This window comes from Gastrolobium bilobum, unplaced genomic scaffold, assembly GCF_033153095.1.
Source record: "Gastrolobium bilobum isolate Gb01-03AN ecotype WA unplaced genomic scaffold, APGP_CSIRO_Gbil_v1 utg95817, whole genome shotgun sequence".
Classification (NCBI taxonomy): Eukaryota; Viridiplantae; Streptophyta; class Magnoliopsida; order Fabales; family Fabaceae; genus Gastrolobium; species Gastrolobium bilobum.
Window position 1 is genome coordinate 34396 of NW_026895761.1, and position 72089 is coordinate 106484.

A 72089-nucleotide genomic window follows, 5' to 3' on the forward strand; every position below is an offset into this window, starting at 1 on the left:
CTGTTTGTGCTCTGAGTTGGGGTTTGGGTGGAGTACCTCCTTGCTCATTGGGTTTTGAGGCTTAAAAGAGCTTTCTTGTTGAGTAAAAGGACCACCTTGGTATACCATTTTCGTGTACAGAGAGAGACAGAATCTTGGAGTGACCTTTTGAGCTCCAAGAGCACCTCTTGCTGGCTGGTTGAGTTTTGGTAAGCCTTGTCACCTTTGGTCTTGAGTTTTTGAACTTAAAAATGAAAGCTTGATGCATGTTAAGGCTTAAAGATGGTAACTTGTTGTGGGGTAATGTTGAACACACCTAGAAATGCATGTTTAGGTGCTTTAAATCGTTAAAAACCCATCCTTGGAAGGATATCTTCACGAAATGCATTTCCTGCATTCTGTCGTGAAATATCCAGATATGTGCCCGATGAATATCCGGATATGTGATATCCGGATATGGGTTTTGAGTATCCGGATACTAGATATCCGGATATGGGATTCTGGATATCCGGATATTGCATATCCGGATACGTCCAGTGAGATATCCGGATATTGCATATCTGAATATGGTCCCGAGGAATATCTGGATATTCTGGAATTTCGTAGAACAGTAGCTGTGCTGTGTGTACAGTAGGCTATTGGGGGTTTGCGGACCCTAGATTGATGAAGTTGAACTTCTGTAGTTAATGAACTAAGTCAGAATTAACTGATTAAGGACTTATGACTTGGTATGGAGCCTTAAGACGTAAAACGTAAGGAGAGGCGTTGTCTTTAAGTTATATGCTTGTGTTGCATTATTATTGATATAGTATTGGTCCATAACAGATTGTGAATCTGCTGTGTTTGGACTTTGAGCTGTGGACTCTTGGCTTTTGGAGTTAGCTTGCAAGGTAAGCTTTCGTGTCCTCGGTTTAGCCATGTTGTGGTTCCACCATGTCCCATGGGGGTATGGTTTATGCATGCTGTGTACATGCTTTTGGATATTTGATATGTTGATTGAACTTTACATGTAATGGCTTTTAATATGCATGTGTTGTTTCATCTTGACGGGAAGCCTGAGTATGTAGCGCCATACAAGACGGTGTACCGGGGTGAATGCAAGTGGTACTTGCACGATGTGTAGGTGATAGACGTATACCTGCACTGTCTCTGGCCAGTAGATTAGTATTGACACACATGGCATGATATCTGCTGCATTGCATTGTTTTAGAAATGATAAATGATAAACTGTTTTTGAACTTATATTGCACATGTAAGTGAGCTTGGGGTGGAAGATCCTTGAGGACTCCCTGACTTACTGAGATTTCTAGATTAGAGATCTTACCCCACGTTTGGGGAATGCTTATTTCAGGATCAGGTAGTATGGGTACTGATGCCTCAGGCGGCAGGAGGCCGGAGCTTAGCTGATTAAGTTTTACTGCTTATGTTAGCATGACTGGATTTGGATGGTGTTTATGTTTTCCGCAATTTATGATATGTTGTTGTTGAGACTGATGTTGGGCATGTTGCCTTATTTGAGTGAGCATGGGGATTGTCCATGACACTTTCTGTTAGTACTTGTAGTTTGGAGTTGTATAAACTGTTAGATGGTCCGGTCTACGTTGTTGTAGTTCCGTGACTAGAGCCACAGTTATATTATCTATGTTATGAGGTATTTCAGTTAGCTATTTTATTGCAATTAGATACAGGCGATGTTTTATTAATTGATTATTAAGCAAGTTGGTAATGTTAATGACATCATAATTGAAAAGAAAAAGTAATTTCGCATTTTAATTAAGCGCAGCTTAATACGATATTATGATAACATTACCGGATATATACGGGGTGTTACAGAGACCTTCTACTAACATTTTACTATTTAGGGTTACGTGTTTGTCAAATTACCGTTTTATCCTTTTTACGTATTTTGACCCAGAACTCAGGATTTTCACTAATCATTCTCTTTAATCCTCAATTTAACTATAATTAATTGTTTTGAAACTACAAGGTGTTATAAGACTCACAATCTAGAAGGCCTTAGAAGGGCAACAGTTCTAAAAGGGCGACAGTAAAGAAGAAACTAAGGGAAATTAAAGAAAGAATCCTTTATAGATACTAATCGTAGTACGACAATAATAGTTTGAGTATTGGACCCCCAAAAAGCCACTAAAGGTCAGAAATTTCACTACCCACAAATAAACTCTATAATTAACAAGTAAAGCCTACAAGTATGACACTTACTCTCTCTACTTGTTGTCCTTGAGCACATACAACACCCCTTTGCCTACATTATTATTCTCTCATGCACAATGATCTATTACCTCAAAGGTATCTTCTCGATAGATATCTGAGATAGTCCTCAGATCCAAAATCAACATGTCAGTCTATAACTAGATATCTCTATCCCTAGGATAGAACAACACATATAAAAGTGTGTGAGTTCTATGTTTTCTTTTTCTCTCTCTTTTTCTCACATGAACCCCAACAAACTTTTATGTGTGTAATAGATAATTTTATCTCTTACGATATAAAAAAACTCTAAACCCTATTATTCAATAGGAAACTAATAAAAGGCGACTAGTTGTCGTTCAGGTCCATTTCTACTTTTTCTATTATCGTGACATAATGCGTGAGTATTAAAAAATAGTGGCACAATCAACCAGCATCATGATACGTATGGTTTTTTCAAATCGGGAAGTCATTTTGTTATAAATAATGTTAAATACTTTTGAAGACGGCCACAGTGGGGTCATAAAACCTATTAAAAAAATTCTTACATACTATGTTTTAATATTTTTATCAAGGAAAATAAATAAAAATTAATGATGTAATTATATTTTGAAAATTTAACATATGATACTTTAATAAAATATTACTCTTTTATTTTCTCATTGAAGAATGCTCCTCAAGCCGATTATGCCATTTCAAAATATTTGTTAACATGGATTGTTTCCAAGTAACCTCTACACTGATTTCTTCTGTGGATGTTAATGTGGGTTCTAACTAAAAGCATCCATTTACCTGGCTCTCATGTTCGTTGTCATTTTAGAAGTGCATATAAAATTATATCTTCAAATTAACATATCATTTAAAGAATACATACAATTCTCTATTTTCGAGAGAACTGAAAAGTATTCCTGGATATTTTTGAGTAATTAAAAAAATGCTGTGATAGTCATAAACAAAGGAAAATTATCCTTAACCTCCCATAAAGATATTCAGAGGAGTGTATACAAAATTTTGATTATAATTTTAATAAAATCTTCAGTTTCAATTGAAGGTGAACATGGATCTGTTTCGTTCGAATGCACACGTGTATATATATATATATATATATATATATATATATATATATATATATATATATATATATATATATATATATATATGGTAATATTATTTCTGCGGTCGTTTTACGTACAACAACTACAGGTGTATGGTTATGATTTTCCACATTTAATGCTTTCATCATTTGTATGGTTATGATTCCCCGCATTTAATACTTTCAAGTATATAAATGGCAAGTATTTGATTGCTGCACGTACAACAGCTGCAGAAATGTAAATTCCTATATATATATACATAGGGGAAAACATTTCAGCAGCCACTTTAGATAAGGTTGTCTATAGCTACCCTTTTTTCACCAAGTACGACCGGTCATACATTGAAATTGCATTTTCTCTCTCTGCCACATCAGCCGACAATGTCTGAGGAAAGAGAAAAAAAGAACAGCTTTATTGTTACAACTAAGTACGACCGGTCGTACTTAGTGAAAAAAGGGTAGCTGTAGACAACCTTATCTGAAGTGGTTGTAGAAATACTTTTCTCATATATATATATATATATATATATATATATATATATATATATATATATGGAATAGGTTATTCTCTCTACCTTTGCATATCCCTTTTAACATCGTAAAATTATAATCTCATCCTACGATGGAGAATTGAGGGATAAAATAAACTTTTTTACCCCTTTCTTTCTTCCATTGCCTCCCACACTTTCTCCCTATCGTATTTCAAATTTCCAATCACGACGCAGAAAACAACCATCCCAACAATAATTGTGAAATCATGTTGATTGTACAGAGGTAACAAAAAAGGTATAGGACCCTATTCAATATAATCCAAGCATTTTCACAATCAATTTTAACTAGAGGAAACACCACATTTGCCCTGCAACTATGGCAATCTCTTTCGCACTTCAACAAGATGAAAATTGCAACCTTCTTCGAAATTTGGTTATTGAAAACAAATTATTCCATGCTCATGTGATGCGTTAACGACAGCGAGAAAAATTACAAGAAGAAATTTTTGCAAGTCAAAACAAAATGACGACTTCGCAAGGGAAGAGAGAGAAAGAATGAGAGGCAATTAGGAGAAAGGAAGGGGTAAAATAATTTATTTATCCCGTAAATCTCCATTGTTGGATGAAATTATAATCTAACGATGTTGAGAGAGGTAGACAAAATTAAGCAGAATAACCTATATATATATATATATATATATATATATATATATATTAATCAAATTAAAATAATTGGTTTAATTTAGCTCAGTCTTGTAACTTTTTCGCTAAATCTAAATTACACAAAATCAAACAAAAACGGGTTGGTTCAATTTGGTTTAACTGGTGGAACTCAAATCATATATGCATTCATTGCATTGTTATTATGACTTAAATTTATAATTCGTCAACTTAAAATATTATATTTTCAGTATTTTATTTAGAGTATAGTTATATTTACAAATTTTTTGTTTACAAATTACACTATATACTACTGGTAGTACATACTACTTGAGCATATACTACCTGTAGTACATATATAGTGTAGTTTGTAAAAGTTTATTAACAAAAAATCTGTAAATATTAACTACCCGTTTCGTTTATTGAAGTTATTAAATCGCAGATGAGGTGAAATCATATGGCAGGTAGTGTAATTCGGTGCATGCTAGTTTTTTTAACCAAATCCATCAATATCTACAGATCTGAACGCTTGACATTAATTGCAAATTGCTGTATAATAATATTAATATACATCCTACCCATTAGGGCATTAAAATGGCATCTCAGAACCTTATGCTCTTTAACCCCAATTCCAACTTATGGCATCTTCTCTTGGCTCTTTAATCTCTCACTTAGTATCCGCAGGATTTTGGTATCTCATACTCATGCTAATTGGCTTTATGCCGTTCATCAAATTCATAAAACATCATAGTACCGAGAAATCCAAAAACACTAGGCTCCCTCCTGGTCCTACGCCATGGCCTATAGTTGGAAATCTTCCTGAAATGCTTGCAAACAAGCCTACATTCAGATGGATACAAAAGCTGATGAATGATCTAGACACTGAAATAGCTTGCATCCGTCTAGGTAATGTTCATGTAATCCCTGTCACAAGCCCTGAAATTGCACGTGAGTTCTTGATCAAACATGATGCTGTTTTTGCTTCGAGACCCTTGAACTGGTCCAGTGAGCATGTCTCAAGTGGATATTTGACAACAGCTCTTGTACCCTTTGGAGAACAATGGAAGAAAATGAAGAAAGTGCTTCGCAATGATTTGCTTTCACCTCTCAGGCATCAATGGCTTCATGACAAAAGGATGGAAGAAGCTGATAACCTTGTTCGTTATATCTACAACCAATGCAAAAATGGTGGCCTTGTGAATGTGAGGGTCGCTGCACAGAGTTATTCTGGGAACGTGATTAGGAGGTTGGTTTTCAATAAAAGGTACTTTGGAAAAGGTAAGGAAGATGGAGGACCAGGCTTTGAGGAAATGGAGCATGTTCAAGCACTTTTTATTGTGTTAAAGTACATCTTCGCTTTTTCTGTTTCTGATTACCTGCCATGTTTGAGAGGACTTGACTTGGATGGTCATGAGAAAATCATGAAAAATGCTGTTATGATCCTAAAGAAATATCATGATTCTATCATCGAGGAAAGAATTCAGCAATGGAAGAAAGGGGAAAAGAAAGATGAAGACGACTTGCTTGATGTTCTCATCTCACTAAAAGATGCAGATAACAATGCACTGTTGACTGAGGAGGAAATTAAATCTCAAATTATGGTACACTCTTATTCCTCTAATTTTACTTCCAAATTTTGACACTTAAACATGGTGGCACACTACTCATCATGAATGGGGACAGTGAAAATTGGTGGAGCGGTCACGTCATTTTGCAAATCAATGCATGTGATTTTATCTGCATATTTTCCATTTTTTTTAGATGCGTTTCCTTGAGTGTGTACTAAGCTGCCCCAGCCTCTCTAGGTTTAGTGTGATATTGAAAATTGCTTTAATTTTATTGAGTGATTTTTTTTTTAAGTATGTTTATCTCTAAAGTAACAAGGTGATAGTCTATTTATCCTTAATATAGTAATTTTAATTTACTAAAATTGAACAGTAATTAATTAAATATACTATTATTTATTGACTTTAAAAGCAATCTTTTCTTATTTTGTTAACATCCAACACAGAAGATTTATATTTTGCATATACGACAAAGTTTATTAATTGAGATGCTTTATCTAATAAGGACATGTAATTATAATTTTTATTTTTATTTTTTGGTAAACATATATTTTTCTTATTAAGTTAATTTTAATGTTGCAATAATTCTTTTTTTTTTTTTTTACAATATTGATGCCATGATGTTTCAACTTATAATCTCATGTAAAATATTCAAGTCCCTTGTCACTAATGCACACGTAGTAGCTTAATAATAATAATCCATTAATTTCTTTATTATTTTGAATTTATTTTATTAAATCTTTTTATAAAAAATATCGTTTATATTTTAAGAAAATACTTCTGGAAACTTTATATATATATATATATATATATATATATATATATATATATATATAGTACTTGATTGTCTAAACTAATAAAAATTTGATATTATTTTGTTGTCCAAAACAACATTCCGTAGAAAAAATTTTATGCCATTAAGTTAAAGATTAGTGAATTTATTTTAAATCTATGAACTCTCTCAGGTATCTATGAAGGAGATACTTTCGAAGGTAAGTAGATCACATTGCACAATAAAATAGTAGCATATCAAGGCGTAATGTGTGTGCATAATGATAGCAAATAGAGAAAAGAAGTATCATACCTGTAGACTTTACTTCTAATTTATAGAGTTTAGGGATCCAATGTCTGATCTATTGCTGTTGCATTAGGATTAATATAATTAAAAAATCTTTCCTTAACTGTATGAATGCTCTTGAAACTTCTAAAATATGTGTCTTTATATCAAGTCCATAACAATTGCCCGCAGCCTAATAGTCTGAATGTCCATACTGGCGGGCTGTGATTATTGCCATGTACGTGATGCTGACGTTGTGGTCCATAACACTAATTAATGGGAAAATTCAAAGAACTTATAAAATGAGTAAAGTAAAGTAGTTAAGAAAGTATCCATCTTCGAATTTTAATAGTTTAAGATAGTAGTGCACTTTGTACTAAATTAAGAATAAATACACTCTTATTTGCTTGTTTTAAGGATGAGTCTTATCTCTAATTAAATCTATTATTATAATGCCCATATTTAAATTTTAAAATTTATTTTCTTTCTCACTAAACGTAAATCATTAATTGTTGCAGGAAATGATGATTGCAACCGTGGATAACCCATCAAATGCAGTTGAATGGGGACTTGCTGAAATGATAAATCAACCTGAGCTACTTCAAAAGGCTACCGAAGAATTGGACAATGTGGTTGGTAAGGGAAGGTTGGTGCAAGAATCAGATATTCCAAAGCTCAACTATGTGAAGGCTTGTGCAAAAGAAGCTTTTCGCATTCATCCCATTTTGGATTTTAACGTTCCCCATGTTTCCATGGGTGACATAGTTGTTGCTAATTACTTTATCCCAAAGGGTAGCCATGTGTTGTTAAGGAGACAAGGACTTGGTCAAAATCCAAGAATTTGGAAAGAACCCCTTAAGTTCAAACCAGAACGTCATCTTAAGAGTGATGGGTCTAATTTGGTTTTAACAGATCCAAGGTTGGAGATGTTGTCATTTAGTGCTGGAAGGCGTAGCTGTCCAGGATTCGTGCTTGGAACTGCAATGACTGTTATGCTATTTGCAAGGTTATTGCATTGCTTTACTTGGAATGTGTCACCTAATAAGTCTAGCATTGACCTCTCTGAATCTGAAGAAGATACCAAGAAAGCTAAGCCCCTTGTGGCATTTGCAAAGCCAAGGTTTCCATTAGAAGTTTATGGTACATATTAAGTGACCTTGTGAAGCCATTTGTGTCCAAAATAAAATACAATAACGGACACACATGTTTGCATTAGATTGTAATAAGAAGTGTGTTTGCTATGAAGTCGTTTATATATGTTGTTTGGAAGTTAATTTATCAAAATTAAATAAAAATTATTAAAATGATATAGTTTTTTAAAAATTATTTATCTATTTAATATAATTTGATTGTGTTTGATAAGATGGGCCTTACTAGTGACATCAACTTTACAGGTGGAAAAAATAATTCAACTGATTTATCTTACGTGCCATTAGAATCACTTGTCCCACTATTCTTTCCCTTTAACTTTGATTTTGACTTTGACTACGAGCAGGGAAGTGTCTATTCGTATATATACAGTTGCAAATTGGTTTTATGTAATCATCTAATAGAAACTGTCTTTTAAGGCAATGTAGTTATGAGAGGTTCTCTATTCGTATTCAACTCATTTCTTATGTCCTGCTATGTCAAGTGTCTGATATCTCATCAGAGATTCCAAACCAAATCCAATCTGGTTATGAACACCTCTACTTCTCCGTTGAATCACTTATATAATCCATAGTGAAAATCTCGATGGCAATAGTACTGAGAGCTAAAAAATTTCTCCATTGTCTTAACTTGCACTGGAACTTGATTGATATTTTAAGTTATTGAATCTGACATTATTTTGTTTTTTTTATAAAGGAATCCTAAGGCTTGGTATGACTTGACAACATTCTCTCCATTGTGTTCGAAGACATCACAATAATTCAAGCCATAAGAGTCAACAAAATTTAATTTGGGATGAAAGTAAGACAAAAGTAACAGAGTTATCCAACCAACAAAATTTACCTTTATTAGAAGCGACAGTATTTTAAGAGTTGAATATGATGATGGTGCTAAAATGTTCTTTTTGCTCACCCAAGTGCTTGCATCTCTAATGTATCCCTAAAATAAATTAGCTCCAATGATTTTGGTAGTACATTTTCTGCTGAGATTTTCTTTGCATTGAATAGTAGATACCATAAAAATTTTATATGATTTAATACTAGGGGAAGGTTATATTTACAAACTTCTTATTTACAAACTTTTACAAACTACAATGTCTGACTGATCATATACTAACCTTTTGTTAATGAACATTGATTGAGTTAGTCTAAGAGTCAGTAAGAATATTAAAATTACAGTATGAGTAATTGAGAAAGAGCATAATTAACTATATTGCACACCTATAGCCATGAGGTTTTAAGCCTAAACAGAAAAAAAAAAATTCGGTGTGCACTTCACTGTTGAAAATACTTTCAGAACTTGCTTTGTTTCTCCTTATAATGGTTGTTTACATGTATTTTTGAAATGATTGAGGCATTTTCTTGTTTTAGCTACTTAGCCAAAAAGTCAACTATTATGATATCCTTTGTTTAGCCCTTTGAGCTAGCCTAAACTTTGTATTTTCTTAATAACTTATTGTTTTAATTAGCCACTCCACATACACATCTACCTTAAATAGGATTGGATTATAGAAATTGCATGATAGAGTGTAAACATGAGTACTATATCATGTAATTCTTAGTGGTGAAAAAGAAGGTTAGGTGAGTTGAGCGAAAGTAAAGGTTGGAAAATGATGAAAATAAAAAATAATTATTTTTGATTCTATGAAAATAAAAGTGTTGAGAAATATAGAAAATGAAAATGAAAAATAAAAGTATTAGGGTTGAAAAAGAAAAATGCAGGAAAAATAAAAGTGCTGAAAAAGAAAAGGGATTGTTTGTTTAAAGTGCTTATTTGGATGTTTGTTCTTAAACTCTGTTATTTTTCATTAAGTCTGGTCATTTATGGAACAATTTACTGTATGAATCTTACATTAAGCATGATTTTTATACTTTTACATATATTCTATGTTCTTAAATTAATTTATAGCTGAAAACAACAATGAGTAAATCTGAGAATGATTTGATGAGTGTCATAGACACTATGTTTTTAATATCAAAATTAGCTTATATAATGATTAATATGATTAAGAATATAGTGTTAATTAATAAATACAAAAGATATTAAGATTTCAACAATTGAATATAATTCTAATCTCTTTCATCTTGTTTCAGGTATAAAATAATAATTACAAATACTAAGAGATAAAGGCAGTTGCAAAGGATAAAGATCAAGAAAAATAAAGAATTAATCAGCATTAATATTTGTTCAGAGAGCACTTCAGCCAGCCTGGTCCAAATTAAAAGCCTTTTTTTTTTCTTTAAAAGGATACTCTATTATTTTCTCATTAAAGGATGCTCTTCCAGCCTATTATGCCGTTTCACAATATTTGTTAACATGGATTGTTTCCAATTAATCTCTATACTAAATTCTTCTAGGGATGTTGATGTGTATTCAAGTGATACATTTTTTGATTCCATTTACGCAATATCTTGGTTCTAGTCTTTTTGAATCCAAAAAATCTTATATTATAAAATAAAATAAAAAAGAATTCAAAAAATTCTCTTTTGAAGAGCTAGCCCCACCAGGCCACCATGATTAAATGTTCCCGACTCAAATAGAATCATCTCCTATGAAGAGTATCTGCGATTTCTCTAAAAAAAAACACATAAAAATAATTGGTTTGATTTAGCTCAGTCTTATAAGTTTTTCGCTAAATCTAAATTAAACCACATCAAACAAAAAACGGGTTGGTTCAATTTGGTTTAGCTGGTGGAAGTCGTATCATTTACGCATTCATTGCATTGTTACTATGACTTCATTTTATAATTCGTCAACTTAAAATATTCTTTTTTCAGTATTCCATTTATTGAAATTATTAAAACGCAGATGAGCTGACATCATATAGTTGACATCATATAGAAACTTGTGAAACATTGCCAGATAATCAAATAATAGGAACCTGTGAAACAGTGTCAGATAATCAAATAACACTGGAAATAAGATTTCGAAGATGTTTGATGTGAGTCTAGCAGATGATCTTTTCTAACTTAAAAGAATTAAGGAATTAATTATAAATGTGTGAAAATAGTCATTAAATGCAAGAAATATTGATTATTCCTTCTCAATCATGCTCTCACTCAAGTTATATGTTAAATAGCACAAAACGCCGCAAAAATGAGCAAAAACGGAGAAACCAAATTTCCATCTGGCGCACGACGCGCGGAGGTTGGCGCACGACGCGCCAAACTGGCGCACGGGGCTCGGCACCTGGCGCACGGGGCGCTTTATCGACGATTTGCTTCTGTTTCGGTCGCGCACGGAGCGCGGTAGTTGGCGCACGGAGCGCGGGACTGGCGCGCGGCACTCCAGAGTTGGCGCCCGGGGCGCCGTTTACAGATTCAGCTTCTGTTTCGCCCAAGTTTGGGGCGCCAGGCTTGGCGCCCCGTGCGCGGGCGATATAATTTTAAGTGCGAATCAGCCAAAATAAGGCCCAATTGGAGTGCAAAGTGAAAGAGGTTTTCCCATAACCTAATAAAAGGGATCAGAAACATAAAAGAGGTGACTTTTGGAGAATCAAGGGAGAAAAACAACAAATAGAGCAGAGATTCCTTGGAGCTTCTCGGAGATTCAAGGGTTCGATCGATCAAGACGGAAGATCTTCATCTTCCCCTTTCTCTTCTAGGTTTTAAATGCTACTTTCTTTTATTGTTATTTTGTCAGACATGAACATGTCTGGCTAGTTTTATCATTGTGGTAAGGGTCACAACCCTTGATGTGAACCCCTTGTACCTTGGTTGAATTTTATGTTTATCTATTTTAATTGCATTTATCTTTTCTTGTTCTTCATTTTATAATTCTATTGGAACTGATCAATCTAGTAGGGTTGCGAGGGTTAAGGTTTACAATAGGGATGTTGGAATTCTAATTCCTGACAAAGAATAAGATAACTGTTCATGTACGCACTAGGGATAGGCTATATGAACCGCGAACGTTAAAGATTCATTGATTTTAAGGGTTAACTCGAAAAGGGATTTCTAAGGGATTAGGATTCTAATAGAGTTGACAAGGTTAAGATCACTAAGGGATTAGGGTTTAACTAATCATATAAAAGATGATGAATTGTTCGATCAATTGAATAGGTAAATGTAAATGTAATCCAAGTTGCAAGGTGGGGATCAGAAAGGTGTTTGTTTCTCTTACCGCAATATTTTCTCAAATATTTTCTCAATCCTTAATCTTTTGTTCTTGCATTCTGAAAACACTTTTGGAATCATTTACATTTTTACTTTAATCATTTTAGTTTGTTTCATGAACTACAATCATTCTCAACCTATTTTGATTAATCCAACAAGAGAGGAATAGGTATAACAACTTAGGTGCCTCAATCCTCGTGGAGACGATACTCTACTCACTCTTTATTACTTGGTACGATCGGTGCACTTGCCGATTTTACGCATCAATGTTGTATAAATATGCTCATCTTCTGTCATTCTTAGGCAAAAATTCCGTACTAGTGTTAATTTGCAAAAGTATCTCCACGCTGAAACACATCTGTAAAGATTGACGAGAGTAGAGCAGTCAAACACGTAGGGTTGACTGACGTGACCAGTCCCGCCACATACATCGACGTGATCAGCAGCCACATAGGATCCAACTCACGTGTCTGCATGAATCCCGCCATTTGGTCTGACTTATTTGAGTCCCGCCATATCAATTGGCGAGACTAATGCATGAGCATCAAGAAGGTGTAGTGGTTGAATGAATGAGCATCCCTAATGCATGTGGCATAGTCTCGCCAATTGATATGGCGAGACTCAAATGAGTCAGACCAAATGGCGGTATTCATGCAGACACGTGGTTGGATCCTATGTGGCTGCTGATCACGTCGATGTATGTGGCGGGACTGGTCACGTCAGTCAACCCTACGTGTTTGACTGCTCTACTCTCGTCAATCTTTACGGATGTGTTTCAGCGTGGAGATACTTTTGCAAATTAACACTAGTACGAAATTTTTGCCGTCATTCTTAGCTCGTAAAATGTGTCCAATTTTTTTTTATTTTTTTATTTTTGAAAAATCTGATGGGACCCAATTGTTTCTATCTGGAGAAAAATGTGTTAATCACCGGCGGCATAAGAAATACAACACCCTTTGTTATATCACACATTGAAGCCAGCACTTTCTCTATTTGTTTTGTTTCAGCAAAAATTTTAACTTGAGAAATATATTTTTAATGTTGCAAATAAAAAAGTTGGTGAGACTTGGGAGTTATTTTTTCTTTCTCTCGTCTCCTTGATGATTCATCTTTTTCTTTTGTTGCATGACGTGATAAACATATTCCCCGTCTAAATTTTTAATTATATAATGAGAAAAATATTTTTTTATCCTTTTAAAGGATATAATTTTATGTCATTTCAAATTCTAACGGTTGATTTTTGTCAATCAACGGTTATAATTTATTGAATCAAACTTATTAATTAATTAATAATAGACAATAAATTATAAACATTGATTAACGAAAATCAACTTAAGATCTAAAATGATACAAAATTATATTTTTTAAAAAGACAAAAAGAAATTCCTATTTATTATTGTTGTGTTTCTTCACGGAGCGTGATCAGCATAGTGTGTGTATTGATATTGGAATATGTGATCGTTGGTTTGTTAATATTATTTAAGGTGAATGTTTTTCTCCTATTATAAACCATACCGAAAAAAAAAATTATTCTTCCCCGCTGATTCAATAAATCAGTGGAGTCCATAGAAAGATAGAAAGACAAAAAAAATATCGAGATGCTCAACTGTCATTGTGCCAGGAGGAAATAGTTTTCTCCTGTACGAGATGCAAACTATTACCCATTATTTAATAGAAAACTGATGAAAGGCGACTAGTTGCCATTCTGGTCAATTTCAACTTTTTCTATTATCGTGACACAATGCGTGGGTATTAAAAAACAGTGGCACAACGTCAGGCATGGTATGGTTTTTGCAAATTGGGACGTCATTTTGTTATAAATAATGTTAAATACTTTTGGAAACGGCCACAGTTGTGTCATAAAACCTATCAAAAAAATTCTTACATCCCATGTTTTAATAATTTTATGAAGCAAAATAAAAAATAATAATTATGTAATTATATTTTGAATAATTTAATATATGATACTTTAATTAAATATTACTCTCTTATTTTATCATTAATGGATGCTCTTCAAGCCTATTACGTCATTCCACAATATTTGTTAACTTGGATTGTTTCCAAGTAACCTCTATACTATTTTCTTCTTGGAATGTTGATGTGGGTTCTAACTAAACGCATCTATCAAAGGGGTTGATTCAAGTTATGCATATATGATTCCATTTAAGTACGGTCTTGGGTTCTAGTACTTTTAAATGTAAATTTTTTTTTTGAGAAAGCTAATCCCACCATGCTGTAGATGTTCCCGGCTCGAACATAATTACGTCCTGTGGAGAATACCTGTGGTTTATCCCCAAAAATGCATCTATTTGACACTAACTTTGCCATTTTACCACTAAATGATGGTAGCTCAGTTGGTGTCAGAGAACTGAGCAGGTGGAAGTGAGAGCATGTGTTCTGATAAGTGTCAAAGACATTATATTTCTAGGATTAAAAAAATAGATTAAATGACGATAAATATGGTCAAAATACTTAGTGTAAATTATCAAATGCAAAAGACTTTGAAGTTTTCAAGATTAGACAATATTATGACTTAAAAAATATTGATTTCAGGTTTAAATTGTTAAATTTGAGCATTTAAGCAATGGGTAAACTAGAAGAACTTAAAGCAATAACGGAAGAGAAATGATTGAGTGGAAATCTCTCTGGAGCTGTCTTCCTGCATGTTTTTAGTATCCAAAATGATGGATTTGAATCTCGTGTTCTTCATAGAAGTTGTGGATCTCTCTTTTATCTTTTCAACGAGACCAAATTCACATAAATTGAAAGAGTATAGCTCTAGTTGTGCCAAAAATGCGAAATCATATTTTTGCTGTCAAAGTTACCTCGCCAGTTGTAACACCCTGTATATATCTGATAATGTTATCATACTATCGTATTAAGCAGCGCTTAATTAAAAATGCAGAATATTGTTATCAAAAAAAAAATGCAGAATATCTTTTTATTTTCAATTATGATGTCATTATCATTACCAACTTGCTTATTAATCAATTAATAAAACATCGCCTGTATGCAATTGCAATAAAATAGCTAACTGAAAATACCTCATAACATAGATAATATAAGTGTGGCTCTAGTCACGGAACTACAACAACGTAGACCGGACCATCTAACAGTTTATACAACTCCAATCTAAAAGTACTAACATAAAGTGTCATGGACAATCCCCATGCTCACTCAAATAAGGCAACACGCCTAACATCAGTCTCAACCACCACATAATCATAAATAGCGGAAAACATAAACAGCATCCATATCCAGTCATGGCAGCAATACAGCATAATATCATCAACTAAGCTCTGGCCTCCTACCGCCAGAGGCATCAGTCACCAAACTACCGGAACCTGAAATAAGCATTCCCCAAACGTGGGGTGAGATCTCTAAATAAGAAATCTCAGTAAAACAAGGGGTCCTCAAGGATCTTCCACCCCAAGCTCACTTACATGTGCAATATAAGTTTAAAAGCAGTTCATCAATATCATTTCTAAAACAGTGCAATGCAGCAGATAATCATGCCATGTGTGTCAATTCTATTCTACTGGCCAGAGAAATGCAGGATTTATATACGTCTAATACCCACAAATAGTGCAAGACGCTACTTGCATCCACCCCGGATCATCGTCTTGTATGACGCTACATACTCAGGCTTACCGTCAAGATGGAACAACACATGCATATTAAAAGTCATTACACATAAAGCTCATCAGCATTTCAAATATCCAAAGCATGTAACACAGCATGCATATAACCATACCCCCATGGGACATGGTGGAACCACAACATGGCTAAGCCGAGGACACGAAATCTTACCTTGTAAGCTACTATCCAAACCAAGAGTCCACATAGCTCTAGTCCCACAAACAGCACAATCACAATCTGCCCATACCATAATTACTCATCAATAAGCATAGCTCAGATTACATTAAGTGATTAAGTCTTTCTTACTCATTTTAACTCATTACATGCTGTTTCTGCAGGAAGTATTCGAATACTCCACGAGTAGTATTCGAATACTCCAGCTCTCCAGAAAGTATTCGATTACTTTCACTTAAGTATTCGAATACTCGACAGTATCCGAATACTTAAGCCCCAGTATCTGAATACCTCAGTATTCGAATACTAAACTTTACTGTATTCGAATACTTTCCAGTATTCGAATACTTCTTCAAAGGTAACCGAATACTTTTCTTCCCAGAAAAGTATTCCAATACTCTAACAAGAGTATTCGACTACCTGATGAACAAGTATTCGAATACTACACGAAAAGTATTCGAATACTTCTTCAACAGAATGCATAAATTCGAGCCAACTTCTGCATAATCCCAAATTTAAGGGTCCAAACGCGATTGGGAGTCCAATGACTCCCTAAACAGATATAACACAACATGTTATGAACCCAGAAACACCTCCCCTTATTCAAATGGTTAAAGTTTCCCTTTTTAATTGATTAAACAAGCTTAAACCCTCAAAAAAGAACAAAGGATGATCATGAATACCTCCAAGAGGTTTAAACTCAGACGACTCCTCCTTGGAGTTCCCAACACAGCCCCACAGCACTGCACACAAAGGTACACGAATTGACACCTCAAGCTAGTGTCTTTCTCCACAAAGCATACAACTTGGAGACAAGAATGCCATTACCAAGTGAATAACCCCTCAAACTCAGAAAACAACCCTCAACACAGCCAAAACAGTGGCCAAACTCATAACAATAGCCCCCCACTCAACCCCAAAGGTGACTCTCACACACACCCAAGTGTTTGGAAGAAGAGAAATGGAAGAGGAAGCTTCAAAGTTCACCAAATGGAGCACAAGGCAATGGAACAATAGCAAGGGACTCACCAGCTGCCTACGTCACGTAGGAAAATAAGGGTCTAGGGCTTTGTGCCCAATAATAAGGGTATATATAGCCACATACCCACTTAACACACAGTATAAGAAGAAATAGCTACGCTTATCATTTTAATCCCAAACTCAGGATTCTTAACCTACTCAATTTTACAAGAATTAACATATTTTTCTTATATTTTTCCGACCACCTTTTCGGTACGCGCTTTTCAAAGCCAGTACCGGTTTCTAGCACCAGTTCTCATTATTTGGACTTGAAACACGTTTTACAAGTCCTACATATTATTCTAGTAATTATCAGGAATTTATTATAATTTTCCGGGATACTTTTTTGGTACACATTTATACCGACTAGCAGAATCGGTATCTGCACTTTTCTTCCGAAAAGTGACTTTCAGCATTCTTATTCACTTACTATAATTATTAAAGCCTCATAATAATTATTATGGTCAATTATGGAATCATTTCCTATTTTCTCATAATTTATTAATTAAATTCCTTAATTAACGGTGCGTGTTCTTACATTCACCCCACATTTTTATGATTTTGACCTCAAAATCAGAAACATACCTGGTCGAAACTCGGGGTACTGCCGGAGAAGCTCGTCCTCACGCTCCCAAGTACACTCCTCAGGAGTTCTTCCGGTCCACTGCACTTTGACCATCGGAATGATCTTGCTCCTCAGCTGCTTCTCGCTGCGATCGAGAATCTTTAGTGGTCCGACGGGAGTCTTTAGGTTCTCTCGAACCTCCACATCATCCGGTTGCACCACATACGATGGATCTGCTATGTACTTCCGAAGCTGAGACACGTGAAACACATCGTGGATGTTAGCCAGGTTCGGAGGCAAGGCAAGGCAAGCCGGTAGGCAACAGGTCCTACTCTACCAAGAATCTGGAATGGCCCAATAAATCGCAGGCTCAGCTTCCTCACTCCGAGTGCCCGTCCAACATCGGTGACAGGTGAAAGTCTCACAAACACGTGCTCACCCTCACTGAACTCCAGTGGACGATGCTTGACATCGTAGTAGCTCTTCTGACGATTCTGCACCTGCTTCAGCTTTTCCCTGATCATCTGGATCTGCAGGGTGGTATCTTGGACAAAGTCCAAATCAAACAACTCACGATCCCCAACCTCAGACCAGCAGGTAGGTGTACGACACCTCCTACCATAGAGCACCTCGTAGGGTGCCATGCCCAGGCTAGCATGAAAACTGTTGTTATACGAAAACTCCACCAATGGAAGGTACCTATCCTATGCCGAGCCCTGCTCCAACGTGCAAGCCCGCAACATGTCCTCCAAGGTCTGGATAGTCCGCTCAGTCTGTCCATCAGTCTGAGGGTGATAGGCTGTACTCAGTCTCAACTGCGTACCAAAAGTTCCCTGCAGCGCCTCCCAGAACCGAGATGTGAACTTCGGGTCCCTATCACTAATGATACTCTCGGGCACCCTGTGAAGCCTCACGATCTCGCGAACATAAAGCTTGGCCAACTGCTCTGTAGTGAAGCTCACCTTCACTGGAAGAAAATGGGCAGACTTTGTCAATCTGTCCACAATGACCCTTATCGAGTCACAGCCAACCTGAGTCTTCGGTAAACCCACAACGAAGTCCATGGAAATGCTCTCCCATTTCCACTCTGGAATCTCAAGAGGTTGAAGTTTTCCAGACGACTTCTGGTGTTCAATCTTCACCTTCTGGTAGATCAAACACTTGGACACATACACAGCTATGTCCTTCTTCATTCCTTGCCACCAGAAATTTCTCTTCAGGTCTTGATACATCTTCGTAGCACCAGGATGAACAGTAAACTGCCCTTTATGGGCCTCCGCCATAACCTCTTCGGTCAAGGGACCTCGAGGAATCACAATACGCTTCTGAAACAACAGAAGTCCATCCTCATTCCAAGACACACCGTCTTGGTTCTTCACGTAGTCGAGACACTCTCTCTGCACTTGCGCCTCTTGGATCTTCTCCATAAGCTCATTCCTGACTCTCACAGTCTCCATCTCGAGAAGTGCACCCCCAAACAGGGTTGTCACCTTCAGATCTCGAAACTTCTCTATGAGGTCGTAGTCACCCATCGTCAAACTGGATAGACTCACTGATTTCCGACTCAAAGCATCAGCTACCACATTGGCCTTGCCAGGATGGTACTTCAACTCAAAGTCGTAGTCCTTCAGAAACTCCATCCATCTCCTCTGCCTCATGTTCAGCTCTTTCTGATCAAACAGATACTTCAAGCTCTTGTGATCACTGAACACCGCAAAATGCATGCCAAACAGGTAGTGCCTCCAAATCTTGAAAACAAACACAATCGCGGCCAACTCCAAATCATGAGTCGGGTAGTTCTCCTAATGAGGCTTCAACTGTCTCGAAGCAAAAGCAACAGCTCTACCAGACTGCATCAACACACAGCCCAACCCCTTTCCAGAAGCGTCACAGTAAAGCTCAAACTGCTCCTCAAGATCAGGAAGGATCAACACAGGTGAAGAAGTCAATCTCTCCTTCAACTCCTGAAAGCACGCCTCACACTCGTGAGTCCACACAAATGGAGTCTCCTTTCGGGTAAGGCGAGTCAAAGGGGGAACCATCGTGGAGAAACCCTTGATGAACCTCCGATAGTAACCTGCCAAACCTAAGAAGCTCCTCACCTCCGTAACTGTCTTGGGTCTCTCCCAATCCAGTACGGTCTCAATCTTGTTGGGATCCACTGCAACTCCATCTGCTGAAATCACATGCCCCATAAACTTGACTGATTTGAGCCAAAACTCACACTTAGAAGGCTTAGCATAAAGCTTTTTCTCCTTCAGCACTTGCAGAACTATCGTCAGATGCTCCGCATGCTCCTCCTCAGTCTTGGAGTAGATCAGAATATCATCAATGAAGACAATCACAAACTGATCCAGATACAGCTGGAAAATCCTGTTCATGTAATCCATGAAGACTGCCGGCGCATTGGTGAGTCCGAACGGGATCACCAAATACTCAAAGTGACCGTATCTCGAACGAAACGCGGTCTTAGGGACATCCTCCGGCTTCACCCGAATATGATGGTATCCGGACCCATCAATCTTGGAATACACACAAGCACCCCTGAGCTGATCCAACAGATCATCAATCCGAGGAAGGGGATACTTGTTCTTGATTGTCACCTTGTTCAACTGCCTGTAGTCGGTGCACAATCGCATTGTCCCGTCCTTCTTCTTCACAAAGATGACCGGTGCTCCCCAAGGAGACACACTTGACCGGATGAAATCTTTCGCCGAAAGATCCTCAATATGCTTCTTAAGCTCAGCCAACTCCGGTGGCGACATCCGATATGGAGCTAAAGAAATCGGCCCCACACCAAGTAACAAGTCAATGGAGAACTCTATCTCCCGCTGTGGCAGAAACTCAGGAATCTCCTCAGGAAACACCTCGAGGAACTCCTCCACCACAGGAATGCCAGTGATATCCTCTTGTGTCGCACTCACCAAACCTCCCAACATGACATAACCAAATGCCCCTGCTCTCAAGGCCTTCCTAGCCTGCAACAATGAAATAAATGTCGAGGTACTAGCTGTGGAATCACACGGAGACATCACCACGCGCTTTGCACAACAATCAATCAGTGCACAGTTTCTAGACAACCAATCCATGCCCAGAATAATCTCCAAGTTGGCCATCGGCAATCCTATCAGATGTACCGAGAACTCACGGTCATCCCACTGAAATGCTACATCGCGATGAACAGTGGTAGAATCACAAACTTCTCCGGTGGCGGTAGTCACCCGCAACGATGGAGAAAGCACAGACATGGACAACTCAAGCCCCTAAGCAATTGGGGTAGCAACAAATGAATGCGTAGCCTCGGAGTCAAACAATGCATCAACAGCAAAACCACCAATAGACACAGTACCTCTAACAAGGTTCGGAGCGCGGTCCGACTGCTGCCTATCCAAGGTGTACGCACGCCCAACAGAAGGTGGCACTGCAGGTGCCGAAGTAGAAGCCATCGGAACCATCTGCAAAGGAACTGCCTGAACAGCTGCAACTCTCGCCGTCGACGACGGACAGTCTCTAGAGAAGTGGCCCTCCTTGCCACACAGGAAACAAACCAACTGCCCCGAAGCACAACGTCCCACATGCTCTTTCCCGCACCCCGCACATCTCGGAGTGGAAGGAGGCCTAGCAAAACTCCCCTGATGTGAAGCAGTTCTCTTGAACTGACCAGGCTCCTGCCTAGTCACCAACTGTTTACCCTTGCCCTTCCCAGCAAACCTCTTGTCCTTCCAGGACGTAGAAACAGGAGTAGAACCAACAGTCCCCTTGGTCTCGTCGACCTTGGCCCTCTTGACCTTACCCGCTATGCAGACATCCTCAATGTCCTTACACTGCTGAACCAGTGTACCAAAATCCCTTGAAGCAGCTCCAGCAATATTCTCAACAATCACCTCACTAAGTCCTCTACGGAACTTAGCAGCCAGAAACATCGGAGTAGGAGGAACCATCCTGAAGTGTGCAAACTTCACCAGCTCATTAAACTTGGCCAAGTACTCGTTAACAGACATCGAGCCCTGAACCAATCTATCAAACTCCCTCTGCTTCCTCTCCTGCGCATCATAGGGAAAGTATCTGCCCAAGAAACACTCCTCGAAGAATGGCCATGTCATGACACGGCCCTGCATCTCATAAGCACGAGAGGTGTTCGTCCACCACTCATGGGCATCGCCCTCCAGCATGTAAGTCGAGAACATCAGCTTCTGCGGATCTGTACACTGCATGACCCGAAATATCTTGTCCAGCGACTCTAGCCATCTAGCAGCAGCAATAGGATCCAAAGGCCCCTCAAACACAGGTGGCTTATGCTTCCTGAAAGCATTCAGCCGACGGTCTATCACATCACGATCCTCAGCAGGCTCTACCAGAGTCTCCCTCGTCTCAGCGACATGAGCAGCACTGCCAATGTGACTCAGGCTCTCATCCTGAACACTAGGTGGAGGCGGCGGCGGCGGTGCCTGGCCTACAGCAGGACCAGCCCTCATCTCCTCCAACATGACTCTCATCATCGTCATGTTCGCTTTCAAGTTCGCCTCGAGGACATCCTCAGTGGTCCTCCGGTTCGCTTCACAAACCTCTTCTGCGGCTATCCGGTTCGCCTCGCGAACATCCATCATTTCCGCGTTGGCCAATCTAGTGGCCTCTTGATCGGCTAACCTAGCCGCCTGCATCTCAGCCAATGCAGTCAGGATAGGATCGGGTTGATCCTCAGAAGTCTCTCGTGTTCTCCCGGACCTTACCATGACTCTGCACAAGTTACACAAATTATGAGTTGATCAGGCCCACACAGTGTGATTACATATGCATTATCATAATAAAATTCGACGAAGTAAACACACAAGACAGACACAACCAAACATCCTAGCTATAGCAATACATACAGGCTTTTCCCTCGAACCATTGCTCTGATACCATAAATGTAACACCCCGTATATATCCGGTAATGTTATCATACTATCGTATTAAGCAGCGCTTAATTAAAAATGCGGAATATCTTTTTCTTTTCAATTATGATGTCATTATCATTACCAACTTGCTTATTAATCAATTAATAAAACATCGCCTGTATGCAATTGCAATAAAACAGCTAACTGAAAATACCTCATAACATAGATAATATAAGTGTGGCTCTAGTCACGGAACTACAACAACGTAGACCGGACCATCTAACAGTTTATACAACTCCAATCTAAAAGTACTAACATAAAGTGTCATGGACAATCCCCATGCTCACTCAAATAAGGCAACACGCCCAACATCAGTCTCAACAACCACATAATCATAAATAGCGAAAAACATAAACAGCATCCATATCCAGTCATGGCAGCAATACAGCATAATATCATCAACTAAGCTCTGGCCTCCTGCCGCCAGAGGCATCAGTCACCAAACTACCGAAACCTTAAATAAGCATTCCCTAAATGTGGGGTGAGATCTCTAAACAAGAAATCTCAGTAAGACAAGGGGTCCTCAAGGATCTTCCACCCCAAGCTCACTTACATGTGCAATATAAGTTTAAAAGCAATTCATCAATATCATTTCTAAAACATTGCAATGCAGCAGATAATCATGCCATGTGTGTCAATTCTATTCTACTGGTCAGAGAAATACAGGATTTATATACGTCTAATACCCACAAATAGTGCAAGACGCTACTTGCATCCACCCCGGATCACCGTCTTGTATGACGCTACATACTCAGGCTTACCGTCAAGATGGAACAACACATGCATATTAAAAGCCATTACACATAAAGCTCAACAACATTACAAATATCCAAAACATGTAACACAGCATGCATATAACCATACCCCCATGGGACTTGATGGAACCACAACATGGCTAAACCGAGGACACGAAAGCTTACCTTGTAAGCTACTATCCAAACCAAGAGTCCACACAGCTCAAGGCCCACAAACAGCACAATCACAATCTTCCCATACCATAATTACTCATCAATAATCATAGCTCAGATTACATTAAGTGATTAAGTCTTTCTTACTCATTTTAACTCATTACATGATGTTTCTGCAGGAAGTATTCGAATACTCCACGAGTAGTATTCGAATACTCCAGCTCTCCAGAAAGTATTCGATTACTTTCACTTAAGTATTCGAATACTCACCAGTATCCAAATACTTAACCCCCCAGTATCCGAATACCTCAGTATCCGAATACTAAACTTTACTGTATTCGAATACTTTCCAGTATTCGAATACTTCTTCAAAGGTAACCAAATACTTTTCTTCCCAGAAAAGTATCCCAATAGTCCCGCAAGAGTATTCGACTACCTGATGAACAAGTATTTGAATACTACACGAAAGGTATTCGAATACTTCTTCAACAGAATGCAGAAATTCGAGCCAACTTCTGCATAATCCCAAATTTAAGGGTCCAAACGCGATTGGGAGTCCAATGACTCCCTAAACAGATATAACCCAACATGTTATGAACCCAGAAACACCTTCCTTTATTCAAATGGTTAAAGTTTCCCTTTTTAATTGATTAAACAAGCTTAAACCCTCAAAAAGAACAAAGGATGATCATGAATACCTCCAAGAGGTTTAAACTCAGAAAAGACTCCTCCTTGGAGTTCCCAACACAACTCCACAGCACTGCACACAAGGGTACACGAATTGACACCTCAAGCTAGTGTCTTTCTCCACAAAGCATACAACTTGGAGCACAAGAATGCCACTACCAAGTGACTAACCCCTCAAACTCAGAAAACAGCCCTCAACACAGCCAAAACAATGGCCAAACTCAGAACAATAGCCCCCCACTCAACCCCAAAGGTGACTCTCACACACACCAAGTGTTTGGAGAAGAGAAATGGAAGAGGAAGCTTCAAAGTTCACCAAATGGAGCACAAGGCAATGGAACAGTAGCAAGGGACTCACCAGCCGCCTAAGTCACGTAGGAAAATAAGGGTCTAGGGCTTTGTGCCCAATAATAAGGGTATATATAGCCACATACCCACTTAACACACAGTATAAGCAGAAATAGCTACGCTTATCATTTTAATCTCAAACTCAGAATTCTTAACCTACTCAATTTTACAAGAATTAACATATTTTTCTTATATTTTTCCGAGCACCTTTCCAGTACGCGCTTTTCAAAGCCAGTACCGGTTTCTAGCACCAGTTCTCATTATTTGGACTTGAAACTCGTTTTACGAGTCCTACATATTATTCTAGCAATTATCATACACTTATTATAATTTTTCGGGATACTTTTTCGGTACACATTTATACCGACTAGCAGAACCGGTATCTGCACTTTTCTTCCAAAAAGCGACTTTCAGCATTCTTAATCACTTACTATAATTATTAAAGCCTCATAATAATTATTAGGGTCAATTAGAGAATCATTTCCCATTTTCTGATAATTTATTAATTAAATTCCTTAATTAACGGTGCGGGTTCTTACATGATACGTAGGAAAATGTAAAAAAAAGTTGTTTGGTGAAGAAAAACTTTACTAGGTAAATTAAGTAACTTTTATGAAATCCATGTTTGGTTGGAGGTAAAATATAGATGGAAAAAGAAGGTGGTATTACGAAAATAACCCTGAGGAGATAAAATTTTTTTTGAAATCCCAACGTCTTTGTAAAAATTTTGTGTCTTCTTCCTCTTCTCCTCTTAGGGGAGCCTCTGGCTCTATGGCAGCTCAGGTACCCTCTATCTCTCAATACCTGTTTTGTGTTTTTGGCCCATGAAGATGAAGGTTCCATCTTTGTCTTGTTAGACAATTGAAAACTTAGCTTATTAGGTGTTTGAATTTACTTAACTTATCAGGATTTGTATGATTAATTATTTTATTTTATTTTTCATTTGTGGTTGCAGGTGTTCCTTGTCAAGATCTGTGATTTTAACGAGGTAACAAAGAGAGGAAAGATGAATTGCTACGGGTACCAAAAGAAGAACACCTTGACAAGCTGCGAGGAGATGATGATGGAATCAGTTGTGTGTCCTAAACCTCGTCGATTGGGTCTGTTAAACCACTCTTCCATTAACAACCACATCAGACCCTTGAGGCGTCCCATCAGGTAGTTCTCTAATTTTTCAATCTTGTTGATTTTTCAATCAAATCGTTTTATAAAAATTAACACTTTCTCTTTGTTGCCACAAAAAAATCAGCTACCAATCTGAGATCAAAGATTTAGGAATTGGGCGGAGCTTTTGGACATCATCCTTCCTAAAAGGTTCATGCTCAAAGGTTCTTTTTGGATTTGGGGATGTCAAAGGAAGAGAGGGTACGCTAGTCTTTTGTATAAAAGTCAATATAAGCAAATAAGGTTGCTTTTCAACAATACCACATGCTCAAAGGGAAATTGTTCGCTGGCTATATCTGCAGAATGCTAGTATGTGATGGTTTGGTAGGAAAGTGAGATAGGTAGGTAAGTAACCAACTTGGCTCAACCAAACATGGTAAATTGGTATTCCCACCTCTCACTTACCCATCTATCTCAACATTTTCCTCCAACCAAACACACCCTAAGAGAAATAATCCCCTTACTTATATGGCCAATATACTTCTCCAACCATAGGAGAAAAAGCCACCTTCCTCTAGAGACAAAGCATCATGGTGGGGGCCATATTTTAAAAAAAAAAAGAAGAAGAAATGTTTAAACTTTGAATGAAAGAGTCAAGAGACCAAACTTATCTTGTAAAAGGAGAAGTTATAAACCCTGAATATATATAAGTAGGGGAAATCACTTCTTATGTGATAGTAAAAGTGAGATTTCTTGCTGTAGACACAAATTTTGAAATGGAACCCATTATTTAACTAAAAACAAAATGAGAAGTTTATATATTTCTATGTTTAGATTTGTTTTTCCTTAATTAAGTAAAACAAATAAGAGAGAGTGACCTCAAAACGAAAGGGAACAATTAATAAAAATTCCTTTCCCTTGCTTAAAATATTTTTAAGGAATGAAATGCAAATATAGCTCAAGTCCCCTCCGAGAAAATCACATTTTTTCCTTATTTCTCTTTCCCTTCCTTGTTACCACATTGCCTATTATCCAAACCACTAACAAATCCTTTTAAGCGACCCCCTCTTAAAACTTTTTAAAAATTATGAAGTTTAAAGGTATTATACACAGTGTTTTCAAATCCGGTCCGATCGACCCGAAATTCGGTGAATCGATAATCTAAACGAAACCCTTACTCTCGATTGTCGGCTCCACTACTTGCTCCAACACTTTCCTTCTTCAATCGCCGATTCTTATCTTTTCTTTACTCTACAAGATCATTAGTCCATTTTATCACTTTGGATATCATTTTCAACCACAACAGTACCTCTATGTCTCATCCTTGTTCCAGCACTGTTAATTTCTTCGCACTGTTTACAAGCACTACTTCAATGGCGAGGATTAGGTGGGTTCATGCTTTTCATTTTTTGTAATTTTATTTTCTTTATTTTTATGTAAAAAAAATCCAAATTTCATTTTAAAAATGAAGTCTTTAAAAAAATATCTTTTTTGTTGTCTTGTCTCGAATAGTAGAAAATCTAGATATGAATTTTTAAAAAAATATTTTTAAAATATTGTGTGGATTTATCTAATCGAGACAATCATGCTAGAAATTATTTGGATAACATTAGTGTGTCTAGAATCAAAACTGGTTTACAACTTCCCAAATTTTGCACACTTTGTAGAATTTTATATGTAAGATGTATAATAAATTTAGTAACTTTCTTATGAAAACTAAAATGAAATAACTTTTTTGTGGATTCTACACTTGATTTTTAAATATAACATATACATTTGCAAATGCTTACCTAGGTTAACCGATTTCACCAATGACTTATCGGTTGAACCAATGATCCAATAATCCAATCTTCTGACGAAGTCAATAATCGGGTCGGGTTTAATATCATTTACTATACATACAAAGCATTAATTTCATTACACTCAAAAAAACATAAAAAGGACAAAAAGGCGTAGCAGCTTCTATGTAAAACTTTGCTTTACTAACGTGAAAAAGATTGTAGAAGCTTTTCAACCACGGAACACGCTATAAAATCGTAAAACCAGAATTTACGAAACCATTTGAGCTTTAAAGGCAAGAGTTTTTTTATCTTAGATAGCAGTAAAAGATGAAACATTACAAATTTGGGATGTTCAATCTACTAATTAACTAACAATAGTTGCATTTAAAGAGTAGAAGCAACACTTTCAGAATATGCTAATTTTCATCAATCAAGCAAATCTGAAACTGCATTCTTCCTAAACGCATCAACTAAAACCAACTGGTTAGCCAAAGTTTTGTTGGGAAATAGGTTATCAGCTTTCATCCTCTCCCTGATCCCATATGCAGGAAGCTTGGCATTTATATAGGCTTGAATTAGAACTTGGAACGGACTAATTCGAGAAACATAACCAGCTTCTCTCATTCTTTGGAAAATCTTTTCAGAATTATGGATGTCACCCCTCTTTGCATATTGCTCCATAATAGCCATATAAGTAGTAAACATTGGCTTCATCAAATTCTGCTGGATTGCCTTCTGCAAAATAGAGTCTGCCTTCTCCACTTCCCCAGCTTGTACATAGAGTTTCACAAGTGAATCCCAGGTAAATGGGCCGATTTTGCACCCACTGTCTGCCATTCGCTTAATAAGATCCTTACCCTTCGCTAGCATTTTATGATTTGCATAAACCTTCAGGAGTATTGAGTAGTTCTTGGAATTAAGTTTCCATTTCTTTAACATCATCTCAAACACTGCTTCTGCTTCTTCAATTTTCTTTAATTTTCCCCAAGCTTCAATTGCAGCCAGGCATTCCTCAATATGAGGCTTTGACTCACATACCTTCCAAATTCGCTCTACTTCATCAGCCTTACCCAAGTTTGCATAAAGGCGGAGCAAAGTCGGGCATGCCCTTCGATTCACTTTCAAATTTTCACCTTCGATCTCCTTCAATATTGCTTCAGCTTTTTCTTTAAACCCGGATGAGGTGTAATGCTTAGCCAAGGATGCCTGTGTTGATAAGTCTGGTTCAATGCCATCTGCCTTCATTGTCTCAACAACTTGTTCCATTCCAGCAATATCATTGGACTGGCCCTTTGCATCAATTAAGATTGAATAAGTAAAAGGAGTAGGTTTGACATTCTCTTTTTCCATCAACAGTAACACATCAGCAATTTTCTTCTTGTCGACCCTCTTATAAATAAGAAGTAACTGGTTACAAGCAAATGCGGTAACAGGAAGATCCAAGTCCTTCATTTTATTGAATATTTCCTCTGTTTTCTTCAAACTGTTCTGACTAGCACAGTTAGCCAGTAAAGTTCGGTATAATAACTCCCCTCTAAAAGATTCTGGAACACTCTCGATGTATCTCTCTGCGTTCGCAAGGCCACGCAATTTGGCAATCAAATCAAGTCGAGCGGCATGATCTTTCTCAATAAATTCAAGCTTCTTATTTGACTCTAGCCACTGTAAGAGCTACAGTACCAACAAAAAATAATACGATGAAATTCCACTATAAAACATCATACTGTAAAACTGGAAACTCATACAAGCCAAAATATACATTAATAATGTCAATCAGTTAATTAAACAAATATATAATCGTTACATATATATTTATAGAACAATAAAATCAATAAGACAATATGCCTGCATTATCAATTGTACAAAAATTACACACTACTAAAAGCATTTGCAACTTATTAATATGCCAAAAAATTGAACCATCCCCCTTTCCCTGCAGCGCTAACTATATAGTTGTCTATCCTGAATTGTGGCGTGGAACAGCGAAAAAAAAAAAGTGTTAATAATCAAAAGTAATAATCCAGATGGACAAACAGCGTTAATATAAAACATAATTAATTAGCAAACAACAAAAAATTCAGGAACATTGGAAGGAGGGGGAGGGGATTAAGGAATGCAAATAGGAACGAAGTAAAAGCAAAACAAAGAAAGATGATGAAAATCATAAATAATAATAAAAAAAAAAGAGAGAGAGAGAAACCATAACAATGAGAATGGACTCGTGAGATCAAAATTAGTGGGCTGTGAAGTGTGATGAAGCAACACGCCAAAAAAGAAAGAAAGAAAAGAACAGAAACAGAGAAATGCATGAATCAGACCTTTGACAAAGGAGGGAGCAGAGAATGAGTTTTGTTGGAACCTAACCAACAGAGAACACGCATGAATCAGCAGCAGCCGAATGGCAATCAGTGGGCTGCCAGAAAAGGCCAGGCTTGGCCTGAAAAAATGCCAGTAAAAAGACGGTCAAACAACTTGACTTGGCCAAAAAACCATTGGGTAGCTGGAAGTAGGAAGGTTTTTCTGCAAAATGTTCAAAACAGAGGTGGGGCAGTGGGTTTTTGTTGAAGCAACAAGTCAGAAAGAGAAGTGGGGGGTTTTTAACTCTTGGATTGACTCGAGGCCACAATGGCCAACAGTAAAAATGCACCACAATGCTCTGTGCATCGAGAGGAGGCCGCGGCAGCATGATAGCACTGTGATTTACTAGTCTGACTCCAAATACTATTGAAATGATAAAATTGAACAAATGTATACCAGTGAGTACAGCAGTATCAAAGCGAAATCCACCACAATGTACCTAAATCTCATCATCATGAGAAAGCAAGTAGTCATTCCCCAAGAAATTATAAGAATTAAAAAAAAACTAGGCAGATAAAGAAGAGAAACAGCAGGATTCTTCTTAAACAGAAGGAATAATGTTTAGTAAGGTTAGAAAGGCACAGAATCAAGTAGATGACTGGACAAACAAGCCCAAAATCCAATCATAAGCTGGTTTAGAATTAATCCGGGAAACTAATATTAAAATATAAGTAAATATCAAACCACTGGCAGGAATAGCAAAAAAATCTCAAGCCAGCATCTCTAAAATTTTAATCATGTAACAATATCCCCGTTTGAACGAATACTAGTCAGCTTCATGGGAGATTTTCATCGCTAACCTCAAAGAACTTTGCCCATCTAGTAAAATTATACATGACAAACTAGAAGCAGCGGCCAGTTTCCGATGGCTATATCCAACATACAAGAAAAACATTACAATTTATCTATATTATATAAGTGGAAGGTTAAACAAGCATAGCATGATAGCGGACACCAGTATTAGCTTTCTCAGACAAACAATATTACCAAGTATAATAACAAACAAACATCAAATATCCAGAAATATGAAGCAATGACAAACTAAAATTTATTAGCATAATACTTTTAAGTTAAATTATATAAATTGGAATCAGATATAAGTTAGGTTGATTTACCTGCAAAGCCCTCGCATACATTTTACGCCTCCGAAGATTAAGCAAGGCCAATGAGATCTCTTGCCTGCTTAGTTCTTTCCCTTGTTTAGCCCACTTATCCAGAGCAGAATGAACAGACAAACCTGGAGCATCTACAATTTCCTTGAAAAGTTCTGATTGAATCTTTCTAACCCGCAATATTTTCTCAGTTGAATCAATCTCAGCATCTGATAACTCCAGCTCTCCGTGCGGTTTCTCACCATCCCCATCATCATCAGACAGGTCTGTTCCATTCTCATCATTATTTCCCAGTGTGTCCAGCTCAGACAACCCATCTTCCAAATCATCATCCTCTTTCGTGCTACTTGCATCAGCTTGTGACGAAAGTTCACGCCTGCTCACACTAAATTTCAGAGAAGCATGACCTGTACCGTAAAATGTGCTCACCGATAGAAACCTACTATGTGTTATTTGATGAGAATCATAGATACCAGCCTCATCTTCCACAGAAGCGGTTGGCATTAATTTGACACAAGATGCACGAGAAGCTCCTACATTAAATCCTTGGCTCCTACAAACAATGCACAATAAAAAATGAGCACAAACTCTTACAGATGTTAAACAATGAACAAATAAAAAGTCTGAAACAAGAACAAAACCAACAGTCTCTATATAATAGAGTAACTCTACAGTTACTGTGCATATAACAGTAGGATAGTGCAGCAATAGAGTGCTGCAGCTCTCAGAGTAATAGATGCTACTCCTATTCTGTTGAGAATTAGTTAGTCTGGTGAGATTTTGTTTGCTGAACTGTCATGTCAGTTCAGCCACTGTTGTAAACAGTTGTAACAGCTTCAGATCAGTTAGGTTATATCTCTACAAACACAACCTCTGATACAAAGATAGTTTATGACAATAGAATCAGAAAATCTCTGAATCCATTCTCTCTCTCAGTGTTTTCTCTCCTTTTTTCAATTTCTCTCTCTGAATCTTTTACCATAGATTATTAGTCTCATTGCACATACCACTCTAATTCATAAAATTAGGCACATTGCACCCTAATTTAACATTAACCATTGATCCTAATTCCTAAAAACGCTGCAGCGGGATATCATACCCAAGATAAAAAGATACAATGCAAGTAATTTACACTGCACTCATATAGCTGCTCAAAAATAACAAAATTCAAAATGGCTGATGTGAAATGAAATCATAAAAGTAACCCTAAAAAAAATGGCAAACTGGTGGAAGAAAAAGGAATATCGAATGGAAGATGCAGTAGGAGTGTTAAAGGTTAAGAAAGAGGAAAAGTTTCTTTGATGTGTGTATTAATCTAAACTACAAGTTTTCTTCAAAACCTAAATCTGAATGAAAGGGAGTTAGTTACCTGAGACGAAGCGAAGCTCGACGAAGAGCCAACATGGTAAAAGCAGAGAAGGGGAAATGAACTATGGAAATGGAAATGGCGCTGCACTCTTAAACCCTAAAACTAAAAACCCTCTCCACCCTTATTATATATATATTTATATATCACCTCTTTTTATTTCGCATTAGCCGCTAAAGGCGGCGTTTGGTAGAGGAGAAATTTTTTTAAATCCGGGAAATAATTATTACTGAAATGTAGTATGAAATATATTTAGTCTGAAATGTTAATAAAAGATGTTTGGTATGTTAAAATTTTCTCGGGATTTTATGGTTTACTTTACTAAGTGTGTGTTTGGTTGGTTGTGAAATATTAGTGGGAAAGTGAGGTTATTTTACAAAAATAACCCCACTTTAAATTGTACCAATCTGTTTACTGCTTTTATAAAGGTTAATTTTGTCTATTAATTGACAGCTCAATCTCTAGTTTCCCGGACAACAAAACATTCCATCCAATTTATGGCATTTTACTTTTGGATACTGTGCAACAAATTGCACATAACTTCATTTTCCCGGAAACGTTTGGTGTCTGGAATTTTTTCTTTTTTGCTCTACCAAACATGGATTTGGTATTTATCTAAACATGCTTTCCTGGGAAATCGAAAATAAACCCAATAACAAACGCCCCCTAAGAATAATTCAGAAGTGATATAGAATTATCAGTTGTTGATACTTGGCACTAGCAGGCTATGAGGCACTAGCAGGTCATAAGTAGGACACTTCAAAATTTTTGATATGTCATGTTTGACACTTGTAAACAATCATTGATATTCTGACATTTTTTGACACTCCAATATTTATTGCAAAAACTAAAAAAAAGTTCAAATGTTATGTTGCATTGCATTTTGAGTTTCAACTTAGATTCGTTGAATTATGATTACTATATTATTGATTTTAATATAAACATTTGGAATAATTTATGTTTCTTTGAAAAATTGATAAATATTATGAGCTTAGTTTTATTTTTTGTTAAATTATTGAATATTAAATATAATATACACTACATAAATTAAAAATATTATATAATATAAAAACGTGTCCTGACATGTCAAAATTTAACATTTTTTAAAATTAACGTGTCGTGTCGTATTCTGTATCCCGTGTTGATGTCGGTGCAACATAGTCGGCACTAACATTTTTTTTTTTAGTAGAGTGGCAGCAACATTTTTATTGCAGGGATATTTGATATAATTATTATTATTATAATAATCAAATTTATTAGTGATAAAGCAATACATCATTAAATGTAGAGAAATAGAAATATCATGTTACAAAAAATTTAATGACACAAATCAATATGTGGTTCTCACATGTTTTAGTAAAGGCCAAAAAAAAAAAGAAAAAGCCACACACAAATCACGGGAAATTTGACTTTTAGCGCTGTAACATGATATTCATATAAGAGGCAGGATCTTTTGATATCAGTGTCAAAAAAAAAGTTTGACACCTCATCTGAGAGCCGTTAGATTAAAAAAAATAACGATTCTGATTTGTAAGCATGTGACACCGTTGATTTTTTTTAATCTAACGGCTCTCAGATGAGGTGTCAAACTTTTTTTTTGACACCGGTGTCAAAGGATCCTGCCTCTTCATATAATCCTTAAATATATATGTAAAAGAAATTTAATATTCATTTTACATTAAGATTAAATTACAAATTATTATTTTTAAAATACTTTTAACCCAATTATTATTTGTTTACTAATATATTATAATAAAATTTTAAACAACTAGCAATAATAAATACTTAACAAGTTACTTAGAGTTCGATGTCTTTATTAATTATAAATAAAAGTGAGAATAATAATAAGAATGATTGACACGCACAAACCAAATATTTTCATTAATTTTTAAGAGAGATGTTATATTTACTATTTTTTTTATAACCTCTTATAATAATTTTTTATCATTAGTTCAAAAACAAATCAACGATGACAAAATGATATCAAATGAAAGCCGTAATTTTATTCTGATCTAATTTTAATAAAGTGGTTGTAAGAAAAAAAATTATAACTTGTAAATAAAATGTGCTCCAATTTTTAAATATAAATTAAATAATTCAACACTATAAGGAAAGCTTGAGAATTTCTTAAAAATTTATCTTACTCCAAAATGATCTAAATTTTCTCCTCTCTAAATTGAAATCAATTCATTTATCCATTTAATCATTTTCATGCATGTAGAATTTCATCAACCTAGCTTATTCGCTATTATTTTGTAATTGTTCATTTGATTTAAATATAATGATAAAGAAAAAATAATTAAAAAAAATTGTAAGAAAAAAATTGTAAGTATAATCTACCTCAATTTTTAAATATCACGTAAACAATTCAACTCTACAAGTAGAGCTTAAGAATTTCTTAAGATTTCTCTTACTCTGAATGATCAAAATTTTCTCCTTTCTAAATTGAAATAAATTCATTTAATCATTTTCATGCATGTAGAATTTCTCAAACCTTGCTTATTTGTTCATTTAATCGTTCACTTCGTCAACGACTAGTGTGTTGATATTGGATTTAATGTCTTTTACAGGTATCTATGGAAGATATACCATTGAGAGTAGCAAATCACTGTGCAGGAAGAGTAACGATTTTGCCAAAGCGGTGGTATGTGTGCACAGTGACAGCATAACAATATGAAAGAGAATATCCATACCTATAGGCTATACCTCTTATTTATAGGATTTTACCTGTGGGTAGTGAAATTTTGGACCTTTAATGACTTTATGAGGGCCCATGTCTAGGTTCGTATCTGTCGTATTAGGATTGGTATCAATAAAGGAATATTTGCTTTAGTTTCCTTTTTTGTTGTCTTTTTCTAGGCCTTCTAGAATATGAGCCTCTTGTATTGGTCCATAACATTTCCCCCCAACCTGATAGATTGAGTGTTTGGGCTTCCCGGGTGTAGAAGATGCATCTAAGCTTAATGTTTCCCTAGCCGGGATGGTTGGTTATGGTGTCAATGGTCGAGTTCGAATTCTCCGCTCGGAATAGCATGACTCGGGTTGTGGTGAGTCGTATCGAGTTGGTTTGCCGTTCTTGATGCCTTCACATTTGGGACTCAGTCTTATTGTTGGTCGTGCTAATTTTGCTTCAGTCCCAGTCTTGGATATCCGTCCTTGCCCAAAAACCTTTTAGACAAGGTTCTTGTTGAGCGGCATTTTTGTGTGCCGAAGTAAGAGACCAACTTATTCGCTAATGGTCTACATCTCGTTTTTTGGGTTTATCCTTTGGTGTTCCAAGTGACGATTTTTCTTTTACACATGGTTCTCTCTGATTGGCGAGATGTGCCTCGATAACTGCTTGCCGCCTTTGAAAAGACAATGTTGCCCTTCAATTATTCAACTTAATGTCGCTTCCTCTTCGCGCTTAAACTTACGTTTTCAATTCCATTTGCTTAGTTTTTTCATTATCTTCCCTCTGCATTGTTGAGCTCTTGTTGTTTCCCTTTTTCTATTGCATTTATATTGCTCTGGGTTTTTTTGGTTTTCAAGCTCATACGAAGTTTATGCAGCTTTTGGTTGTTAGATGATTTATCCCTTTCCTTCGGTTGTTCCACCTTCTTTGTCTTCAACCTTTATATAGGTATCCGTTGATAACTTTTCATTTTCTCTATTCTAGTGTTTGCATTTGCTGTGTTTGCTTCTGCTTTTTGGGTTCTTCTGGTATCAGTTTTGATGCACTTATAGTTGGCCCATTGTAAATGGCCCAACCATTGATTCAAGAAACTCGTAGTCAACTAGAATTGTGACCTAATAAGTATGGCCCAATTGTTGAAAGAGGCAATGATTTGAAATATATCAAATTACAATCAAATCCAAGTCCTAATAAAGCAGCAGATGTGATTGTGATTTATTTGGGAAGAAAAGGAAAGCAACATATTTGGCGTGATTTGAGATTAAAGATTTAGGATGTATTTTAAATTATTTATTTGTAATTTTTTATTTATTTTTAGATGTTAATTACTGTTATTTTTATTTTAGGAAGTTTTATTATTTTTAGAATTTTAGATTTAGAATTTTGAATCAATTTGTAATTAGTCTATAAAAAGGTGCTTATGACCCTTATTCTATGAGTTGAATTTTGTTATTTGTTAATTGAAATTGAGAACCGGAGGGTTACTCTTTTGAGAAAATCCTAACTTTCTGTTTAACCACTTTTTCTATGCGTTTTCGGGATCATTTGGTATTAGAGCACTAGGTTGCCTTCACCCAATGGCTGAACAGAATTGTGGAGGTCGACGGCAGCAGAGTCACGAGGGTAAGGAGCGTGGATTCATTCCTGAAGAATATAGACAACTGTGTCAGATTGACCCGTGAGATATAGAAAATGAAGAGCTCGGAAGGCGAATCCAGGATTTGAAGCAACAATTTGAGCAAGCGTTGGACTAGAAAATCCAAGTTTTGAAGCAACTATGTGTGCGGGCACAGAGAAAGAGAATTCAATATTTTGAGCGACGACTCGTGCGGATATGCATGAAAACTCAAATTTAAGCAAACTCTTATGGAGGTGCAGAGCATGGAAATTCAACATTTGGAGCGGCGACTTGCGTGGACAAAGTTGGGCATTCAATTCGAAGAAAGAATGGAATTAGATGACACATTTGATGACGAAGAAGAGGACGTCAATCCATTGGGGATTTTAAACCAGGGACAGAATTGGGAAGTACAACCTGGAAATCAGTTTACTTTTCAAGATATCGAGATGCAAATCATGATTCCTGACTTTGAAGTCTATGATCATAATACAATTTATGATGATAATCTGATCTATGGTGATAATCCAATTTATGATGATTATTCGATTGTTGACAATTATCCCATTTATGATGATTATCCATCTTATGATGAAGATTCAGTTTATGATGATAATCCAGTCTATAATAATTCTGATGGTGAATCAGATTATGAAGATCTAATAGAGGAAGATTTATCATTTGAATTTTTGTCTAAAGAAATTGAGATCATTGGAGATATCGACGACGAATCTTTTTCTAGCAGGGGAGAATGATGCACTTATAGTGGGCCCATTGTACATGGCCCGACCATTGATTCAAGAAACTCGTAGTCAACTAGAATTGTGGCTTAATAAGTATGGCCCAATTGTTGAAAGAGGCAATGATTTGAAATATATCAAATTACAATCAAATCCAAGTCCTAGTAAAGCAGCATATGTGATTGTGATTTATTTGGGAAGAAAAGGAAAGCAACATATTTGACGTGATTTGAAATTAAAGATTTGGGATGTATTTTGAATTATTTATTTGTAAACTTTTATTTATTTTTATATGTTAATTACTGTTATATTTATTTTAGAAAGTTTTATTATTTTTAGAATTTTAGATTTAGAATTTTGAATGAATTTGTAATTAGTCTATAAAGGATGCTTATGACCCTTATTCTAGGAATTGAATTTTGTTACTTTGATAATAGAAATTGAGAACCGGAGGGTTACTCACTTATTAAATCCTAACTTTCTGTTTAGCCACTTTTATATGCGCTTTCGGCATCAAGTTTGCTTGTTATCCCTTAGTTGATGCATTTGTGCTTTTTGGGTGTACCTGTTTAGCTATTGTGCTTTTTGTATTTTCTGGGTTAATATCTGTTGGCATCATTGCGATTTTGGTTAAGCTTCCACCTTCTTAGGGAATCTTCTTGGGTTCATAATTCCTAACCTCTTCCCCCTCTCATTTTAAATCTTCGATCTTGAAACACATATGCATATTATTGAGTATGAGTGTGAAAGGTAGAGGTTTGGCATGAGAGGATGTGGCCGAGGTGATGAAGAGGAGGAAGACGAGACTGAGTTCGTACGGAGTCTTCCTCCTAGGCTGATACATTGGCTTTGGGGATAGAACAGATTGAGGAGGAAAAACGAGCAGCGTAACTCCATGGTTACCGTAGAAGGATGGCAAGAAGAAGTCTGGTTCATATCCTTCCGTTGGCCTTCCAAAGTAGTTGGCCAGGACTCCAGATTCGTGTCTCAAAGTTCACTGACTATGGTTTCTTCAGCACGTGTTTCTTCTCCGCCTCAGGTATCCGAGCTAACGATACCTCCTAACCGTATTTTTCCCTGGTAATATAGATAATCTCCTAACTAGTCTTTTAGTGCAAGGTCCTTAATCCCTGCCTTATGTTCTAGGTTTGATAAAGTGGGAGAGAGAATCCATCTCTGGGCCTGCTCTACTTGTGTTCATTTGAGTTTCAAACTTGCCGAGCGCGACTTGAGTTATTCGGCTGAGTCGACTTTAACAAAATGCACTCATTGACTAAGTTCTTCGATGTCGGGTTTTTAGAATCAAGGTGATGATGTAATGCTACGTGATCAAAAATAATAAACTTGATGATGCCAAGTCCACATGGTTTTGATGATTACAAACAAGTCTAAAGAAGAAAACTCAAGAGCTTTAAAGAAGAAACATTCAACAAGAATCCAAGTCTATGTGAAAGCAATGCAAAGACAAGTGGTCAAGTGTCAAAATCAAGCATCAAGCCTCAAAGCATAAAGCTAATTGTAAGATCTCATTAGAATACATATTTAGGACTTAGGACAATTATGTAAAGGTGTATAGTTGATACCATTGCATAAGCTCAAGTCATTCATATCATTGCATAATCATAAAATACTTAAAAACCTTGGTTTAATAAGTCAAAATTGCATCAAATTTTTTTTAACATGATTCGAGCACACAAGCAATCTTGCATAACCTAAATATACTTGTTCATACTCTTGAAAATCTATTTGAACTTGAAAGAATGCATTTTGAACACTAAAGGTTGAATTAGGACAATTTGAATGATTTAATATGTCAAAATTGGTTTGGAATGGTATTTTCATGATTTGAATACTTAGAAACATTATCCTTACCCAATTACATGTGTTCAATGCATTAGAAGTCATTTTGTATGAGAAGAAATCAAGATTTCGTGCAAAAGAGCTGCTGCCATGAAATATCCGAATATTTGAATTTTAATATCCGGATATTAAATATGGACCCGAAAAATATCTGGATATGTACAGTGTCCAACGACTATAAACAACTAGTTTTTGTTAGAGATACCTTTATATATACTTGTAGCTACAATAATCAAAGTTGAACAAAAATATATCAATTGTTGAACCATTATTACTCCTTCATTCTAAATCATTATTGCTCATTGATTACATACTTTGATAATTACCATATACTTGAGCTCATCTTTGATTTAAAGCTATACACCTATTAGTTCTTCAACTTGTATAATCTGTACTTTGAGAGTACTTAGCCATTGTTGAACACCTTTATTTGATTTCTTGAATTGAGAGAAGAGTGATCCCTTTGACCTTGAGAGGTTAACAAATACCTTAGGAAATTTGGAGCGAAGTGTAAAGGCATCCAAGAGCCCAAAGTATTGGAAGATTGTAGTGGTTTGTCAAGCACCCTCAAGCTTGATAGTTAGTGAAAAATATTGATCGAGCGACTTCAATTTTACAATTTTATTATGACAACAATGGTGCTCTTGTGCAGGAAAAGTAACCCCGATTTCATCAAAGATCAAAGCATGTGCTTCGCAGATATCACTTGATTAGAGAAATCATTGATAGAATGGATGTAAAAATGGATTATGTTCCCACAAATGATAACCTAGCCAATTCTCTAACGAAAATAGTTTCTCAGAGAAAACATATTAGTCATTATAAGGCGTTAGGATGTAGACTTCGGTTCGATTGGCTCTAGTTTAAGTGGGAGATTATTAGTATATAGGTGTCCTAGAGACAATCTGAGAGTCAGATGGACCCATGTACTTCTTTATTGTTATGAATAAATTTTATGAATAACATCATTCTTTATCTTGTTTCATATTGAGTGTCTCAAATATTATATGTATATATTGGATATGAGTAACTGGACAAAGCCCTTAGGATGGAACGAGTGACACATTGAGGATTTGTAATAGGGATCACGATCAAGATGGCTCAATGATACCATATAACAGCCTGTTGTACATCGATATTGTTAACATTGATTATGATATTAAGCGCAGTTACAATCACAGTAGTTTATTTAAAAATACGAGTAAACTTTTTTCTTTTCATTACGTAAGCGTTTGAAAACAATATAAAATGTAATGATATAAACTGTGATCATAATTGAAATCTATATGCGGAATTAATATAATACATGCTTAGCTATCATATATTACTTATTTTAAGTTACTAAGGGGTTTCCATAAATTTACTTAGCATAAATCTCACTTTTACGATTTTCCTAAAACTGAATATGCTTCTGTCTTTTCACTACAGGGCGTGCTCTACACATTATTAATTTCTCATATTAATTCCTATAACCGAGTATGCTTCTGTATTTCCACTATTGTGTGTGATCTACGCATTATTAATTTATCATCTTTTAGTATGTTAAACTAGACTCAATTAATTTTTCAACAAGGTATCACACACCTCAAATGGAGTTCTCTAGCTCCGGTTATAAACGTTTGAAGTCGGACAAGCAAAGCTGTCAGCCAACTCCAAACAGAGCACCAAACCTCCCTCACTATTTCTGCGATTCTGAACGATTTACTAAATCAATTGCTCTTAAATTTTTAGAAATAATACTAGATACCTTAAGCTTTAATTTATGTATCATAAGCCTAATTTGAGTAAGAATTGAGAGAGAGAAATTTTTTGGAAGTAGGGGACCCTAATAGCCCCTGCACAGACCAGATTGTGCAGTCTCACACTTTCAGACCTATAGGATACAACACAACTCCAAATGATACCAAATTTTGACACAACATAGCTGACATCTCGACCTTTAAAATGGTGTATGGAACGTACCAATTAAACTTTTGTGGAGGGAGATATGCTCTCCCAAAGTTGGCCTAAAAACTACTCATTTATTAGAAAATTCGACGGCATCTCTTTTGTTTATTTAACTTATCCCACTTTACCAAAGTGTGTTCTAATTCCTCAAAATGTACTTAATTGACAAGGGTGACACACAAAGATCAACAAACCTTGGTGCTCTTACAACCTACAACATAATTTCATAATTGCATTTTCACTTTAAAATCAATCTCTTAAACTCATTTGCATCTTATTACTTATTTCAATCATATAATTCCATTTCATGCATTCATATCATTTGACATATTAATCGTAACCTATAATAGGCCTATTTCCCTTCCCTTCCATCACATACATACTTTATAATTTACACAAGGTCTATCATACTTTAATTACAATTCTCCAAATACAAATAACTACATCAATTCTAGACTTAGCCAAAATAATATTACATGAACAACAACATGCATGATATACATAACTCATGCAACCCAAATGTTCATGCATTAAGTCTAGCCTATGCAAAATACTCCAAAATTCAAAATGGCATAATCCCTTCATACACTCGACATGCTCAACCTATGAGCCTCTTGCCCAAAATATTGGCAATGCTACAACCACCTGAAACATGGCCCCATAACGCGAGGTGAGATATACGAATATATCTCAGTAATCCAAAGGTTCTGGAGGATCACTCCGTCCAATGGCTCACTCAGATGTAAAATAACAACAATGAACTATAAACAAGTCATATAAGTAAGGACGAAGAAGAAAGAGAGATAGAAAGAAACATCATTCAAGACCCAATCATCCGGCCCAATGGCCTACGTCATACGAAAAATGGGCTCTCATCCAAGAATATGTTCCCAGAACATCATTCAAGGCGCCCCCAACTATAACTCCCGAGACATTCCTAGAGTGCTCTTCAACAGATAACATCTCCATGACCCCAGGCCAATTGAAACTCCCTACGGAGGCCAGAGATGTTCCCTATGGCATATGACAACTATCTACTGACCAGAGATACAGTACAACTATATATACCCAAACAAAAACACATGCATGATCATGTTATAATCTACACTATTGCATCAAACAACTTCGGACCACTACCCCAATGGGCATGGTGGAGCACACGCGGGGATAAACCCAAATACCAAGAGATTACCTTTTCGAAGCTCCCGAGCTAGGTAACTTCAAATACAAGTTACCTCGTAATTTTCTCCAACCAAGAAATGCCTACACAAAAGGTCATTTCCATGTCCGTTAGTACCACAAAGACAACTCATTTGGTCATTCAAGCAATCATGCAAAAAGTGACTCAATCACTTACCAATATCCTTTTGGTCAAGGACCAAAGGCAATCCCAAGCTTCAATCTTCAAGAATCAAGTCTGTGGGAGGCAACCTACAATGATCACAACGTAGGATCATCAATCAACTTGTCACACAAGTCAAAATACAATACAATGAACTCCCCCCTCCACACACACAATTATACAATTCGGCCATCATGGACTTTTTTTACATAGTTCATGTTACTAAATTCATTTCATTATACCTATGGCTTCTTTAGCCTATCACAACACCATATCAAGCTCACAATTGCATAAATTTATAACTCGACATCATTTTCCCCAATTTTCCTCACTATGGCCAAATCCAAGACAACCAAATTGCTAGGGATTTTTCTCCAAACTCAAAGCATCATACACTCATACAATCCACTTAAACTTGATTCAAATCACAAGTCCAATTATATAATTTATGCATCATCTTTCCCTAATTGTAGGGCTGTGCATGGGTCAGGTCGGGTCAGGTTTTTGTCCGACTCGACCCAACTTGGTTTTTATAGGTCAGGTATTTTGACTCGACCCGTTTTAATTTGATCAAAGTCAGGTCTGACTTGGATTGGATTTTGTTGAACTAGTTCAGAACCAGTTTGGATCTGACCTGACTTGGTTTCTGAAGTGGGTCTGACTTGGTTTCTGAAGTGGGTCAAATCTGACCTGAGCCGTTTTTGACTTGGTTTTCTCACAAAATTTTGTCAAAATTTTTACGTTGCAAAAGACGAAAATTTCGTCACGAAATTATTTTTTCTTCGAAATTTTTACAAAAAAAAATTTTCTATTGAAATTTAGTTTCCGTCAACAGTTTTGACGAAAATTATTTCTTCCATCAAATGTTTTAAACGAAAAAAGAATTTTGTCAAAAAATTTGACATAATGTTTTTTGTTCAAAATTTCGATGGGAATGTGTTCTGACGAAAATTGTGACGGAAATTATTTCGAGGGAAATGTTTCATTTGAAACTTTCGACGAAATTTAAATTCTCTAAAGAATTTTGACAGAATATTTTTTTCGTCAAAATGTTTTTTTTGTCAAAAAATTTTACGGAATTTTTTTATAGAAATGTGTTTCGTTGAAAATTTTGATGGAAATTTTGTTATAAAAAACTTGACGAAAATATTTAGTTGAAAATTTTCGATGGAAATGTGTTTCGCTAAATATTTCGACGAAAATTTTTTTGTCAAAAAATTTAAAGAAAATTTTTTCGTCGAAAACTTTCGCCGAAATTTGAAATCTGTAAAGAATTTTGATAAAAATTTTTGCCGTCAAAATTTTTTGATGACGAAAATATTTCCGTCGAAAACTTTCGCCGAAATTTGAAATATGTAAAGAATTTTGATGAAATTTTTTGCCGTCGATATTTTTTGCCGTCAAAATTTTTTGATGATGAAAATGTTTCCATCGAAAACTTTCGCCAAAATTTGAAATCTGTAAAGAATTTTGATGAAATTTTTTGCCGTCGAAATTTTTTGATGACGAAATATTTCCGTCGAAAACTTTCGCCGAAATTTGAAATCTGTAAAGAATTTTAATGTAATTTTTTGCCGTCGAATTTTTTTTTATGGAAATGTGTTTCGTCGAAATTTTCAATGGAAATTGTTTTGAGGTAAATGTTTCATTTGAAACTTTCGACGAAATTTAGATTCTCTAAAGAATTTAGACAAAATATTTTTTCTGTCAAAATTTCTTATCGAAATATTTTTGTCAAAAAATTTTACAAAATTTTTTTTTACAGAAATGTGTTCCGTTAAAATTTTTGATGGATATATTCTTTATCTAAAAACTTGACGAAAATATTTAGTCGAAATTTTTTGATAGAAATGTGTTTCGCTAAAAAAAATTTTGTCAAAAAGTTTAACGAAAATGTTTCCGTCGAAAACTTTCGCCGAAATTTGAAATCTGTAAAGAATTTTGATGAAATTTTTTTCCGTCAAAGAATTTCGATGAAAATGTGTTTTGTCGAAAGTTTTTATGAATATATTTTTTTGTGAAATATTTTGACGAAATTTAGATTCCGTAAAAAAATTTGACAAAAAAAATATTCTGTTAAATTTTTTTACCGATATGTTTTTAGTCACAAATTTTAATGAAAATATTTTTCGTTAAAAAATTTTGCGAAAATTTTTATGAAAATATTTTCCATAAAAATTTTTTGACGTAATTGTTTTACGTTAAAACTTTTCTTTTAATGTAATTGTTATTTTTTTTCACATAATGGGTATGGGTCAAGTTTTGGGTCAGTGGGTCAATATTAAAACGTGTCAGGTCTAAAACTGACCCAAATAAAAGTGGGTCAGTATTTAAACCAGTTCAAAAAATATGGGTATTTATGGGTCGGGTCAAGGTCGGATCAAGGGCAGGACAAGTGAACCAGTTTTTTTGCACACCCCTACCTAATTGTAACTACTTGGCCGAATTCATGCATGGACATAACCAAGGGTTCTCAATTCATTTTTCACACATCAAACACACTATACACCTTGTAATTAACTACTACAACTAATCCTCAACTCAATTCCTCAATCATACAACAATCCAATTTCACAAAATCTCAAAATCATCATAAAAAATCCACTAAGTTACAAACTTTTTCGCAAGAATTTTTATGATCTCAATCATCATAAATCATCATTCTAAGACATATTTATCTAATGCACAAATTCAATTTGAGGTCCCCAACTACATCAATCCAACAACACATGCTTTAGGTTTTGAAATTCATTCTCACAAATTAACCAACAATATAAGTGGTGAAACTTACCAAGAATCAAAGCCCAAGACTCCTACAAACAATACCCAAGTAATGGCTCAAGCAATCAACTCCATGGATACCAAACTCATCAAAATTCCGTAGCAATGGGCATGGATTTCTCAAAATCTAGAGGGTTTCAAGAGCTATGGAGTGTGGGTTGGATTTTTTGAGTGGTTTACTTAAAATTTCAAGTAGTGGATGAAGAGTTTTGATGGAGGAATCAAGGAAACAAACTTGCCCTCTTTTCCTTGAATGGCCGCGGGTTTAGAGAGTTTAGGGGGAGGAAGAGGATGCTTGAATAGTGCAATGTACATGTGGCTTAAGTGGCTTTGGTTAGGTGGATCCCACTTAACACATCACTCAATTCAAATTATTTCAAATCTCATGTAAATCACTAATCTCCAATTAATTCCTAAACTATTTATAAAATTCAAAATTTAACATTCACCAAAAAATTTTAATTGCCCTTGAGCAGACGAGTCTGGAGTTTTTCGGTCATTTGGTGAAATCACAGTTTTTACCCGATATGTGCATTGTTGGCACGTTTCTCCAAAAATCCTATTTTTTATCAAATTTCATCAATAATCATAAATCCTAAAAGAATTTCTTGTGAAAGTGAGTGTGTGAAGAGATCAAGGAGCTAGAAGGTGGCGGTTTTATGTGGTGTGAGTAGCCATTGTTGGTGATTTTTGTTGCTTGGAAGCTTGTATATTGATCTCTGGAAGCCTAGGAACCCATTGGTGGTAAGATTTCTCAATTTCACTGAGTATTTTCTTTGGATCAAAATTTTGGACATAATATGATGTCTATGTTGGTGAGCATGGTTAAAGAGGTTTATGGCCATGTTCCTTTGGAAATTATTGTTCATATGGATAAATAATCGGTAGAAATGCAATAAAAATTTACGTGATTTTGGTTTCAAAACTTAGTCAAATTTTTAAGAATGAAAGAATGATGATTTATGAAGGAAGTATTTGATGGATGATGTAATTGATTGGTGGTTGTTTGAATCATTAATTATGGAGTTTTATAAGAGTTTTAAGCTTGTGAGTTGTCGAAAAATCCTTTGATTACATTATGTATCAATTCGGCCAGTTGAAGAAATTAAGGAAAAATGATGTAAATTGTGTTGTGGCTTGATGGAAGGTGTGTAAATGTATTGGTGATTTGGTTGATAAGGTTATTTAAGTGATAAAATTGGTTTGTTGAAATTAAAGCACAATTGATAATATTCTAGGATTTAATGGCCGTGAACTAGAATTTTTCTGAGAGTTGTTGTTTATGTTTGCTTGTGTATTCTCAAGCATGTGATTGATCATATTGTGGTATGGTCATTGTAGGTTGACTCTCTTTGATCTAACCTTGGAAGATTAAGCTTTGGAAGCTTCTATCTGTTGGTTTGTGAGCTTGCTTGTGGAACTTTTTATAGGTAAACTTAACTTCGGTGTTTTCTGGGGTTAGTCTCTTTGTGTGCTTCGCCATATCCTTTGGGAATGGTTGGATTTGTGATCTTTGATAATGTGTGAAAGAGTACGATCATGCATTTTTACCTGTATTATTGTCTGTATATGTTTTGATATACTAGTATCTCTGTCCAGTGGATAGATATTATATGGACTTCCACCGAATAGGACTCTAGTTAAGGAGTTCCGGTTGGCGCGATGCCTTAGAGTTGTTAACGCTCTAGGAATGTCTCGGGAGTTATATGATGGGATCCTTACATAATATCCTTGTTGGGATATTATTGGATGTATGCCCAGTGCTGGGATCCTTGAACAATAGTTCTTGGATGTTTGCCCGATAATAGTTGTAATTGGGATCCTTGAGTAGTAGTCCTTGGATGTTTGCCCAGTGATTGACATGATTTTGTATGTTGTACTGTTCATATGATTATCATTGGATGCACATTGAGTGAGTCATTGTGTTGAGTGACCCTTCAGGACCCGTGATTTACTGAGATTGTCAAATCTCACCTTGCGTTATGGGGCATTATTTTCAGGTACCTCGGTGCTGCTGGAGAAGCCTTGGGCAAGAAGTCCACTTAGAGTGGATAGGAGTGCATGAGGATTACGTGACATTTTGAGATATTATTTTAAGAGTAAACACCATTTTTGGTCCCTGGCAATATCTACGAAATCCTTTTTAGTCTCTGGCAATAAAAAAGGACCAAATTGGTCCCTGACAGTATGCAAAAAGGGCCACGTTAGTGACGGAGGAGTTGACATAAGGACTAATGTGGCCCTTTTTTTCTAATTTTAGAGACCAATTTGGTCTTTTTTTATTGCCCGGAACTAAAAAGGATTTCGTGGATATTGCCAGGGACCAAAAAAGGTGTTTACTCTTATTTTAATGCACCTGATAGTTGCTTATTTTGTATCATTGACTTAGTGCATGAACATTGGTCTTGTATGACATGTTGTGGACATGCTTAGAGTTGTTCATGCTTTTGTGTCGAAGTCATTTGATTATTATGTTGATTATAGTTGATGTAATGTACGAACATTGGTCTTGTCTAAGTCATTTGATTATTATGTTGATTATGTAATAGTCACCTTATAGTTGCTTATTATGTAAATATTGATGTATGTGATGGAAGGGCCTAAAGCCTATTGTAGTTATTGATGTTGTCAAATTATATGAAATGATAAATAGACATTATATGAATGGATGGATATTATGGGTTGTAAATGCACCAAGGTTGTTAATCCTTGGATGCCACCTTTTGGTCTATTAGGTACCATTTTTTGAGTATTGGAACACACTTGTATAAAGTGGGTAAAAGTTGTAAAAACAAAAGAGACTCTGTCGAAATTTCTGGAAAAATAGTGAGATTTACCCTAACTTTGAGAAACCATAGCTCTCTTTATAGTGGATCAATTAAGGTGTATCATACCTTACTTTGAAGCTTAAGATGTCTTATATATTGTCATAAAGTTTGGTGTCATTTGAAGTTATAGAAACTGCACAATTTACGTTTGAGTGAGAGATGTTTTTGTCTGCGCTGTATTGATAACATTGATATTCGTTTTTGAAAAATTCATATCTCTCATTTCTTACCCAAATTAGGATTATGATATGTCAAACTGAAGCTTGAGATGTCTCCTGGAATATATCAGAATTTGAGAGAAAACGTATGTATGAAACATCTGCAATTTTGATAGTTTTAAAGAAGTAGCTTACAGCGAGCGTATCCAGAGTTGTAGAACTCCAATTGAAACGTGTGATACCTTGTTGGAAAAGTAAAAGGGTGTATAATAATATATCAAAAGATGGGAATTTATGGACAAGTAGTCCAGCTACAGTTTTGGAAAAACTGAGTGTATCTTAAGTCTATAAAACATCAAATGGTGTATTTTGCTTCGTTGGTTTTTGGGAACCACTTCGCAGTTCTTTTATAGACTTTGTATGATGTTAAGCCATAGTATTTATGATTCTGTAATAGTTTGAGTTATAATCACATTTTTGGAAAATGTTGAATACGAGGTTTTATAAACGTAAGGATTTTATAAACGGTAATAAAAAGAAAAAGTTTTACCGTAATTTTTAAATGAATTGTTGTGATTGTAACTGTGCTTAATATCATAATTAATGATAACATTAATGGTCATGAACAGGGTGTTACATATGGAGATACAAGGTAGAGATCTCTTGGAATGCAAGCATGGTGATATCTTAGCTGATATCGTGGATGGATCTGTTAGAGAACAGATAGCACTGAACTGACCCATCGAGAGACTCCACAAGGATTCATTGTAGAGAATATCATTGGATTTGTAATGTCTCTCATCTTTTGGTTGTGCGGGGATTATCCTACACTTGAAGATGTCATCGAACATTATGTCCTAAGGTTATACTTTGACTGTACAACTCTATGCGCCTAAACAAATAGGTAAAACAGTGTACTCTTGAGTATAACTCAAATACATGAGTATATATAGACATGCCAAAATGACTCACAGTCCCCTACAAGGGATTAGTCATTCATAAGAACGGTAAGGCTTAGATGATTTCTATTTGACTTAGGAATCTATGCATAATAAGCGATCATGAGGCGTCATGATCCGTCATATAGTTAATAAAAGAAGATTATTAGTTCTATGAAAAGCTACATATAGTCACCTAGAAGAGATGATACTCTATCCTTTCTCTCGAATAAATGTAAAAGACGTTATGAGGGATGATGTCGGCATGATATCCAAATTAGAAAGGTAGATAACTTGATCGACTCAGTTAGTTCTGGGGCCACTGAGCATTGCTAGTGTCTTATATGCTCATTAGATAAATCGGGCCCGTTAAAAGAGTTTAATTGGTCCAAGTTTATTTATGTCAGTGACTAATGGGGCCTGATGGATCACACACTAAGGTTGTTATTGATTGCTTTATTTTAGCAAGTTTGAGTCAATACTTGTTATTGGACTTTTTCGAGACTATAGGTGTTATTGGATTGGAGTTGGACTCCAAGCTCAATAGTACCACGCACCTCGTTTGGGCTTTTAGTGGTGAAGTTAGTTTCTTAATTAATAGGCCCAAATGTGTTAAGAGGCCCAATAGGATCTTGGGCCATGAGTCCTAGTAAGTCAAATAGTTGGCTTAGTTAAAATGAGATTTAGCGCAACTCAAAATTTGAATTTAAAATTTGAATTTTGAAATCTCAAATTTCGTATTTGAATTCAAATTTAAATTACAAATTAGGACAAGAATGGATTTGGATTTGAATTTAAATTTAAATTTGAAATTTAAATTCAAATTTCAATTGATGAGGTTGAGTGGATCATGATAATTTAAATTATCCAAATCTATATCTGATAATGATTGGATAAGGATTCTAGCAACAATCTTATTATTTGAATTACAAATTCAAATAAGAAAGTTGAAGCAACAATCAAAAAAAGAATAATGGTTGTAAAAAAGGTAATAAAGAATTAGTCAAGTTAAGATAAAATAAATTAAAATTAAAGATCGAGATTTAGACACATAAAAAGAATTGTGTTTTGTTTTCTATATTATTCCAATTCATTCTCATTTAGTCGACTAATTTCATTATTAACTTAAAATGTTTAAATTTCTTTTTAACGATGAAAAGGGATAATCTAGCTTTGACAGCTTGTTAACTTCAATAATTTTAATTTAGGATCATCTTGACTAGGATAGCTTGATAATTCAAAATTTTCAAGTATAGTCAATTTAATTATGACTTTTTTAAATAAGGTCTTTTTATTAATCATGATTTCCACAAATTATTTATTTTAAATAGAAAGGAAGCTAAACCGTTACGACTTGCTAACATTAAAATTATACAAACATTGAAATTATTTTATTCTATACGAGGGGCTTAGCCGTGATGATTTGCTAACCTCTAGATTTTCGCTAGAGATATTTTAGTTGTAACAGCCTAATGATTCAAAGTGTCTAAACTTAATGGACCTTCCAAATTAAAATTATAGTTTTGAAAATACTTGAAACAGCTAAAACACAAATATTTTTAAAAGAACGACGTAGCTTTGAGTTCCTTATTGCACCAGAGGATAAGTTGGAGCCGAACTCCTTCCGTCAAGTTAATATAATAGTTTAATAATTTAGTTTTCCTTCTTCTTAAATAATTATATTCATTTTTTAAGGGATAAAATAAATATTTTTGAAAATTATTAATAATTTGTACAATTAATCAAATGTAACTATTTTTTAAATGGATGTGTTAGAGGTGTAGTGAGATTAAGTTTCCACTATTCCCTGCACATAATTACGCTCCCGAACCTTGATCTAAAATTTTAGATATCAGTTTGCAAAATAAAAAGGGTTTTGCAATTTTCCCATTCAAATAAAGTTGGTGGTGACTCTCATGCTTTTTCTTTTGAAATAATTTTGGGTTGTTACAATTTACACCTAACAACATGGCATGCGACATTGTTTTTCAATAGGTCTAACGCAACATATTCATTGCAACGTGCCTATGACAACCTATTAGCGATTTCGCCCATCGCCTCGAGCTTCAAATCTCCAGCAGGGCCACTATCCTCACCTTATGCTAATTTAACCAGCTTGGCCCCCACCTCAGGCGCTAGAATGGAAAAGGGCCATCGTCCTCACTTCTCACTTGTTAAGCAACTCCACCATCGCCTCGAGCTCCACGATGAGAAAAAGGTCATCGCTTTCATTTATCGCCATTTAAGCAACTTGGCCACCGCCTCGAGCTCTAAATCGCTAGTAGAGCCATTGCCCTCGCCTCGAGCTCCACGATGCCAAAAGGCCTCTGCCCTTGTGTAACATCCCGTTTCGGGCCAGCGTATTACCAAACATATGATATTAAGCATAATTACAATCACGGTAATTGAATTAAAAAATGGCAAATCAACAAATACATAACCCTAAATTGTAAAATGATAAAATTAGCCCTTAATTAATGAAAATAATACTGAAAATGGATTCAGAAAGAAAAATTGAGTGGTTAGGCAAGTTTCTGAAAAATTGATGAATAGTATTTTTATCGGATAAAAATGCTGCAAATACAATTGCACCGAAAAATGTGAAAAGTGAGATTACTGTTGTAGGATTGAATACATGTTGGAAAAGGTACTTAGGATCAAGAAATATAATTAGTGGTATAATTTGATGAATTTTTAGATTTTTGGAAAATGTGCCAATGGTGCACCACTAGGGGTAAAACAGTAATTTCACGAAATTACTGAAAAACTCAGAATTCATTTGTTAAAGTGTAATCAAAGGACTTTGGTGAATGTTAAATTTTTAATTTAATGAATAGTTTATGAATTAATTGGAGTTTAAGTGAGTTTTGTAAGTCGCCTTTTGTCGGCCATGAACATAAAAGAGGGAAAATTAAAATTTTTGTGCGGAAGAAGCAATCTTTGCCCACCCTCAATCATGTTCAACCCATGAATCATGCAATAGAAATGTTAGGGGTTTAAAGTTGATACATTTATTCGGATAATAATTCCTCATCAGATGTATTCTTAATCAATTCTCTAGACTTGAAGAACACAAGTCCTCCGATGGAAATCCACACCATCTTATTGTCTTGTAAGAGAAGAACACTTCTTCGAATGCCCAATATCCTTCAATGGAGGTTGCTAGTCTCAATAGAAGAATAGAGATTGGATGGTGCCTCTGGTTATTCCAAGAAAGAGATAGCTACCATACTGAAGTGTGTGTTGGCTAAGGTTTCAGTGGAGAAAATTAGAGAAGAAGAGATACAAAACTAAGGAAGAAGAGGGGCTATATATAGATGTGGCGGCTCATTAACCCAAGACTAGGTCAAATCAGTGCCTCATCAAATTCTAATCTTATTAGGTAATTTTTTTAATTTTATCCAATCAATCTAATTGATTGATTTCCCCAATTTCAGCCAATTAATTTAATTAATTGGTTTGCTTAATTTTATCCAATCAATCCAATTGATTGGTTTTCCAAATTTCAGCCAATTAATTTAATTAATTGGTTTTCTTAATTTTGGTCGATCAATCAAATTGATTTGCTTTCCAAATTTCAGTCAATTAATTTAATTAATTGGTTTCCTTAATTTTGGTCAATCAATCCAATTGATTTGTTTCCCCAATTTCAGCCAATTAATTTAATTAATTAGTTTTTTTAATTTTGGTCAATCAATCCAATTGATTTGTTTTCAATCAATCTAATTGATTGGTTTCCTTTATTTTCTCCATCATCAATAAATCTAATTTAATGACTATATTTAAATTCAAAATTAGAATTTAAATTAATTTTATTTAATTTGAAATTTGAAATTTGAAATTAGAATTCAAATTAATTTTATTAATTTAAAATTTAAATTAATTAAGTTACATCATGGAGAATAAATGAAGTTAGGAGACATTTGGATGGCTTCAGCCTAACAAGGCACGACACTAGCAAGGAGTTGTAACTCGATGCTTTAGCTGACCTCTAACAACTCGAATTGAGAATCGCTTACAGGCACGTATGACACAACATGATCCTCAGCCACAACGTCCATACTATCAGAGAGGGCCTAAGCTACAAGCATTTCTATCACAACCGAGTTCCAACAAAGCAAAACTGCAACCTAGTAGCTCGAGCTCTTAGACTACCGGACTAAGGGGCAACTGTTATGTGCCTATAGCTTCTTGAAGCAAAAATGATAAGTGACAAGCTAAAGAGATAAGCGATAGGATCCTTTATCCTATGCCCAAGGGATAAGCGATAAGACTTTTCATCCTATCGCCCTAAAACTTGACTCCAAGTAAAGCTCTTCACCTACAAGTAACTCCTTTTATAAATAAAGAGTTAACCTTCTGAGGTACATACTTTGAACTCCATACTATCTTAATAATCACTGTGCACACACTCCACGCCTTTGGTTATATGCTAGTATTATTATACACAATGATCTGTTATCCCTTGCGGCGTGCGTCTCTTCCATAGACTCCCGCTAGTGTACTGATGCAAAATATAATTACCAACCTTCAATTGGACATTCTGAATCGGGGCCGATCAAGTAAGAATATTTGTTAACCTTGCCAGATTTTCTAAAATTTGTTCTAAATAATCCATATATGTAATTTTCTAAAATTTATTAATTGATATTGTTTGATTTAGAATAGAGTTACTTGAAGTGAATTAACATTGTTAGATATAGTAGTTAGGATTATCTGATTTTGGAGGATTTTGCTCTGAATAATCAATATTTAGGATAAGGAAAAAAATTGGCAAAAAGGAGAGATTATTATTGGGTGAAGACAATTCAGCGTGTGGAAAAGACCATGCTCTTGAGAGTTCACGAGGGACTACAACTTGCAATAATTCTTGGTGTAACTTGGCCAGTGTCATACTTCTAGGCCCTACAACGAAAAAGTCACATCCCTTCATGTTTAAGGTCCACATCGGTCAAGCCTTGCTCTTTGTATATCCTTTCTCCTATAAAAGGAGTTCAACATCACGTCCTGAATACAATGGAATAAAACAACACATATGGGTTTGGTATGACGTATTAAGCTTATGTCATCTTAGCAAACTTTGTAATGGGAAAATTGTTGTGGCTATCTATAATTTGAATTTTCAGCACAAGGGGGTAGCTTCACGAGCTTTGTCAAGGTAAGTGTACTTAATTTTTTTTAATTTTTTGTAATTATTTTGTATTTTATGTTATTCGTAGCTTAATAATTTAATTTTTTTGAATTTACTGGAATATGTTACTTTATTATTTTATTTTATTTTGTCTATTTTATTTTATTACTTTAACTTTATTAGATCAAAATTTAACTATTTATATAATTTTTTTTATTAAGATTACGATTTATGAACTAAAATTATAATTTAACAGTGTTCAAAATTGGTAGTCAAAATTAGACAAAAAGTTAGAATAATATTTTGCTTCAATTTATTTTATTTTTGGATAACCAAATCATTTGCATAAGATAATATTTTTTATTGAACATATTAATGTTGAGATAAATTTTAAATGTTCGATTTTTAGCAGTTTTGATTTTTTAGTTTCTTGTGTCAGTTAGAATATTAATGAGTCAGTTATGTCAGTTAGAATATTAATGAGTCAGTTATGTCAGTTATAAAGTAATGAGAGTGTTATGTGTGGAGTTATGTTTGTCAGTTTTATAGCTTATAAATAGCCTTTGATAGTTTGTATGAAATGTAGATCAAGAGAAAAAGACAAAGAGCAAGAAAGCAAGAATAAAAAAGAAATTTTTTTTTTGTAGATACACAAGTATGATTGTCTCTTGCATCTGTTGTAGGAAATCTTAGATTTATGCGGAAGCGGTTAGGACCTAGTACATTGGTATGCTTACCGAATCATCCTTGTTTCACAATTACCTCTCGGTGCGCAGGTCTCGTGTAGAATCTTCCCTTGTAGGATTCCTCTTCACGAACAGCTCACCTCAGCGCCGCAGCACGAACAACCTCCTTGAAGCTGGACTGTGGCAGATCTTCCAAACTATCTCTCGAGGAGGATGAGATGGTTGTGTGGGCAACCGTTCAGATGATGAACGTCTGCCTTTTGGGTTTGTTTCTGATGATCTGTTCACCTTGGAGGGACAAGAGGAGAAAACTATGAATATATACGCTTAGGTTTTAGACATAACTCAACCCTAAGCCTCATGGGCTCAAGTGTCGCTGAAGCCCAATAGGACTTTAGTGACCAAAAGAGCATATATCCAACAATCTCCCACTTGCTATTTAAGATACAAACTTGAGTTCGTAAACCCAAGACCATGTAGCCCATAAGCTATCATCATATGATAATATACTCCATCCCTTATCTCGAGCTAGCCTGGGGACCTACCATTTGTCATTGATCAAGGCTCCTGATAATCAACGAATGATTATCTAATTCGGTGCTACTCCACTAAAAGCCCAAACTTGAACTCCAAGATTAACAACACTTATAACATGAATATGCATCACCCCTTTGTAGAATGTCTATAATTGATTGACAAGTTTTCTGTAACTCAATCAATTATTTATTCCCTTGACTATGATAGTTTCTCTAATGAATTACATGCACTGGCTAGTGTCTTTAATATCCAAGTACCGAAACATATCAAGGGGACATATCCTACAAATTTCATGTTGTTTATCTCATAAATACCGATAATCAAATAATCTCACTCCCAAAATACCGAGTTATTGGCCGTCAATAGATCGAACCTCACCCGTTGGTAAATCAAAGAATGAAAACTATTTGATTACCTATTTATAATAAACTCAAGATTATGAGCAATCACATAACTATAGTTAACTGGAGATTTGATACCTTATGACAGAAAAACAACCTTAATCAAATCTCTCCTTGATCCTTTCAATGTGAATGTTAATTCAGACCAATATTTTACAATGATTTGGACAAAATCATTTCATAAAATATTGCAGCCTGAATAAAGTGCCCAACTTTATTTAACGGCTGTGACTCCATTCATCAATTGTGAGAACCTATGATCATGTCCTCCATGAACGTATCCATATGATCATATACTCCACAATTTGATCCGGACCTTTATGTTTGTAAATAGTGCGCAAAATAAATAAATAAAATCTTATTTATGAAATTCAGAAAATTATTTTATTGTTTCATCGTCTTACTCCAAGAGCGCAATGAAACCAATAACTCCCACTTGCTTAATGCAAGTCTGGGATCCTCCTAAGACCCAAAGAAGTAACATGCCTCTCGAACACAAATTCAGGCAAACTCTTAGTAACTGGGTCTGCAAGATCCACCTCTAATGCTATCTGAGTTTAGTGAAAAACTCATAGCTCGAGGTTGATTTTCTTGAGTCAATGTCCACTTGAAATAACTGAATTTTTGAAAACTCAGCTTTTCAAGACTCCCACTAGAATATACCAGCATATAATCTCTCGTTCTCCAAAGATACTTGAGTACATGCTTAACAATAATCTAGTATTCCTCTAGGTTCAAAATGGTACTATCTCACTACTCCCACTGCGTGACAGATGTCTGGTTTAACGCCCAACATGATATGCATGAGTCTACCTTTGCCAAAGCTTAAGATATCTTGCTCATACATTCTTCCTTCTTAGAAGTTTTTAGTCACTCCTTAGGAAGATGAATTCCACATCTGAGAATTATAATTCTTCTTTTAGAATTCTCATGTTGAATTTTGGCAAGAGTTTTGTCAATGTAAGTAGCCTGAGGTGATGCCAACAACTTATTCTTCCGGCCTCATAAGAGTTTTATACCAATAATATAATTGGCTTCCCCAGTACTTGCATACCAAAACACTAACTTAGTCAACTCTTTATGCTTGATATTACCTCCACATTGTTTCTAATAAGGAGCATATCATCTACATAAAGTACCAGAAAAGCTATTGTCTTCCGTTGTATCCTTTACATACAAATACACACCATTCCGTTGGAATTTAGGGCAGAAGATAATGTTACTAGTCTTCTTCCGGGAGAAGATAGTCTAGTTTGTAAGAGTTTGTCAATGAAAAATTTTGTAAATATAACTTGCCCCAATTAATATAGTTTAATTTTTTTGAAAATTCATTCTCGTTCTTTTTGGTATCAAAGGCTAGTATTTGACCAATATTAGCAATTTGAATAGATTAGTGGTCAGTATTAGATAAATATATAATTATATTCAAAAGTAAAGGTGTAAATGGGTTCGGCTGTTTATCAGGAGCCTACAGTTGGCCTACCATTGGTTTGACTTGACTTAGTCAATTTTAAAAACTTGAACTCATTAAAAGACTCATTTAGAAATCATGTCACAAATCTATTTTAGTAGGTCTGACCTCTAAGCCTATGGAGTTGGCTTATATTTTTTAATAAATAATATTTTATTTTATTTTTAGTAACATAATATCTTATTATTCTAAAATAATATCTTATTATTTAAAAACAATATCTTATTATTTTTATTTTATTTTCGAATAAAATAAAATCTTATGATTTTTTTTAATTTTTTACAATATTTTATCTTCTTTGTTGACAAACACATTTTTCTTGATGCCACCATTTTTCTTTCATCCGTCAAATTTTGTTACTCTTTTGTCTTTTTCTCGACTTCTTATATCTTTCAAACCATCCACCGACTCTCAATTCTTTCATAGTCGATAGTTAGTTTTTATTTGTTGTATGCATTTACATATTTTGTTCTTGTTTGTTGAGCACGTGTGTCTGTGTGATTTTTTATTATTTTATCTTTATTTATTTAATTAGTTTTTGTTTGAAAATTCTTTTTATTAATTTAATTTGATTGTCTTTATTTATTTGGTATTTGCATCTTTCTGTTTAAATGTTGTTGATCAATCTTAAAATAAATATTTTAGAGCTCATTTTTTATACACACCCACATAGATATGCGTGTGTCTGAATGAGTCCGCGTGTGCATGTCTATATAAACTTTTATTTATTTTAAATTAAATTAAAATTTATTTTATAATTAAAAATTAATGCAATTCGATTCAACTGAATTGTTTTTTATTTTCAACAATGTAGTTAAAACGTAAATATTTTTAGTTGTGTTTATCTATTAAACAAAGTAATTGAAATTTATAATTTTCAAAGTGTAATATTTTTTTGAAGGCGTGGTAGTCTTGATCGCCTAGGCCAAACCTTGTATTTTTTAAAAACAAAATAGATCAAATTTATAATTTAGCTTGTATCACGCTAACACTTCAAATCAGATTTGAAATAAATTACACAGGTCTAGTCTATTTACGTTAAAATCTGTCTTGAATGACTTATTTACACTCTTATTTGAAGGTCTCTTTTTTATTTTTCATCTTACTTCTATAATTTCAACATTGCCATCCTTATATATATATATATATATATATATATATATATATATATATATATATATATATATATAATAATAATAATAATAATAATAATAATAATAATAACTCTTGCCCCGAATACATTGTGCTCGGGACGAACAACTAGGCTTGAAAATATGATTTAGAGTTGTATGATGGTAGAGATTTGTTAATGTGGTCGAAAGATCTTGCATTAGAACCTTGCAATGAGGTGTCCCATCAAATGCTAAAGTCCATAGCTGGTAGCGGCCACCACCATTACTGTGGCCAATTTCAGCGCAATAGTGCCATTATAGGGAAGCAGTGCATGTTTCCAATTCTACCCCGTTAACGGATCGAGCTAGGTCAGATTTTGGTCTTGAAAAATAAAGTTTGTGTTCAAATATATTAGTCTTGCCTAACTTGTTACATGTTATGAATATAATTATTGGTGTGTGGCCTAATTTATTTACAAAAAATGAAAGTATGGTTTAGCCTCTTAAAAAAAATAAGATAACAAAAATTTATTCAAACATATATACAATCAACAACACTAATAATTTCACAAAGATTCATAGCATAATATAAAATAAAATTATATAAAAAGTCTGTTTAACCAATAAAATGAGATAAAATGAGTTGAGGAGAGAGAGTAGATTATTATGAGTAGTATAAAAAATATAAAATAAAAATAAAATTAAGTTAGTATATTAAATCAGACTAGAAGCTCTAAGACCAAATTTTTGAATTGAACCCTGAGGCCTTTTTATTAAATAAACTTTTATACTTTTTGAATTGACCCTGAAACTTTTTTATTAAATAAGTTTTTATACAAGTTCAAGTCTGATTTCAATAGTCAATTTTAGACATGTAAACTCAAGATTTTACGAGTCGAGTCAAAGACCCGTGAAAGGCCCTGGTTTGTATAGCACCTATACTCCCCACTCTTTCTATGCGTTGACCATTCTCTCTGGTTCCAGAGCGGACCAGCAACCAACTTCACTTCTAGCGACCAGCTTTAACTTCCAACAATTCTCTCTGCTCCAAACCTTTAGGGGGTGTTTGGTTCAAGTTTTTGGAGAGGATTACCGGTAATCCTTCTTTGGTAAATGTAATTACCACGTTTGGTAGAAGGAATAAATTACAATTCCCGGATATCCAAGGATTACCGGTAATTTGATTTATAAAGAAAAGTCACTATTCAGATTACCAAAAATAATATGGTAATTCGGAATACCAATCAGAATACCAAGTAAAGGGAAAGCACAACAATAAATTTTGAGACAAAAATACTCCAATACACATTAAAATCTAGACCCAATCTATCAATTACAAAAGTAAAAATAGTTTGGGGTTATTTTTGTAAAATAACCTCATATTCCAAGTCATATTTCGTTCTAAACCAAATATGGAATCAGTAATTTTTACCCAATATTCCCGGTAATATTTTGACGAACCAAACACATCTTTCGTAAGATTCCAAGTAAACTCAATTTCTACTGAATTCCCATTAATCATGATTTCCGGTCACCAAAAAATTTCTCCCGTACCAAACACACCCTTATGTCTTTGTTTTTTTTTTTCTAGGTTTTTCCTGACCTCAGGTCTTTTTTTCTAGTTGCCTTCTTTCCTTTTTATCCCCTTAATTTATTCTCTCTTCTTTTTCCCTATTTTATTTGTTAATACTTCTCCTTTGTGTTTGTACAAATGAAAATGGTATTCCTCTGTCCCACAGTTTGAGTGTTTTTGTTTTGTTTTTTCTAAAATTAGTGGACTCCTAATGATTTGTACAATGAATATAGTCTTCCTCTGGAATTTAATAATAATTCAAAATTGTACCTCAAAATTAGTGAGCCAAAAATATTTGTTCAAATTCTTGCTAAGGTTGTTTTGGGACAATTAGTATAATTTTTTCTGCTGTATTTGATAGTTAGTACACTTTTATTTTAAATATTTGTACAACTATGCTCCAGCAACCAATTTGTACAGCATTTAATATTTGTTTTGAAATATAGTGGTAATATATTTAATTATGATTGAATGTCTTTATTCGTGAACATTTATACGTGTGATATATCTATATATCAGGTTTATACACTATATCGCTACCTGCTATAGTGTTGTAGGGGCTGGCTGCCACCCGCATTTGCTAACAATGGCGAAAGCTAAAAGTTCCCAGGTCAAAGAACTAACTCTTTTAATCTCCTAGACTATTACGTAGAGGTTCATTTATATTTCAAATGCCTTTTCATTCAAGAGTTCTTAGGAACATATAATATGCATACTTTATATATATATAAAGTAAACTCATTGTAAAGAATCTTGAGATACACCACCCCAAAAGCTAGCTCAATGTGAGACTATATATCTCAACACTCATGGTTCTGTCTTAACATCGTCACATTAGTTTACGAAAATTTTATTATTAACTGCACCTTAATTATTCAAAATATTATCAAATTAGTCATTCCTTTAGAATAGAGATAAATGAGCATAATGGTGCCTTAATTTAGGAAGAATTTGATGATATTTGGCATAACTTGGAGACTAAAATAATAACAGTATATATTATTATTGACAAACAAAATAGATATAAAATATATTTAGAACACTAATTTGATGAAACTTTACATTATTGAAAGACTCAATCAATAATAAAAGTTTTTGGAGAACCAAAGTAATGACATTTAGGATCTTTGTTGGATAAAAAGGAGGGGCGCTTACTCTTTATCATATTGAAGTACAACTTAATTGAGATGAACGGAGAGGTAAAAGTTAATCCATTTGGTTACAGAGACTGTAATATCATGTGAAACAATAATACTCAAGAAGCTCGGAGGTCCATGAATAGTGTTTTATTTTTGTTTCAGTATTGAATTTTATTTAATTTTATCAGAAGAAGAGTAAATTTGATCAGTACATGAACGATGGTAAATTCACTGCTACTTTTGGAATCATCAGTAGTCAAAAATTTGGTAATCAAAATACCAAAAATGAATAAGAGGTCAATCCTCTTCTCCTTCAACCATTTCCAAAGAAAATTGGGTTACTTTACAGGGAACAAAAGGACATGTTGCTTTCCCTCGTCTAAAGGATAGAGCAGAATATTGCAGTATTTGTAGGGAAGACTATTCTCATCTAACTGAGTATCATGAGTCTATTAAAGGGCCAAACATAATGAAACAAGGGGACTTGAATAGCCTTAGTAAAGATTCAGCTACTAGCAGTTGTTATACTTATAACACTGAGACATTAATCAAGGAGAGACCAATTATGAAATTTTTGGAAGTACCAAAGTCATTGGTCAATGAAGATTTTGTCTATTCGAGTATGGCTTCTTATTCATTGAGCTCGGAAAAGGAAGACATTGAACTCAATCAGCCAACCAAGTTCTTACTTTGGAGGGGTAATCATCATCGACGACTAGTTATTCCCATTGGACCTAGGTTTCAAGCTGAAGTTCCAAAGTGGGAAGGCACAACCAACGACAGACATGATTATAGTGATTATGATTTGAAGTGGTTGGGCACCCAAATTTGGCCAATGCCTGATATAGCAGAAACCAATACAAATAGTATATGGAAAGGTAGGCCTGACTCATGTTTCTGTGACTTTCCTGGATCAGTTGATTGTGTTCAACAACACGATAGTGAATCTAGATAACTCCTGCAATCGAAGATTGGTGCTGCTTTCTCATTTTGGAAGTTTGTGGACAAGGGAGAAGATGTTTCGAAGTCATGGTCATTGGAAGACCAGAAGAAATTTGAATCTCTAGTGAAATTACATCCCTTATCAAATAACAGAGAATTTTGGAAGCTTGCCCTGGAGCACTTTTCATACAAATCTATGTAGTCCATGGTAAATTACTATTATAATGTATACATCCCAAGACGTTTGAGCTTTGAGACAAGCTCTTCCTTTGGTGCATTTGATAGTGACAAATGACCAAAATGAAGACTACAAGAATGAAAATGATTATTCAAGGACTATAGTTCCAATTTGTAAATTTCTTGGATCAAGCAAGGGCTACGAACTACAATGAAACTTCTATGTTGTGAGATGTTAGAGCAAGTTGCTAGTGAGATAAACATCAATTTATCATCATTTTTTGTATTTCCCGTATTTTCTGGCTATCTATCTATTATCTATCTTTTGCGTGTGTGTGTGTGTTAGCAAAACTGTGTGTGTAAACAAGAAACTGAACACTAGTTATAGTGTCTGCAATTTGTGTAGTTGGAATCAAAAAGGAATTCAAACAAACAATTCAATACAATATGAGAACCGAAGAAAACCCAAAACAATGCAAGATAATTCTGATCCCAACCGAAATTATTTCTTTAAGATGGTTTTACCCTTTATTAGTAGCGGATGAACAAGAGTCTGACACATCAAGTCAGCCCAGTATATTTTGTGGGGTATTCTATTTAAAATGTAATTAATTGTTATAATGGCTTTCCCCTTCAAATTTTGTGTTAAATCGGACGTAATGAATATAGCATTAATCATTTTCCTTTAACGTTTGATATTGCCTCTTTGCAATCCCATTGATTTGGGGCGCTAGAAGAGTAGTTGTTTGGTGTATAATACTAAACTTCAAACAAAGTTCCTCTACTGGTAACTGTACTTGATGGTGATTTGAATGACACCTCTACAATCTTTGTACATTCTCCATGACCTATCTGTCTTGGCAACCAACAAGGCTAGAGTAGCACTAAGACTCACGCTTTCCCATACTACAACTTTTTCTAATAGCTCTTGCTTTCGTCTCTATAACTCTTCATGCTCCTTTGGACTCATTATGAGTGTTGCCTGATTGGAAATGAAAATTGTATCTGGTATGAAATCAATATAATGTTGAATGTCACTCATGGGAGGTAACTCAAGGGGCATGTATCTGTTCACGTACCACATCGACAAAGGCCTCAAGTAGGGATAAAAGCTCACCATCTTTATAATTATCGTCATATTCAACATAATGCTATGGATTTTCATTATTTTGTTTAGAGATGGAAAAAATGAGCCAACCTGTCAGGTTAGCTCGTAACTCGCACAAAATGAGCCGAATCGGGCTAGCAAAAATTAACTGACAACCCGAGCCAAGCCAACCCGCAAGTCAATTTATTGGAATAATAAGGGAGCCAAATCTGTTCAAAGAAAGTAGAAATCTAAAGGCTAAGTAAGTGTAGATGATGATGATGATGATAGTATTTTTCATATATTGGGTTGCTCTTCTTCGTAGGGATCTAATGCTCATGAGACTTGATTTGGTTTAACATTATGTCTTTTCAATAAATATCTTATATCAAATGAAAATCATTTCCTTAGCTTCCTCACCACATGTATTGGATGAGTGTGGCAGACGATTTTTTCCCCATTTTTCCGAGCCAACTCGCAAGCCAACCTTAACCCGGCTCGGGTAAGGTCGAGTTTTCTGGCTCATTTTTTTTTAGAGTCAACCCTAACTCGACTTGTTTTTCTCGAGTTGCAAACAGGTTGGGCCGGGTTGAGCCGAGTTGGCCCGTTTTGTCATCCCTAATTTTGTTCTTCATCAGAGTTATATAGATTGGATCATAGTCACGAATAGATGTGTAAGTAGGTCATGTGGCTTGTCAAAGGCCTGCGGTCTGGCTTGCCTTTGAGGTGACTTGGCTTGACATATTTTAAAAATAGTAGAGGCTTGGACTCATTAAAATGCCTCTTTCAAAATTTGGCCACAAGTCTATTTTAAAATGTCTGTCCTGTAAGCCTTCAATCTTGACTTGTATTTTTAATAAAATAATACAAATATAAATGAAAATACTACAATACAAATAACTAAAATTTTTAATAAAAAAATATAGTTTTGTAAAAATGTATTAAATTTAAATTAATTTATTGGAATATAATAAATGTGAATGCAAATAATTTCTTAAATATAAATTTGACTTTTAAATATCTGTATAAATTAAGTGTCAATTGTATAATATATATTTAATGTAAGAGTGAAATGAAATTTATTTTTCAAGTATAATAAAAAATTAAAATAAATATAGATATTATGAAAAAAAAATTATTAAATTAATAATATGTGTGTGAGCATGTTTGAGCGTGCATGCGTGCGTGAATAACTCTTAATTTACTTCAAATTAAAATGAAATTTAAGTTTATAATAAAAATAATACAATTCGATTTAATTGATTTTTTTTATTTCTAGCAACATAGTTAAATTGACAATATTTTGGGTTGTGATTTTAGTTATTATACAAAGTAATCACAATCTATAATTTTTAAAGTGCAATATACTATTTTTGAAGGCTTTATAGTTTGATAGGCTAGGCCAAGCCTTATATTAACTATAAACAAGTCAAGCCAAGCTTGTAATTTATCTTATATCGTGCTAATAAGTCAAGTCAATCTTGAAATATTTTACAAAGGCCTAGCCTAATTAAGTTAAAATATGGTTTGACCTGCATTTTTACACCCCTGGTCACAATATTAGTCAACATCGAAGTCATCATATATTGGATTGTCATCACGTTCTTGTTCTCCATCGATTCATAGACTGAACAATCATCACGGTCTTCATTATCAACAAGCATCACAACTTGTTGATTTAGAGAATCAGTGGAAAAATGCCAAAAGAACTGATTTAGAATCTCAATATGTATCCATATGTTCGTAAGAGTATACTGAACTCCACGTCGAATACCTTTATTTCATTCTTAACTCAAAAGAACTAAGGGATTGTCTTCTCTCTCCTATTCATCGTCATCAGATGCATCTTCGGATTCCATCTTGTCTCTAGTTTGAATGGACAATTGCAACCCCATAAATTATCATTCTAGTTCCTCGACTCATCGTCGTAGCTCTTTATTTTCTAAATCACGTAGGTCTTTATGACGCGATTGCTCATCTTTGGTCTCTAGGGAAATTCCATGTCCCTTGTCATCGCGAACCCACTGTCCACGCCATAATTCTTTTGTTCAGCCATTAGTGAAAGCTAACATAAGCTATTATACCAACTAATGCCGAAATACATAAAAATGAGGCTGAACAAATGAATTTGGGAATTGATAAAAGAGAACCTTTGACTTAAAAACAATCAATATTCAAAATTGAACCACCTACAAGTGGAGTCCTAAACACCCTTTTATAAGGTGTCAAATAATTCTAAAATGCAATTAAAATATGTCTTAAAAAGGAAAATTTAAATCTAGTTCATTACCAATCAATCAAAATTAAGCACTCATAAAATAAAAATATAATTAAAATCAAATCAGCGTAATAATTAAAAGATTATGTACAGAAATTGAATTATGTTCTAAATCTAAGTCTTCCCATGTAAGCTAATTTTTAGTGCATTACATTGGATACACTCTCATTGTTTGGTAGTACGAATCATCCTTAGACTTAAAGTTGTTGTGGAATATTATCTCTTAGGATTATACTTTGATTGTACAACTCGATTTGCCTAAAACAGGAGGAGTAAGGGTGTAAATAGGCTAGGCGACTTGTTAGGGACCTACAACTTAGCATGCATTTGGTCTAACTTAGCTTGCTACAACTCTATGCTATGTCTATATTGGACAACATTGGCTTCTCCACCATTTATTTTTCTTTGCTTCACGTACAATGATCCTTTTTTCCTTTGGCAAACACCAAGTTATACTTGGCTAACTTCCACCTTCCACCTACCAAATAATTCACTAATCATGCATTGTCAAGCTTTTCCATCGAGATTAGGTTGAGGCTCATGTCTGACACATGCCTAACCTCTTTTAGCACGAGCCAACAACTGACGTCCGAGTCCAGGTTTACATCACTAACTTCAAAAATCTTGTTTGTGAACTTAGTTTCCCATCTTTACAACACCAAAGTCACCGCTTTTATAGGAAGAGCATAAGGATTTGTGTGATGTAACGTGAAAATAGGCACTTGAATCAACAATCCAAGCACAATCATCATATGCAACATTTAAGAAATGATCATCACCTAGGAGGAAGACCTCAACATCAGTATTTGCAGTCACTGCAGTGGTGCTCTTATCTTATTTCTTCTTGGGCTCTATCTGGTCTAGCTTGACATTGTCTTTTTTTCTTTCTTTCTTTAGATTCCTGCATTTAGATTTCTTGTGGTCAGGCTTCCCATAATAGAAGCATGTCAATTCATATTTTGGACTAGATTAGCCTATTGATTTGTCACGACCCCGACTTCTACTTCTACACCGGATGTCGGACCTCCCTTAGTTCTCAACAACATTTGCATCGGACATGCTGGATACGCCTCTTTCTTTTCTCCTAAATTCTTCATTCAAAAGGTTGTTAGTCAAAAATTCCATTGTCAATTTTTCCTCAAGAGCCGAGTTGCTCAAGATCGCTACCAGAGTGACTCAGCTTTCTAGTTGTGAGTTGAGGAGTAGGAGAGCCTGTAGCTCGTCATCAATCTTCATCTCAGCTTTGGATAGTTGATTGACAACATCTTTGTATGTGTTGAGATGTTCATTCATGCTCATGTCGTCCTTGTATTCAAGCTTCACAAGTTGGCGTACTATATGGGCTTTGTTTCTGGTATTTTTCTTCTGGATCATGGACTCCAGCTTCATCCATAACTCATGCGCATTGGTGAACTGAGATATGTGTTCAAAGATACTTTTGTCGATGTATTTCCTAATCATGGCTATAATCTTTTTGTTCAGGATCTCCTATTCCTTTTCTTTCTTCCCTTCAAGCCTCTCAACACTACAAATGGGCTCATAGAGATGTCTTTGCAGAATATATGGCCTCTATCATCAGCCTCCAGTAAGTGAAATTGTCTACAGTTAGTTTGAACATGTCTCTATAGTGAAAAACATTGCTAGTCTGCATCTCGTCACTTCAGAACCCTTTGAACTGGAGCTCCGATACCACTTTTGGGACGATGTCCCTTAATCAGAGCAGAATCATAAGTCATCAAGTAGAGCTCAGAACTCGGCACTTGGAGGTCGACCTTACGCAGAAAACAAAAAAGTGCAGAAATAAAGAGGTGGAGAGAAAAAACACAAGTTTTAATGTGGAAAACCTCCCATAGTGCAGAGGAGTAAAAACATGGGACTTGGACCAAAAATTCTTCCACTATGAAATAATATGATTACAAGAGTCAAGCTTCCCTAATATCACTTAAGGTTCACATTCAAACATCACTTATAATGATGGTTACAACATGCTTCTCTAAAGAGGTCACACATTCAATCTTCTCTTTAAAGGATTCTCAAAATCTCTAAGCTCAGGTTAACCCTTCAAAAGAGCTTTAAATTTCTTTATATATGAGAGGTGGAATCCTTCACCTCCTTCTAGAATCTTCTTCATAATCACGAGATAGGTAGCGTTTTCGAGGTGGTTGTTCAAACATTAAGACATGCACCAATAAGTGTGGTGCATGCTCAACCACCAAGTATTAATGGAAGAATAGACCCCAATAATTTTTTTCAAACTTATTGATGATTAACTATTAATTAAATTGGTATTTTATCAAACAAGGGATAGACAACTAAAAATGAAGAGAAAAATTTATACATTTGAAGTTGGTATCAATCTTCTTAAAATGAAATCACCTAACATATTGCCAGATGATAAAGGGGAAAATAAATAAATAAAGAAACGCAAAATTACCAGGAACCGAGTTTTTCTCAAATGGGTCTGAGCGTGCTCTCCTCATGTAATTTTTCTTTGAATATATATATTGAAAGCTCTCAATAATACAAAATGATAAATTTCCTCTTAAAAGTGAACCCTTGGGTCTTAAGCTCAATAGGTGCCTCTTCTTTGGTCTCTTTCTCAGTGAAGTTGTGCTCTACTACATACTTTTTAACCCTATTGCTTCACCACGTTCACAACAACTTGCATTTGCATTTATGGAATGCAAGTTGTGGTAGCATCTAACTCACGTCATATTGTAATGATGCAACCTCATGAGGTAAAAAATGATGGATCTTTGGCATTTTGGCAGTGGGGCACCTCTCGCTATGATAAGACAGGTGGTGAGGTGCTCAATAGTAGAGCCTTATTGGAGGATCTCATATGAATCAACAAAGGAATCTGCTCTTGTTTTTCTTTTTTTGTTTTTTCTATTATCAATAACAAAAGTTGTTACAGAAAATAAATAAATAAAATAAAGAATGGACAAAATTAGTATCTGCATTCCTTGTACTTATTTTTTTAGCTTGCATAACTCCTCTCAAATGATTCCACTCACATGATTCCTCTCAAAGGCATTGTAAGTATACGCAGAAAGTAAAAAGACGAAGAGATTGACAAAATATTTTTCGCAAATCAAGGTTTTCTACACTCAAAAATAATGCTAATGGTGTTCAACCTTATCCTAGGATACTTAGTGATGATGATATTGCAATTAATATAGATTCATAATGAGTGTGAATTGTAATTGATGATATGGTATTTGTATAGGTTGCTTTGGTAGCCTTGGGCTTGGGTAACCATGTGGAGCTTAAGGAAAAGCTTGTTAGATGAACCTACAAGAGGTTAACTCTTGATTTTGGAGTTCTTACTCCCTTATTGTTATTCCACCATGGTCCAATGAGACTATGGTTGTATGATTGGATGATTATTGGTATGTTAGTTGTATGATATAACTACATTCATATGGAGTTGTGTCATTGATGAGTGCACCATTGGATAGTACTAGGGGTGGAATGTGTGTGTGTGTGTGATTTGATTGTTTAGTTCTTTGGCCAATTGAAACATGGACTTTCCATAGGGATTTCAGCCATTGAGAGACATCCCTTGGAAGTCTGCTACACTTGAGAGGCATCCCACAAGAGTTAGCTTTGTGCTTTTGGAGCACAGGTCCATGGTGGACTAGTTGCACGGGTCCAAGGTATACTAGTTGCATAAGTTCATGGTGTACTTGTTACATGGATCCACTGTGAACTGGTTATACGGATCTGCGGTAGATTGGTTGCATAGATCCAGAATCATTTATACATTCTCTAGTTATATCTTGCTTTTATGCTATGTGCACTAACCTTTCAAGCAGGAAGTGAACTCATAGGTGGAGAATTGCTCTAGAAACCCAAGCTTATTGAGAAGTGTATCTCACCCCATTTGGGGACCATATTTCAGATACTTCAGGTGCAGGACATGGGATTTCATATGACAAGAAGCCTACACAGAGCTTGATGGTTCATACGCTTTGGAGACTTGTTTATTATGTTGAGGTTCATGACATAGGAGTATATGTACATTGATATGAATGTATAATGTAATCTTGACATAGGGGTCAATTGATGATAACATGTTTTAATGTTATTTATAATATTGTTTATATTACCTGTGTAACTTGAAAGGCCAATATGACTTTTTTATGTAAGCTTGGGTACCGAGAGATAAGAAAGCGATAAACACATTTGAGATGTCGTACCTTTGTATGTGACGTGTGTAATAAAGTTGTAAATTGATATGTATTGGATTTTAATCCAAGTGATTAAATAAAAGGTGGATGAGGAGTTTGAGGAATTATAGCATGATTAATGTATTAGATTTGAGAGACTATACATAATGGCTGGACACGATATTGATGGATTAATGTATGGATAAAGTATGACAGGTTAAGAGATAGGTAAATGCAAATGATGTAATGGATTAGTGATAATGCTGTAGATGTATGTTTAGGATTGATAATGTAAATATGGTAAAGTGATGGCTTAGAGCCTATGATGAAAATCCATGGATGGATTCTAGTTAAACTAGTGGATAGCTTAGATTATGTACAAATTATTTTGAAGTGTTAATCAGGTTGAGTTTGGAGAACATCCCAAATCCTCGAAATGCAAAACATCCCAAATCCTCGAAATGCAGGTAGATGTTGTCCATTTTATCCTGAAAGACGTAAGATGTAAGAAAACATCATATATTTTGGTGTGGACACGAAATAGATGGAATGTAGGACAATACGTATAAAAAAAAAAGTTAGTTCACATAATTGCCTGTATGTAATTCGTGATACTTGTATAGGTAGTTTTCGCTTTATTCATTATTTATGCTGCATATAATATCATAATGTATGATAACAAACCGGTCATAAACGGGGTGTTACAACATCCACCTAGCTCCTCACATTTTCGTGCTTTCTGTTGGACAAGTGGCTTCAATACTCAAGAGGGGGGTGAATTGAGTTTTACAAAATCTTTTCGCAAAGTGCCTCCTTTGATATTTTAAAGAATGTTTCTTCAATAAAATGATTTAATAAGGAAAAATCTAAGTGTGAGAGCAAGTGTGTGATCAATAAAGTAAGCAAGCAAATAGATAGACACTATCAAAAATTGCAATTTCAATACTAAAGTAAAGAGTTTAAGGTTAGAGAAATTTCAAACTAGATGTATCATGTTCAGTCACCACCACTGAGACCTACGTCCAGATTGAAGTCACTCGATCAAACTTTTTCACTAACTATCAAGCTTTAGGGTGCTTGACAAACCACTACAACCTTTCAAAACTTCGGGCTTTTGATGCCTTATAATTTTTCACTCCAAATTTTCTTAGGAATTTGGTGACCTCTCAAGTGTATAGGGTTCACTCCCTAACTATTCAAGAAATCAAATGGAGGTGTTTAAATTTGGCTAAGTACTCATAAAGTACAAATTATACAAGTTGAAGAACTATGGTTGTTGACACTCTCACAAAAATAAAGCTTAAAGAGAATTTATGATTAAGAAGACAAGAATAATGCAAGTAGTATGATATAAATGAGTAATAATGATCTAGAAGTTTTGTCCAATCAATGGAACAGTAGTCTCTATTTATAGAGGGGCCCATGAGTGTTTTTCTACTCATTTTCATAAACTAGCCGTTTTATAGCCGTTATTTTGTCTTATGCACAATAGGTAATCGATTATCATTGCTTGGGTAATCGATTACCTTCAAAGGTAATCGGTTACCATTGCTTGGGTAATCGATTACCAACCTGTTAAAAGGTTGGATTTCGTCCCAAAATGGTTTTCTCATGATTCAAGTCAGTTTCAAATCCTTTTAAGCATTTGATAAACATTGAAAACAAATTTTCATGCTAGGAATGCATTTGAATGTTTAAACGATGATTTAATGCATTGAGAAATGCTTTGAGCTTCGTTCGCGTGAGAAATCAATTTCCCTTTCAAATGATCCTAAGTCCTAAGATATGTTACTTTGAGATTGCTTGGACTTAGAGTCTTCTCTTGAAGCTTGAGTCTTGATCTTCTTTAGACTTCTTTTTGATGATTTCACTTTGAAGCTTTCTTTCCATGCTTGTTTGTTATCATCAAAATCGTTGAACCTTTATATTCTTTACCTAGAATGCATTGGTTCCACACTTTCTTATATGAAAGGCAAAAGATGGTACCATTTAGTTTTTCACCAAAATAGCTAAAAAAAGGACAAGCCAACAAGGCAAAAAGAATAGTTTTTCATAATCTAAAATAACCATGAATTGTCAAACCTCTGTCTTGTGTGAGAAGAAATTCTAAACTATAAAATTCAAAAACCTAATTACCTAGTTACCTAGAGCTATGAACCAGAGAAAAAACCTTTAACTATA

The 72089-nt window shown here is 35.0% G+C and overlaps 3 protein-coding genes across 4 annotated transcripts; 2 read left to right on the plus strand and 1 right to left on the minus strand.

Moving 5' to 3' along the window:
- The first annotated feature begins 5150 nt into the window (after window positions 1–5150).
- On the plus strand, window positions 5151–8204 carry LOC133295684 (isoleucine N-monooxygenase 2-like). Its single transcript, XM_061494532.1, has 2 exons — window positions 5151–6032; window positions 7572–8204. Exons 1-2 carry the CDS (start codon window positions 5151–5153, stop codon window positions 8202–8204), a joined length of 1515 nt encoding a protein of 504 aa, XP_061350516.1.
- A 17025-nt stretch (window positions 8205–25229) lies between these two features.
- On the plus strand, window positions 25230–26441 carry LOC133295685 (uncharacterized). 2 transcript variants are annotated; one of them, XM_061494533.1, is made up of 3 exons: window positions 25230–25378; window positions 25551–25753; window positions 25845–26441. In XM_061494533.1, exons 1-3 carry the CDS (start codon window positions 25367–25369, stop codon window positions 25999–26001), a joined length of 372 nt encoding a protein of 123 aa, XP_061350517.1. In that variant the 5' UTR covers window positions 25230–25366; the 3' UTR covers window positions 26002–26441. The 2 variants fall into 2 exon arrangements, with proteins under 2 accessions (XP_061350517.1, XP_061350518.1); XM_061494534.1 differs by lacking the exon at window positions 25230–25378 and adding an exon at window positions 25398–25431.
- Window positions 26442–27772: 1331 nt separating this feature from the next.
- LOC133295682 (pentatricopeptide repeat-containing protein At1g80270, mitochondrial) lies at window positions 27773–32389 on the minus strand. Its single transcript, XM_061494527.1, has 3 exons — window positions 32320–32389; window positions 30954–31503; window positions 27773–29151 (listed from the first exon to the last, which is right to left on the minus strand). The coding sequence occupies exons 1-3, from the start codon at window positions 32352–32354 to the stop codon at window positions 27907–27909; spliced, it is 1830 nt and encodes a 609-aa protein (XP_061350511.1). The 5' UTR covers window positions 32355–32389; the 3' UTR covers window positions 27773–27906.
- Between the last annotated feature and the right edge of the window lie 39700 nt (window positions 32390–72089).

Coding starts and splice junctions, on each gene's coding strand:
- LOC133295684 (XM_061494532.1), top strand. CDS start 5,151: ATGCCGTTCATCAAATTCATAAAACATCATAGTACCGAGAAATCCAAA. Junction 6,033..7,571: donor AAATTAAATCTCAAATTATG/GTACACTCTTAT, acceptor TAATTGTTGCAG/GAAATGATGATTGCAACCGT.
- LOC133295685 (XM_061494533.1), top strand. Junction 25,754..25,844: donor CCCTTGAGGCGTCCCATCAG/GTAGTTCTCTAA, acceptor CAAAAAAATCAG/CTACCAATCTGAGATCAAAG.
- LOC133295682 (XM_061494527.1), bottom strand. CDS start 32,354: ATGTTGGCTCTTCGTCGAGCTTCGCTTCGTCTCAG. Junction 31,504..32,319: donor CGAGCTTCGCTTCGTCTCAG/GTAACTAACTCC, acceptor CATTGTTTGTAG/GAGCCAAGGATTTAATGTAG. Junction 29,152..30,953: donor TGTATGCGAGGGCTTTGCAG/GTAAATCAACCT, acceptor TTGGTACTGTAG/CTCTTACAGTGGCTAGAGTC.